The sequence below is a fragment of the Oreochromis aureus genome, linkage group 9 (genome assembly GCF_013358895.1).
Source record: "Oreochromis aureus strain Israel breed Guangdong linkage group 9, ZZ_aureus, whole genome shotgun sequence".
NCBI lineage: Eukaryota > Metazoa > Chordata > Actinopteri > Cichliformes > Cichlidae > Oreochromis > Oreochromis aureus.
In genome coordinates, this window is record NC_052950.1 from 27366302 (window position 1) to 27438390 (window position 72089).

At 38.1% G+C, this 72089-nt stretch overlaps 1 long non-coding RNA gene across 1 annotated transcript; it reads right to left on the reverse strand.

The window, feature by feature from the left end:
* Positions 1-16209: 16209 nt before the first annotated feature.
* LOC120442045 lies at positions 16210-56200 on the reverse strand. Its single transcript, XR_005614486.1, has 5 exons — positions 56123-56200; positions 37518-37688; positions 17219-17294; positions 16451-16583; positions 16210-16338 (listed from the first exon to the last, which is right to left on the reverse strand). It is a non-coding gene; the product is annotated as an uncharacterized LOC120442045 (long non-coding RNA).
* Positions 56201-72089: the final 15889 nt, after the last annotated feature.

The window sequence follows — 72089 nt, forward strand, 5'->3', positions numbered from 1 at the left end:
CTGCACAAAACTGTTGCAATATTAAGTCCAGGAAATATTTGCTAAGCTGTAGAGAGTGCTCTAAAAAATAACCTAGATACCAAAAGTATTTGTCTTGATCTGCCATATAATGCAATACCAACCCAGGTCCACATAACTGAATGTCAAAATGTAGTTTGTTACTGCCCTGCCTCCAGGATAACATACTGTGTAAAGTTTATCTGACACTGTAGAAAAGGGGAAAAACAGGCTTTTAGATAAAAAAAACCCTCCCCTGCATTAGAATCATTTTCGATCATTCTAACCACTCAGACACCCTCCATATGTATAATTTGTAGCTGCTAACAATTTTATTCTATATTTAACTTTTCGCCACTTGAAGTGCTTGTTACTTGATTGTAAATATATGTTTTATTGTGACTCTTCTAAAATGCATGATTGTGTTATTTTTCTTGGGAGGACACTCTCTGTGAAACATAATACAACTCAGCAGTCTCATATTTCTTACAAAGAAGTCAGATCTCATGCTGTACGTGTTTTATAGACTCGATATTGGCTGTTGCAAATTATGCCAAACTGCATAATAATTTGAGAGGCACTTGCAATTATAAGCTTGTTGAAACTGCAGGAAAAAATTAAATACTGAAATCAAAATGTTGCAGCAATCTTGTTTCCTAAAAACAGAAATATACAAATGACAAAAACAAATGCAGAACAACCGCCTAGGCTACTAATGTTGACACTGAAACAAAATGTTCGACCTCAAAGGGAAACAGCTTTGTGTGCCTTTGGCTCTTAGAACAATTCATGTTCTGGAGATAAAGTGAACTTTACCCTGTTCTGTTGTTTTGATGGCAGAGCACCTCGGTAACAAGAAGCGTAAATTTATTTGAGCATATCCATATGAAGTGTTGAGTGGAGATTTAACAAAAACAGAACACAGTCTTTGAAGAAGCTGGCAGCACATCACTCACATTATAGAGCTGGCAAAGACTTGAGTGCCTTGCTCCTGGTAGTGATTGGTGATTAACAAATGTTTTGTCCTCGCCATAGATCTGGGTAATGGGAATGTAGACTCGCCCGCTGGTGCTTGGGAGTTAATCACACAACAATGAGGTGCAGAGGAGTGGAAGGAAAGGTAAGGATGAAAAGGAAAGTAAAGGTAGGGATGAAAAGGGATGGGGATGGATGTGAACTTCTCAAGACAAGGCCCCAAGTTTAATTGCCTTTGGATAATCTTATTGTCTGTTGGTTTGTGCGGGTAGCTCTCTCCCCATCCTATATTCTCTTCAGAGGTGGGTCTTAGGAGTCAAATCACTTAGAAAGCCTTTTCAGAGCAACATGGTGAATGTGGAAAGCAAAGTTGAGGCATAAGGCAAGTTAAATGGTGGCTCCAACAATTTTTTATATATTTTCAAATTTGAAAGTTGAACTTCAAAGTTTTACTGAGACTCTTAAGTCAACAAAAAATCGATATGATGTTGTTTACCTGGATGATTTCAGTTCCATTTAGACCAATCAATCAGAACAGGCCAATGCTGATAATTAAATAGCTAAATATCTCTTTAATGTCAATTTTTAATTATTTTTTAAGAACATTTACATTTAAATACAAAACTCCCGAACGCGATTTCTGGAGATTGCTGGCAGTTGCTAGGTGAAATCTGCAACAAAACAAGTATGCAGTGCTACACCAAAATCCTCCTTGCAATTGCTTTGTTCACTGTGATATCGGTGTTGTTGATCGTAGTTTGACAACCCATTGTCTGCAAACACATGCTAACTGCTAGCTGAGCAGTAGTAAAACTATAAAAAGTGCAATCTGGACCAGAAGAGGTCATTTGTCTTCAAAGTCAAAGTTGGTTGCAGCCCTGAGGCACAACTTTTACTTCAAAGGCAAATGTCCTTTCAATTTTGGATCACACTTTTTGAAGTTCCATTAATTCGTGAGTTTGCGATTGTCAGTATACATGTCGATGGCTTCCATGCAAACTACCATTACCACTGACCAGGGCAACTACTGTCCAAAACAATAGCAAAGACGTTTTTGGTCCAGAACTGATGATCAACTAGCAATAACCAGCAACCACTTGCAAACCAGTTGGAGGAACAGAGATTTTTCCTAAGTGAAACTTCTACTGGAGGTAACCAGCAGGTTGCAGACTAGTCTCTAGACCTGTGTGACTGAGGACTTAAGAAAAAAAGAAGTTGTTTGTTAAAGAAAATTCTCTTACTTGTCACTCAAAACATTCATCTGTGCTTTATAATAGAGAGAAACATAGACAGATTAGTTTATATCTATATTTGGGCCTCTAAAGCTAAACCTGGACTATATAACACACGGTAACAACAAAGACATCATCCTTATGAGAATAATTTCAAGACTGCTGCTCTATTTTTCTTTACAGCCAGTGTCTGATTTTTTATTCCATCTGTCAGCTGTATTTGCATGGCTCCTTTTGCTTCTCAGTTGCTACTGTGTAACCAATAAGATTTCCACAGACCAGAATGGATTGAGGGGTGCATATAAAGAGATAGCAGCTATAAAAATGGCGTACATGCTCATACAAATCTGGTGTTTACATGACCAAGCAACCCTAAAATAATCAGACAAATGTGGTTTATTTTATGTGACCGCTATACACTAAGATGGTGTTTTGATCACTGATTTTCTTACATTATTGTCATAAATGCTTCAGTATAAAAGTGTGGAATTAACAAAAAAAACCCAGTATGAACATCAACATTTAGCATCATTATTAACTGGAACAACTACTATATTTATTACGTCTACTGTAATATGCTATTATTGTGTTATTTGTAGAATTCATGCTGCAGTCAACCCAGTATTAAAAATGTGCCTGCTGGTGTATCATAATCATAACGCCCCTCGTGTGTTCTGGTCCGGCATTGAGAAATAAGCAGAAAAATATAGATTTTTCTTTCTCTGTACGTCAGACCCTCAGTGACTGCCAAATCCAATAAGCGATAAGTCAGTCAGTCATTGTGTCCTTTTCTGGTCTTGGAAAATGAACTTATCTCAGATGCAAAATATCAAACATATATTTACATTTTGAGATAAGCTGTGGTTTTGACATTGTGCAATCAAATAAGGTGCACAGGTGTTATTCCAGCCAGCTGTTTATTACCTAGTGTTGTGCTACTTGGACATGATTCATTGTTTATGCATTGAACTGGTCATCCCATTTGTTGGTTATGGCATAATGTGATGCATTCTTTGTCTGCAAGTAAACATCTGGGATGTTTATCCCTGTCAGTCAGCAGCTTGAGCTGGTGAATGTGTGTATGTTTTATTAATCTTGCACAGATTTTACTAAATTCTTGTTGAATAGTGAGTCTTTTAGTGGCTCTAAAGGTGATAGACGTAAGGCTGTATTCCTTTTAGCTTTTACACAGCATGGTATCTTGTTGATAAAATATGAGGTAATCAAATCTGAGTTGAAATATTTCACCCAAGCAGCCTCTTTGGGATTTCAATTTAAAAAGCCTTTTGTAAATGCTTCTGTCTTCTCCATATTTGCAGTCGTAATTCCCACATTCAAGTTTGACAGTTGTCATTTTTTTCAATTACTATTTTAAGTGGTTTAAAGCAGTGGCATCTTTCATTTTTACTGGGCCAGTAATACATACGTGAATGAAGAAATATGTCCGGGACACACTGTAGAACCCCTTACATGTTGTCACTGTAATGAATAGGGGTTCTAATTTAAAGGATGCATCCTTCAAACAAATTTAGACCAATTTGAATACATATGCTCCTCAATTCAATTCCATTAAATCCTTGTGTTTTCATGCTGAGAGGCATGCTGACAATGAATCAATTGTTGCGATTTACGTAAGCTCTCCGATATCTTGCTAGCTGGGCTGGCTTGGTTCTGCATATGTTTCCAGACTGACATTTTTCTTCACAATTTTGGGTGGTTTAAGTAAGCATGTAATGCCAGGTGGGGTTAATTAACTACATAACACTTTTGCATCCAGACGGTGGAGGTCAGACAAAAGTGCTACCTCTCTCGTTTTTTTCTTTCTTTCCCCAAATCCTGGACCCACAAGCAATTTCCCCATAGATTGTCTAAATAAGCACATACTCACATGGGCTACCTACCTACTCCTTGAAGGACATCTGCTTATGCTGTGCAAGAAGATTTTTCTAGTTTCACCATAAAGAGCAAGACTAAAATATGATGACCAATAACGGATGCAAAGCTAAGAAAGACCAGCTGCACAGTGACATGAATAATTTGTTTAGAATTATTCATTATAAACTAGGGTTAATACCAGAGTTTGATGGAAAGATCAGACAGTTTTTGCCCACCAAACCTTTTGTATGAGTATAATTTGAAGGCTGATTTTACATGACCAAATATAACACCTTGGAAAATCAGTGAATAGCAAGTCCCAATTTATTTAGAGATAAGATTCTTCACAAAAGCCAAGCTAAGATGTTCTGGAGCAAGCTTTAAATAGGAGCAGAATAAAAGCTCTTATGGCCTCAGACGTGCTTATTTGGTCAAGTTCTGTGTCTGTTGGTGCTGCTGGGCGAAGATTGTTAAAGGCTACATGGAAAAAGCAAGTTTTCTCTTTTTGCTAGTCAAAAAATGTGTCTGTTCCTGAGGTCCCTAGCAGTGCTTTGTTATAAAGAATTTGAGCTCTTGGTAAGAGGGAACTGCCACCTGTAGACTTTTTGAGATGTTATATTTAGTGATGTAAAATGTGTTCACGTCACATCCCGCCAGGACTGAGTTGTACATCTCACCAGAATGTCTCAAGAAACTATCTTCCACAATCTGTCAGATCGTGCAGGAGTGGTCTACCAATTACAGCTGTGAGAAGTGAGCAGCTGTCTTGGCTCTACAGACTTGCTGGCATGTCTTACCCTGCATTACATACATATCCCGATGTAAAAATGTAATGTTGTACAGAGAGACACAGGTAAAATACAGATTAAAGACTGGAGAATAGCAGCAGAGAATTGCAGAGGATTTAATACTCAGTGGTTGGATAGGCTCATTATAGCCACGATTTAAATGGTCCCTCAGATAGTGTTTCAAAATGGGGTCCAGTGGAGTAACAGTGCTGCCTCTGTGGTGATCAGATACCAGAATTCCAAAAGTCAAAGTTATACTGAGAGCTGAGTGCATTTCATGATAACTAATGTCCGAGTCTCAGCTTCTCAGTGGAAAACAGAAGAATAAAATGAGAGGGGTGGAAGGAGAGAGTTATTAGAGCCCACCGTAAATTGCATGGAGGACAGGGAGCCTTTTAAATTACCATAGCTTTTCCTCTGCATGCGTTTGGTCATGAGGTAGCCTGAATTGTTACATCTTTTATGCAGAGTTTCTCAGCTCATACAAAATTTCCACTGAGTCCATAAGTTTTGTCGCAATATCAGAATTTTGCCTTTGTGCATTATATTTAAAATTGTGTTTGTCCAACTATTTATTAAAATGGGGTTAAAATTAGTTAGTGTCATACTTTTGCTACACCTTTTGTAGGGCTGGGCGATATATCGAGTTTTTAATATATCAATAGATTTTTATACGAAATATGAGAGGTGATAATATCGTTTATATCAATACAGTCTATGTTACGTGATAATTATACTTGTGGAGCCGCAAGTTTGCCTCTCTTTCGTCCACTTTTGTCTCTATGCAACGTTACTCGGCCTCGCCTCTCTCCTTCACTGAACACAACTCCCCCTCCCCCATCGCTTCACCTGCAGGCAACGACAAGATGGACACGTTAGCTATCAAAGAGGAGCCGGTCGGTAAAAAGAAAACATTTGGAAATTACCATTTTAGTGCTCTCAGTGTTAATCTTAAAATTACGTTAACACCATAACTGCATTAACACAGCAAATCTCAGTTAACAAGTTACTGTGGATCGCCACGCGTTAATGAGCTAACAGCACTAACGCCTAAAATCCTTTCATTTTTTTTCTCAAAAATCAACAGTGCACCTTATGTATGAATTCTGGTTGTGTTTACTGACCGCGAACCGATTTATGTGGTACACAGCACTCAGCAATCTGTCAAAAAATGTTTGGTAAGCTACGAAGCCACACCACTTGATGGATTGTCTGAGCATTGCGGCTACCGTAGTCAGGAGCCTCGTGGAATAATACCTACCTACTGTGCTTCAACTTAATATTACCGCACTGTGTGTGTTTAATGACCACAAATGACACCTGTAAGAGACATGGTTACGAAGCGGATTTCAAACTCCAGGCTGTCAGTCACGCAGTAGAACTTGGGAACAGAGCAGCTGTGAAATCTGTCTTTGTTATTATGCTCAGCGTCTTTTAGTTTACATTTTGACTGCACAATTGTGAGCTTTTTGTTATGCACAAAAACAACATTGTTTTATTTTATTTATGGAGCATTATTATTTAATAAATGCTGATAATTTATTTTTGAGTAATTTTTTCATGTACATCTGTGCTGTATGTTAATAAAAGTGCCCGTGTGAGATCTGCGACACAGCTTTGACTAAGAAATGTCTTTTTGTTGTTTCTTTATGGCTTTAAAGAAAATATTGAGATATATATCGTATATCACCATCCAACTAAAAAATATCGAGATATAAATTTTGGGCCATATCGCCCAGCCCTAACCTTTTGCATTAATGCTTAAAGTCTGCACCTCAATCACATCTTGACTGGTTTAAAGTCCATTGTGAGGGTGTATGCATTGTCCAAATATTTATGGACCTAACTCTAAGAAACTCTAAACTGCAAACAGGCATTTTAGTCCTCATAAAAGCAATGCCACCAACCTGAAATACTGGCACCTTCATCAAAATGTCTCTGCAGTGTCCCTCTAGTCATCCTTTGACTGGATTGTTGTTGGAAAAACGAGCAATTTGATTATTTGAGCTTTGAATGAAGTGTAGTTGATGCATGTATAAAGGACATAATAATTCCATTTCTGGCAAATCAACCCAAAGCATAAAAAATTCTTTTTAAGAATAATTCAGCTTCAGCTGGGATTGCTTTCACAGAAAGACAAGTGTAGTTGGATCATTAACAAAGCATCTACAAAATTTTAGTCTTTCTCAGGGTAATTACTTAACACACACAGTTGAACTTAATTTACAACCATCCATATGAAGTTGAAAGGCTGTGACACCAGAGATTGGTGCCTAACCTTAAGTCCTTATCTTTAGCAAGCACACTCAGTGTTTACACATTGCCATGATATTGTAATTACTACAAGCAAAATATTTTATTGAACACTCGATTTTTTTGTTAGTTAATGTTTAACTGCATATTCGCTATCAAAGTCCACCACCCAGGCATGGATTGGTTTCCACTGAAAAACAGTTTCTGTGCAAATGAGTGAAATAGAAAAGAGGCTTGCTTTTGTGAGTATTCGTTTCACTGGGACACGAGACCAGTGTAATTATCACCAAAGCATGCATGTAAATGTGTTCATTTTTACAGGCTCCGTATGCCTGCAGCACTTCATGGTCTGAGTTGGAAAAACTAATCCCAGTCATGCAGTATGGGTGGACATGAGCAAATTAGACTTTTTCATGGTATCATGGTTGTCATTGCCTAACCTTAAAATTAAATAATAACAATAAATGTGGATGTTGCTGTAGATATTCTTGTTTTCTAGCATTTAATGATTTGTTATAAATGTGTATGTAACTTTTCCTGAAATGGAAAAGGGGTTCTTTCTGTTTGAGCACTGGGGACAATAAGAAAATCCATCTGTGTATCACAAACCAACATTATGGACTTTTATTTCTGTTTGTCACCCATTTTGGTTTTAATACCAGTATGTTTGTATCTAAGTAGTTTGCAGATGAGCTTTTATAAGCATCCAATTTTCTGTTATAGATTAATCTGGCTCCATGTGAGATAATTGGTCAGGGAAAGTTACTGAATGGCTCATGTTGCTACTGTCCATGGCCATCAGCAAATCAACATGCTGTGGTCATTTTGATCTAGTAATTAATCTTAATTAGTCTCTAATTTCCCTGCCTGATTTGCTACTGTGGCTTGGACAAATTCAAAAAATAAACAGATAAAAATGTGAAATCACTTGCTGGAGTATAAGTAAATACAACAACTACTTTGTTAAGTTCAGGGAGAGATCATGGCTTGGGTTAAAATCTATTACCATATTCCACCCAGGCTAAATGTGGAGATTTTACATCCACGTATTTACATATTCACAAGGTGTTACTTGACTTGAGAATGTAAGATTGCCATGATTGAATACCAGAATGCCTAAGTGTACCTCACTGTACTGCATATGTGAATTTTTCAGATCATGGTTGCTTTCAAAATAGTGAAAACCAAACAAAATCAAATAAAAGCTTTACTGACCATTTCTCTTACAAATGTCATGTGCAAGTGTATCAGCAAGTGCATCAAAAATGTAGTTTATCCAGTAGCATGCTTTGTTGTCGAGAGTGACATTGTTGTTCAGTTGGTATTTCAGGGAACCGTGTAAGCTCGACGTGATCGATCTCTGTTTTGCTGCCATGCTGACAAGAATGAGAAATGAAAATTGATTCAAATCCGGGGTATGATTTTTGCTACATTGGTTTTCAAAAGTAATTAAGAGAACATTGTGTGGACAAAACCGATTGCTGTCCAGACCAGAAATTATGCAGTACAAGGTCAGCCCATAGCCCTATTTGTATGTGTAAAAATTGTGTCTAATATTTTCCTCATCACAGACCTTCATAATCACAGTAAGTGCCTATAGCTGTTTCCAATATTATGGACCGGATAAAGTAACCACTGGGTTTCTTGACATGCACAAGAATAATTTAATCAGCATTCAAGTTGGTGTTTAGGTTTTTAACTCTCACTGTCTCCTAATACTTTCTGTGAACTGCTAACATTTTGCTATTCTGATCTTTGCTTGCTGTATCCCAACTCAAAAAAAGAACCGCTTTCTTGAGTGACTCACTGGGTTAAATAGGTAAATTCTAACATAAATACAGAAATAAAGTGAATATTTAAATTATCTGCAAATGTCCTAACCTTCTTCACCCCACTGAAGCAAGCTAACAAACAATATATTTAGTTGTAGTGCCATAAGGTTCATAATTTCTTTCAAGATTCAACCTTTGATACTTATTAAAATTCTATGTTTTGCTGAGTGTCAGAAAAGCAATGTTTTCATGAATTATGAATGCTAGTTTAGCCAGCCAAGAACCGTGTCAGGTTTACATATGCATCGTGCATAGATTTGTTATGTAGCATGCTTCTCCTTTCAAAAAAGTATTACCAATTTCAGATGGTGTGTTATCTTCTGAGACAGTAATTCTAGGATTTTGACCAATTATACACCAGTCCATAATGCACAACAGTAACAGATTGCACTTTTAAAACTAGCCATACTTTTGCAGAACTTGTTTGGGCTGCGTAGCATTTGCCTTTAGCTGCATACAAATATTGATGACTTAAGCTTTTTATATATTTTTATATTTAGAATATGTTTGGGTAGTTCATAATATATGACAAATGAACAGCATGACTGAAACAACCTTTTCTGAAGAAGTAGCATATGTCTATGTTGGGACACAGAATTCTGTAATTTTTTCAGTAAAGCTGGTTTTTCATATGAAGCAAGCTACTCTTTCATCATGAGTAAAACTAGTAGTTCTTCTTCCTTATGACTGTATATGTCTCAGTTATCCAGAACATAGTAGAAGGCAACTAGACTTCTTTAGGTTGATCCAAGAGGCTTCTTCAGCTCTATAAACAGCTGGTCAACATTCACAGGTATTTAACATGTAGTGGAGGCCGTTGCTTTGGAGATATTCCTGAGGGTCGCTGACCAACTATTCCTTTTTAATTATCTTAACAATCAAAATGATATATTTAGTTGAGAAAATGCTAGTTTGTATACATTGTTAGATGCTAATGTCATTTCATGGAATCCAACATTAGCTTGTGTACATCCATCCAGCCCTTTTCTTCACGTCACAGGGGGCAGCAACCTAAGTAAGAAGGCCCAGATCTTGGTGCATTTATGTTTCCAGTATGTTACATACTGATTTCATATTAAACTGATATCTGAACAGAAGTCTGAACACAGTGTTTGCTGTGAAACTATCAGTAAGCCCAAACATACTATTGTTATATTATGGATTAGTATTTGAAAATTACAAAGATCTATTTTTTTAAATGTTTCATTGCATTGTCCTGTATTATATCAGTCAAACCTCTGCTGATTAATTATGTTACATTTATTATATAGGTGATATGTTGTACTTTGCATCCCCATTGTTGAACAAGTGGTAGTCCTCCCTGCCTTTTACCTCACACAGTGGTCATAAAATTGCACATCTGTACCACACCTGAGGGGAAAAACAAAGTGGGAATTTAACCCAGACAAACTGTTTTCTATTGCTCTTCAATTCTCTGTTATATTAGTAAACCTATTACTGTATATGGCAGCAGACAATTCACAATTACACCAGTTCCAGCCACTTCTCATCTGCATAAAGAACTATCCATATTGAGCATGATCTAAAGAGTAAAAAATGGGCTGATAAAACAGAGGGAAAGGGTCATTAAGCACCAGGTTGGGAGACAGACAGAGACAGCTAGGGAGACATAGAGTCCCAACTTCATCAAGATTAATCACTGACATCTGGTGCCTTGGAGGACCTAGTTAGTAACCCTCTGTTTTCCCCCTGGTTGGGTGTGAATCATCGATGGCAGGCGGAGACGGAGGAAACGCAGCCCCGGATGCCTGTTGTATCTTTTGTCACACTGGGTGACAAAAGTGTGTAATGAATGACAGAGAGGAGGTAAAGAGTATGCCAAAACAGTTTTTTATTCAGATTGTACTGCTGCCAGATATCTACGTATATACTGTAATTGAGTAATGGGATTTAATACAGTATTTATGACATAGTAGATATTTGCCGAATAAACAGATGGATAGACAGACAGACAGATAGATAGAATTGCATTAAACTGAAAGCTTATTAAAATTTCCATAAATGCCAAAATACAGTAATAAATCCTGGTTCGCCAGCTTGTGTGTGTGTATGTGTGTGTGTATTCACGAATCAGCTTAATTACGTGTACAGTGTTATTTTCATTTCTCCAGTGCAGGTCCATATAATCGATTATGATTACCATTCTAAAGCTCATAATTTGGTAAAAATCCAATCCATGCAGCTTGCCAGGTAGCAAAAACAAGCCAGCACATTATACTGAATTTAGAATAAATAAATATAAGGTGAGAATCCTTGACACCTATCGGTTGATTTAACAGCATCCTCCTTGCAGATTGCATGGAGAGAGATGAATTGACGGCGAGGTGAGGATAGACAGAGAAGGTCGTGCAAGAGTGGGAGCTGGGGGAGAAAGAGAGTGGGGTGAGGGAGTGTGGAGTCAGAGTTCTCTATTAACTAGAAGCCTAAAGGAGGCTCCTCTTACTAGAGCCCTGTTCTGGCTACGCTGTTTTATTATGTTCAGTTTTAGGCCCTGGGCTCTGGCTTATATAGAAAGACTCTGACCCACATCTACACAAGCTTTGCCATAAACTTATTTTTATTATGAAAAAGCAGGGCCATGGGGCCAGCGCTGATGCTTGTAGAAGTGGAGCAGGTGAGCCGGTTGATGCTATTATAAACTGGATGATTAAGTCTGAATGAAAATTAGATAATTAGATGTGATACAAGAGGAGACGGGAAACAGGGCAGAGGTCAGTCTGTACTGGCATTATTGTGGAAATGTGTGTTAGTATGATGTTCAGTGTCCGTCTTTCTTTTTTCAGATAACTGTTGTCTCACTTTGGATTTATAACAACATAAGCAAGTTTTTAACTGTTAATTGTGGCCATTTAAACAATAAAATAATAGTAATAATACAAATCTAGTTACCATTCAGTTAACTCTATAATTGAGGAAGGAATTAACAAACATTTAAACTGTGAAAAGGTTTAATCTAAACGAGCCTAAAGTAATCAACCATCAAAGTCATTAGATATTTGAATCTTTAAGCTTTAACCGTGTCATGTACACCTTGGTAGTCCTGAGTTGTTTTCTTCAGAACTGCCTTAATTCTAAATCTAGATTCAACAAGGTGCTGGAAACACTCCTCAGAGATTTTGATCCACATTGACATGATAGCGTCGCACAGCTGATGGAGCTTTGTCAGCTGATTCACATCTGTGGTGTGAATTTCCCGTTCCACCACATCCCAAAGGTGTTCTACTAGATTGAGATGCTGTGACTGTGGAGGGCATTTGAATACAGCAAACTCAATGCAGTGTTCAAGAAACCAGTTTGAGATGATCTGAGCTTTGGAGCTGGAAGCAGCCATTAGAAGGTGCATACACTCCAGCCATAAAAAAATGAACCAGATAAGCAACTGTACTTTTAAACAATGCTTATTTGGTTCTAATTAACCCAAAGTGTCCTGAGAAAATACCCCTCAAACCATTACACCACAAGTCTAAATTACTGGTACAAGGTAGGATGGATTCATGCTTTCACGTTGCTTATTCAAGTTGATACTTAGCAGATGAGAAATTGTTGTTTTTCCATTCGTTCATTGTCTGCAATTCATGTTCATTTTAGCTAACAGTTGTGGCTTCTGATATGGTCTTTCGCCATAACCCACATGCTTCAGTGTCTGATGTGTTGTGCGAAGCATAAATTGGTTGTAACGAGTAGTTTGGGTAATTCAGGTTACTGTTGCCTTCTTATCATATAAAAAGAGCCTGGGCATTTTACTCTGAGCTGCTGCTCACTGGATATTTTTGGTTTTGCAAATCCTGGAATAGGTTGTGTGGAAAAATCCCACCAACAACCATGCAATGTTCAAAGTGATTTAAAACCAGAACCACCAAAGAAAAAACAAATACTGTAACTCATTTCAATTAAATCTCCTTCATGTTGTTGAAATACTGAAGCTCCGGGTGCACGGGATCAGAAGAAAAATGATAAAAAATAATCACCACATTGACCTAGTACTAAATGCCAGGTTGCCTAGCAAAATGATTGTTTACATGCATTTTAATGTGAAGGCTGCTGTAATACTAGCCAGAGCTAGCTAAATGTGATTGATAAATTAATATACAGCGTACTGTTGTTAAATAAAATATGAATAATTTCTGCTGGGATTTTGAATCGGGGCAGAGTGGGGAGCGTAACCGAATGTCTGGCGGAGTTGCCGGCTGTTCTGAGCAGGAAAACGTAGCTGAACTGAACAGAGAGTCCAGAGTGTGGAGAACTAATCAGAGGAAATAAAAAGTGAAAGCCAGAGCACGGCAGCCAAACAGTTTCCAGGCCTGAGTAGAGGAGCTGAGGAGGTGAAGGGCTATGGGCGGTGAATGAGAGTTTTGGTGATCGGCGGCAGATGTGGACGAGGTAAACTTTGACCGTTCAACTTTTTACATCAATTATTTCAAATCTGTTTCTTATGTTTTTCTAGCCAGCTGTGAGGTTACGTTGAACATGTAGGCATTCAGCTGTTCAGTCTGTTTTTATGTTGTCTTTATTTTATCCAGAATTCATTTTTATTTTTTAAATTTAAATAATATAGATAATATATATGCATAATGTCCTTCTTCTGTGAAAATATTTTTTTAGATCTGTTACACCCTTTGTTTATTGATCTGTTTTAACTTTACAATCTGTAATTAAATGATCTAAGTCATTGATAAAACTAATAAAATGCCTAAAAGTTCATCTTAATTAAAATTAAGATTAGAAAAAAACAGATGAAAGTTGTCAAACTTACTTTTTTAAGAAGTGACATACTTGCCGTTACTGCTGTTATTTTTTTCTAGGGAGTTATCTCCTTCATCTGAACTACATTAATAAATCCTGACCTGCAATTGGCTGATTACATATTAAAAACAACAAGTTTACCTAGTCTTAAATCTGTTACTATGTGTCAGCATCGTGGATGAGATTCATTCATTCGTTTAGCCTTATGAACACTAAATATTAATAGCAATAATGTTTGTACCTAAAACTCTGACTGTAGGTTTAAAAATAAATTCCACCATCATGTCAATCTAGTTTAGAAAGGCTCTGCTCTCTGTGGTCTCAACAAATATAATACCCCATGTGAGTAATCTATCCTGCATTTCCAAGGGCGTCATCTCATTATTGATTGGAGGAAAGTGAAGAGATATGGATATTACGAGTCTGAAGGCCACAGAGGTACTGAAGGTGATTCATGGGAGGGTCTTCCTCATAATTCAGACCCTGGACAAATAGTTCATTTCCAACAGTGTTGGCATTTGAAGAAATCAAATTCTTGAGGTGAATTTAAAGCAGGGCGAGAGGCGGGTCTGTACCTTCTGCATACCTTGTAGACTCCTTTGAGGTCTCAAAGTTATCTTTCAATTACAACCACAATAAACCTCTCCTCCACACACAAACACCCACTGCCCCTAACCCACTGTAAGCAGTGGCCTCTGAGAGTCCCTACTGTTTCAGTCGCATAGCTTTTTTTTCTTCTATTTTTACTTCTTTTTTTAGAAATCAGTGCAGTATATTTCATTATAATGGTTGCTATTGTTGCACAAAATCACTAGAAGATTATCGTTTTGCAGATGGTGATGAAAGAGTAGTTCTCCCAGTGCTGCAGGGACTAGCCATTATCATTTTCCTGACCATGCCCTTTCTGGTAATTCTCCTCCATATAGCCTCAACCTTTCTTATGGCTGTCAGTTGTAGAGAGCCAATTAACATATTGTGTCCGAGGGAGTCATTCTTCCCAGCGCTCCTCAGTTTCCCTCCTTCTGTTGTTTTCACACTGCTAGCTAGTGGGCAGAGTCACACAAATTAGTGGTGTGGGCTGGAAGGCTCAATTACATTTTAAGGACTTTAGAGGTAGTCTGTGTCCATGTCAGCCTGTCTCAGAGCTTCCTCCAACCTGCCTCGATAAGGGCATAAAACAAGAAGTGGAGCGGGAAGGGGCACAGCAGAAGGAGAAAAGCAATTGGTGTGCAAGAGTTGAATTTCTAAATGATCTAATTTCTGTGTCTGCAGAGCGTCTCACTGTTGGCATCCCTGTTCCCCTTAGAGACAATGGCAACTCTCTTCTTCTCATCAGCCCACCTCAGGCTCACCTCAGCCACCCTCCTCCTCTTCCCTCCCACACCTCTTGCTATCTTTTGTTGTGAGCCACGGAGAGCAAGGGGACAGCCAGCAGAAAGTCCATTTGAATATGATGGCAGGGGTGTATTCTCAGAGGAACAGGACCACTCTGTGAGCTGTGCCAGGCATGGCCTTGTTATCCATCTGTGACCATGTAATGGAGATGGATACTGTACCACTGGCAGGCTAAAATGGAAGAGATACATGGGCCAGTAGATATCAGGCCTCTCAAATGGTGGAAATGCTGCAAGCATTGGAGATGTAAAGCACAAGGCACGTATAGAAGTGCTATGATTTGTGACTTCTGTCATATCGCTCTTGCTGATGGTGGGAAGCACTCATATGATTTCCACACCGTAGATGCTATAAGGATTCCTGAAATAAGGCAATGGTGCATTAAAGTTTGAGTCAGTTTGGTTTTAGGTTTTTCATAGTTTCTACTCATGCAAGATGATACTGCACTCAATTATGGAGATCTAAGAACATAATGGAATCGCTGTAACAAAGCCTTGGTAATTCGAACATGAGGCTGAATGATTGTCTTCATTTTCTACAGAAGTGTGAGTCATCTCACTGGTCATGCAACACTAATTTGCAACAGTAATCAGGCTTTAAAGGACAATTAATGCAGATTCCAGATTGTGCTTTTTGTCAATACAATCTATTATCATAGCTTGCCAATAGTCAAATTAGAAAAAGAACTCCATCACAATGTTGACTGGCAACATGTTTCATTTGTTGTCTTTTCATTATGTTTTCTCATTCAAAAACTACTTGTAGAAACTGAAGCGGTGACAATGCCTTAGTGGATTTTTAATGTCATAATATTAACATATATATCTATGTAAAACTTGTTTTATTAAAGAAAAAAAAGACAGCGCTTTTAAAAGTAAGAGGTGAATATAAAGTTCTGCTTACTCCACAGATTAAGTTCCCTTATTATGCGTCAAACTCAATCCCTCTATTTGCAGCTCTTTTCACACGATAAAGACTTTCTTGATAATCCAAGGGGAGCTATATCTTTAAAAAATGATAACACTACCAGAGCTACCAATTTCTAGATATTAGAAAAAGGCTCCAAATCAAAACAAGATAACCAGTTAGACAGCATTTCTTTATTCTGTGAATGAAATCTGTATCTTTAGCTACATATAATGCAACCAAGTTACACATTACAGAGTTTCTTTCTTTCTTTCTTGCTTGGATCGCAGTCTTCAACCTTATCTGACTTCACTGATGTCTCTTCAGGCAAATTCATAAAGATTTCCCATATCATCCTCACATATTCCTCTCATATATCACACATGTAATCAAAAACTTTCAGGGATTGGATTGCAAAAATTAAAAAGCTCACCTGATTGAAATGTGGCCAGCTCTCCCTCTGAAGGTCGTCTCTCTGGAGATGTCTGGACAGCTTCCAGCAGCAGCTGTTTGTACCTTCCTCTCCTGACAAACTTCAAATTTGCGAAGAACGCCAACACCCAATTCTGTTTTTAAAGTGACACAAATTTTTCACAGAGGATCATCACTGGTGATTAAAGCTGGATCTCTCAGTTTTCAGCTGAAAAGTCTGCAGCGTGTGTAAACCTGAAAGCAGTGTGTCACGGGCAACACCAGGATCATATACAATACTTTTTTATTTTTTCTGACCTTCAGTGGGTTGTGGATCACGAATTCATCTCCTAAGCTACATTGAGAATGAATGTTTTTTTCCGGGGTTTTCTGGCCTTCCCATAATCAAAGTATAGGTTCACCCTTTGACACACTGGAGGTGATCCAGCTATCACAGAAGTGAACAGGAGGGATGTGCAGTGCAGAGGAAACTTCATCATGTAATCGAACCAGCATCTTTTACAAAAAACATTTTCCAGTATTTCCCTGCTGCCTTTACCGAACCACAAATGGATATAAGATGTGAACCCAGTCTCTGGAATAAGTAATGTCCAGGCCTGAGGTTGCTCTTACTTGTTTATAATCAATTGTATAATATTTGAGGTTTAACGTTTCCCCGCTGCTATTGGACACTGTAATTACCAGTGTCTTCTCAGTTTAAGTTTTATATTCTGGGCAGCATTTCTAAACGGGAGGTAATGAGAATTTACCAAAAGTCTGCGAATATTACCTGATCCTGGAAGCTCTCACAGTATGAGTCCCACAGTATGCTGACCTTTGGCTCCTACAGCTCTGACCCTCTGACCCTGTAGTGGACACAGACACCCTCCATGATCTTGAAAATATAGGTGTAGAGTTGACAGAGGGCATACAATTCTCTGCCATTGTTTTTTCTCGAAGTGAGGAAATAAAATATTAACATTTAGTGTAATCCAGCTGAAATCCAATCATCGCTGAAGGGTGTTTCATGAGGGGAGAGCCAATAAAGACAAGCTGAGCCATCAAAGATTTCAAACTGATTTCTAAAGTGTTCACTGATGACTGATGAACGACATTAATTGTTGCACTGAATAACATGGAAATAAATAAATAAATAAACAAATAAACTTTAAAATCCCTGCTGGTTTCCACATTAACAAGTGAAGAGAAGTCTGGGAACAATGTTGTTTTATCGACATGAACTTTATTTCATCTCAATGACCTTTATTTACCTCAACTGCCGAGGAAAGCGTGTCTTTTCTGTTTCCTCCTGTTTGCTTTAGGAAACAAAGTGATGTTATAACGAGCCATCAATTCATTTCAGTTTGTTTGATCCTCTCATCACTGTTAACGTTATTACAAACCCACTATTTAGTGTAATTGTCTCAGATTAAAAATGCCTTTCCTACTCTGAAACAAACTCAATTGAAAACAAATGTGACGTGTACGATAAACCAAGATGCACTCTGCAAAATTTTGATGGAGTTACTTCCATCTTTTACACATAAACCTCTTAAAAAAAAAAAAACAACAACCAAAAAACCATAAATAACCATAAATCGTTGACTTTCACCCAAACATCCTGAGCAAATATTTGTTTGACTCGTGTAGGAAACAACATTATGAAAATAAATTATGTTTTAGTCACTGTGCTGCACTCATGTCAGTTTTAACTTCACAGAAACAAAACAGTACATTCAACATGCTACAGAAAAAACAGACCACCTATGCCTCACTACTATTCTGAAAAGTGCTTAACATAATTTATTGCCAAATCATATCAACAGTCACCTCAAGCGCTTTTGTTCTGTAAAGTAAAGACTAAACAGTATTCAACACATCTTTTGAAAGACAGCATGGCTCTTGTCAGTTAGAGCTACTTTGAATCTGCGTCACACTATGAACGACTTTGCATCGAGCACGCAATAATCTTCATCCACACTGTGAGTATAAGGACAAAAGGAAAATCATATTGTGTTACTATATTAAAGTAAGTAATTCAGTACTATTGGGTACTGTATGATGATAATTAATAGTTATGAAGTAGTAATTAGAATGATTTGAACCATTAGCGAAAAAAAGAGTAAATTATTGTTTTTATCGCACGGTGGCATTCGGGAACATTTGGATGTTGTGATGGAGAAAAATGCTGAGGGGAAAAGCACTGTCTCAGCAGTGGAAGCACATTGAGCACATATAGCTCAATTTTGTATGACAATATTTCAGTTAAAAACATTATTTAGTGCCCTAGGTGCATTCCAATAAAATATATTTTTGTTATGCTCAAGCTCACCAAGAAGTCCCAGTCAGCAGTTAAATTCACACATTACAGAAGATGGCAGGTTACATTTTATTTATTGATATATTTATAAGTCCAAGCTCATGCATTATACATTTAGTGGTATAAGGTCCACATAAATCTTTGCACAACAGAGAGGGCAATGTGATGAAAGAAATACTGGCACAAGAATAGGTAGGCACAGTCATGATCAGTGGGTTCCTATTAATAGAAGAAGAAAACTAAAGATATTGAAACAATTGTGCATATTTACTTGCACAGATTGTTGAATCAACACTGTCAGACCAAATGGCAATGAACGAGACAATTAATTAAATTTACATTTTATGCACAGTACATTTATTTTAGACCAATCCAACTAGATATTATGCAATAAGTTGTGTCTTTGTTTGATTAATGAACTGCTTGCTGGCTCTAATCCATAAACGTCAGCTCTTCCATTTTTTCTGAAAAAATAAAGTACCCCTTTTTTGTCCCATGAATCTGAAGTAAATCGCTCATTACCTATTCTTGTCAGAAACAGTCTTGCAGCTGTTCCTACTGTATCTGGTGCATAATTGGAATGAGTAGTGGTGTGCTTTGTCTTAACTGTGGTATATGGAAAAATGGTGTGGGAGGTGCATAGAAAGAAAAATGATTTCCACATGCACTGAGCACTGCATGGGGGCAGCTTTTGCCTCGCTCTGCCCAGTTCTGTCATCCAGACTGCAGTTCTTTGTGTGGAACTGTGTACAGAGATGATGGAAAACCAGATACATCTTATTTGAATTTACTACGTCTCTCACCTTGCGTGTCAATAAAATCCCTCTGTACTCTGCTCATTATTCACTTTCGCAATTTAGAAAGTGAAATGGCAATTTCAGTCCGACTAAGAGTTTTTACATCATGCATCATGAAAAGATTATTTTGGAATTTGAGATTGTTGCCTCATTTATTTATTTATTAATAAAGGGGGACACGGAAGGAGCGGCTAAGACGTTTGTCTTTGTTGTTAGGGGAACTTTGGTCCTCCACCAGGGGTCACTGTTGTGCAGGGAGATTGATCTCAACTAACCCCCTCCTGAGAAGATCAATGAGTCCAAGTCTCTATGGTAAACCCACACCCCCCCACCCCCCTTCTGTGCATCTCTGAGTATCTCACTGTCTGTGTGTTTTTGTGCTTTGTATTGATGTATGTGTAAGAAAGAGAGTGATAGAGGGAGAAATGGGAGGTTTGTGTGTGGCTGTGTGTACACATGCACATGCAAACACAGTTGTCATTTCACGGTGCTGTCGTTACTTTATGTGCTGAGAATATGTAGTGCTAAGTAGTCACAGGAGGAGCAAACTGCTGAATGTGAAAGTGGTCCTTGTGCCGTGGCCTTGTGCGGGTGCCAAGATGGACTTGGGTACGGGTGTAGAATGTGAAACGTTTTCTTCAGAGCTTACATGCGATATCCTGGCAGCCAGGTGAGTCAGTTGCCCCATACAAGTCAGAGAGCGTTATCTATGCAACTCCTCACTAAGGAGTCTTGGCCTGCTCTTCTATTGATCTGTCTGTCCATCCGGTATGATTAATTTCATAAGCCTGTACAGTGCACCTGCATGAGCGAAGACAAAAAAAGCAAACACTTAGCTTTGAATTAAGTAATTAACATAGTCTGTGCAGTCTGAACAGTGAATAAAACAGCCATTTGCAAAGACACAAAAACAAGAGTGTAAACTCTGGTGATAGTTAAGATTTATAGGATCAGTTATCCTTCTGGCATGGCTTGTGCAACAAATTCAAACAATACAATATTAAACTTCACAGACAAGCCCATATTATCACAAGGGAAGTTGTGTAGGGGCCTGTCTCCTTTGTGTCAAATCAGGTATAAATACTTCAAGATGAAGTGGGACTATACAACTGCTTTAAAAAGAAACACACACACTTGAAAATCAGTTGCAGGAACAAGGAGAGACAAGTGTTCTTTCTCCTCCGAGTTTGATTTCATCAGATAACAGTAACATTAAGTTGGAGTGTAGCTTGCACTTCATCTCTCTCTGGTCGGTCTGTCTTGCTAACCTAGCAGAGCAGTGCATCTTTTGCTTCTTTACCAGACATTTCCAGGGCTGTGTTATTCTGTCACTACATACCTGACAAGAGTGTTAAATGCAGCTATTGTATGTGTTTCATAAATGGCAACTGTGTTGCCAGTTGCTATTATAAAACTAAAATAGCCAATATATGCTTGTGACACCAGTAGTAGGTATACTCCAAATTTGGATTTTGAATTATTTTAACACAACAAAAAACTTGAGCAACTATTTCCAGATGCTTTTACAGGTGTTTGGTACCTGGATGTTGGTGAACTACCATTTGAATAAGAAAAAACAGAACAGTACGAACTGGATCAGTGGTGCAGTGAGATGAGATGTTACCATACAAACAGGATAAGTGAAAGCCAACAATGACTACAGCCATCTGTAGTATTGTGTGTGGATCTCAACAAAATGTTACTCCAAAAAATAAATGAAAAGATGTGTAGTGCAGACCTCAGTGTTTTCTGTGTTTTTTAGTGCTTTTGTATTATTTATTTACTTATTTTTACAGTTTTACATTTTTTATGACTAATGGCCATTTTAATGTATTAAGTTTATGTATAACATTTTTATGTGAATAAATAATCCTTGTTTATGCGTCATTCTGTTTTGTTCTGTATACAGCTATTTGATTCTGCTACAGGCCTGTTCATCTCTGCTTTTGTTACCTGCTGAAAATCAAGCTGTTGCTGCTTAGTTGGGGTCCGCATTCAGTGTTAGCATGCTGCCTTCGCAAGTGTGTGGAGAAATGTGATGTCGTGTTTGTAGCAGTGGGTAGTCGTTTCTGGTCTCAACATGCTTTGCAATTTAACTTCACATTCACCTCTTGAAAGTTGTGAATGGAACATGCTTTCTGTTTTCACACACACACACACACACATCTAAAAAATTAAGATAATATTATTGCTATTGTGTTTTAGTTATGATGTGATTGCAATAAAGCGTCATCACAAGGATTGCTCACAGGGTAAGTGGAGTCCACTAGCTCTGCCAGAAATTAATTAATTTTTCTTTCTTTGTTGTTGTGACCTGTGAAAAATGTGTTTGGCATCTATGATCTTGAACTACTTCATTGTAATCTGAACTAAACTTCTCCTGTGAAATCTTAAACGTACATAAAGCACCTCTGTTGTTTTTGTGACAGTTAGCTTTATGTTATCACTAGCAGTGAAATTTCTTGACATTTAAATCTAACTTTTTCCAACTGTTTACATAAACATTATGCCTTAAAGATGCCAAATAACATCACAGTTTAAGTTGTAGAAAACTGGATATTAGAAATTGAATCCTTTTAGCTAACATACTGGAGTTGGGTGGCTAACATTGGGTAATTTTAATTTATAGTCGTGTGTCATGGAGTACACCCTTACTGTTTCCATAGGAATTAAAAGGGTAAGTAACACCTACATCCTGCTAATCAAATATGCTTCAATAGTTCATTATTATGACAACATTTATAAGCCAGAGATTCTTCCAGTTTGCAGATCTGAAGCAGTCAGGTATGTGTTATCACAATGCCAGAATCCTCCCAGGAGTGGGCATCCCAACAAATTCACCCCAAGGTCAGACTGTGCAATACTAAGTAACTGGAAAAAAAATCAAACAACCCAAAAAAAGACTTACATTTCAGTTCAGGAACGCACAAGTAGAAAAAAACTGAACACGTATGACGTGTTGCCAGGAAAAAGTCTCTTTCTAAAAACAACATTGCTTATCTGAACAAATCAAAAGACTTCTGGAATAATGTCCTTTGGACAGACAGTGATGCACAGTGCCACGTTCGGAGAAAACCAAACACAGCGTATTAGCACAAACACCTCATACCAACTGTCAAGCTTTATAGTGGAGGCACTGGGTCGACCATGAACTCCTCTGTATACAAAAGTATTCTACAGTCAAATGTGAGGCCGACAGCTAAAGCTTGGCTGAAACCGGGTCATGCAACAGGACAATGATGACAAGCACAGCAGCAAATCTACAAAAGAATGGCTGATAATAAAAGAATCAAGGTGTTGCAGTGGCCCATTCAAAGTCCAAACCTCAACCTGATTGAAATGAGTTGTATTTAAATAATGCTTGCAAACCTCAGTGAACTAGCATATGAATATAAGCCTGCTGAAGTTGTACAGAAAACTGTTTCTTACATTTATTACTGCCAAAGGTGGTTCTATATGTTACTGAAACAGAGGGTGGTACTTTGTTTTCCACAAGGCTGTAAGTGAAGTGACCATTAAAAAAACCTATATTGGTTTATGTACCTTGGGTTTTATTATTTTTTTAATTGTGTGTGTGTGTGTTATTCATTACCACAGAAAATCTGTAATTTTACAACTGAAATCCTGCATATTTGCCAACAGCTTTGTTTATCTATGCGCAGCTTTAATGTGGAATATCTTTTCCATAAAAATAACATTTGTTCAAAAACACTTACCTACTGTAGTAAACTGCAACAAAAATAAGACACAAAAGCTCAAGAATACTGAGCTAAGTGTTACTAATACATATGTCTGTAGTTTCCTTTAATGGACAAACCATCTGTCCCAGGCAGCCTGAAGCTTCCCTCTTCTAATTGTCCCGTCTGTGGTGTTTGATATGCATAATTAGACTTTTAATAATCTTTGCTATGTAGGTGCTGTTTGCCATGAGTTCATAGAGATTAGTATCTTCCCATGGGTTGTAAGCGGTTTGGTGAATCTCCAATTACCTGTTTTCCAGTCAGTCAGTGACACAGGACATTAACACTGTAAATTTAAACCACAAGCATTTATTTAGATATGATAACAAAATACAAAAAAATAACATGCCTCTGATAGGATGTAAGTAACAGTTAGCATGCTAATGTATTGCGTCTATACTAGGTGCAACTCTGACAAAGTATATCTGAAGCTAACAAGCAGATTTAACTACCTGTTTGTTTTATTGTGTCTTATTGTGATTTTCTATTAACTATTGTGACACTAAATGCTCTTATTTATTTTATTCTTTTCTGTTGTGCAACATTTTGGGACTCTGTGCTTAATGAGTAAACTTTAATTACACATATTTTCAAAAAAAAAAACAGGGTTACTGGGGCCGCCCTGCAGCCAGATCCGGGGAGAGTGTCTGAGGGCCTTAGTCCATGGGGTCCGGCCCCAGAGAGGGGACATGGACCAGACTATGACGGACCAACCCCCAGTTACCAAACTAGCAACACTGGGACATGAAACGTCACCTCTCTGGTGGGAAAAGAGCCTGAGCTAGTGTTTGACACTGAGAGGTACTGGTTAGATATAGTCGGGCTCACCAGTCTCCTATACCGGGTTTGGACTCTGTCTCAGCCTGGATCTGCCCTTGGTGAGAGGCAGGGGGCTGGGGTAGGTATTTTAGCATCGCCTCGGATGGATGGATGCTTACACACAGAAGATAATCACATTGTGTTGGATACATTTTTTATCAGTACTTACACATTAAAGAAAACTGGTGAAACTGATTATCTGCACTTTCCTTCCTACTCTTTATTACACCTGAAAAATGATTGACTCTTTGCAGTTGATAAAAGATATAAACATTCCACTATTGATGCTTGAACTGTGATGAAACAAGAAGAATGTACCCGTTGATCCTGTTAATGTAGCCACGTTCAACCTCACGTGTGAAACTCACGACTTTATATTGAGCTGTAAAGACACTATTGCTGACACATTTTACAAGAACAGAAATAAGCTCTTTGTTAAAGGCTGCGTAAAGAGTACAACATCTTAAATAATTCCTTCATTATACCCATTCACACTGTATACCACTTGATAGTAACTTGGAGTGCATATTGGATAATAGTCATTGATGGAAAAAATGTGTTAAAAGAGCTAAAATAAACTGTGAAACTTACTGTATGTAAAAATATTTTATATCCTAGCTACCCGAGATGTGAACAGCCTCTTGGTTTTCACTGTAGTGCTCGATTTAAGTTTAAGAAATGATGCAGGAAGTACTCTACTAAAAGAGAATATGTTGACGGGAATTAAAAGTTACACTACGTCCTTTATGGGAGCTCTCTATGAAAAATACAAGCAGTGGGAGCAGGCGAAGAAATGCATTACCAAACTGCAGCATTTCAAAAGTGATGTTGGACAAGGCAGCGTTACGCACATGTTCAACATTATTTAAGATGATTTGAGCACAGCAAGCATTAAAGGAATGCTGTTTGATCGCTTGGCTTCATGTTTTCGTATGCTCTCAGTGAGTTTTATAGAGCAAGACGCTTTAGCACAATGGTAGCGTTGTGGCATTGCTGCTGATGTCCCCTGAATGCCCACAGTGGCAGCGGAGATTTAAAGAGCACACTCAAAGGACTCGCTGATCAAAGGAGTGTTTCATCTGTGAATTCTGCTGCTGCGTCGAATGCCAGAGACATGTTATGACAGAGATCTGATGCTAAGAGACTGACAGCAAAGTCTCTGATGACCTCTCTGTACAATGCAGAAGAGAATAAACAGGAAAATAAAGAGATGTAACAGATGCCACATATTACACTGTATCTACAATATATTTTTAATTAAAAGTTAAACACAAGGTAGAATTACAAGGTAATATACATATACTTGTATGTGTGTCTGTGTGTGTGTGTGTGTGTGTATGTGTGTGAATGTACTGATCTGTACAGGACTTTATATTATAAAGTTATTCATGGCTGACACAAGAAGTCTACTCAGTCCTCGTCCAGAGATCATTTCCTTCATTAACGTTCGCTGCGTTTTTAATTGAAAGCTAGATTGGCTGAAGGTATTACAAAATCTTTTCCTGTGCAACGACAGGTTGGGAATTTAACATGAAAGCGAAGAGAGCATTGCTACTGGTTACTGGATGGGTAAGGGAATAATAATTACCTTAATATAAATTGCACTGCAGCGGTTCTGAACTTGATTGGCAATGGTGCAACCTTTTATGTACTGGTTGTAAACGTGGAGTATATTATATCTTTTCTGCATGTTTTGTTGTTGCAAAACGGAACCTGGATAAAAATTAAAAACCAAAGAGCAAATCTAAAGTGTCTGTACCCAACTCTCTTGCGCCAGGTCAGGGGTATGACCATGACCATATTTTTTGGGTATTCGCTGAGTAGTGCATGAATTCATCTCCCCATAGTCAGACTATGTTTGAAGTTATACTGTAACATCCAGAGGGATCTGAGGGAGAACATTTAGCCAATGCAGCCTCAACTGGTGCATGCCATTGTCTTCCAGTACACAGTGTATTAAAAATGCATTACTTAGTGGACCATACCAGTACAGTCTTGACTCATCACACACGGCACTAGCCAGATTTAGCTCCCTGGGACTTTGTCCTCTCCAGGTTATGGAGTAGCTGTTTTGACAGAGCCTGCAGAGGGACCAGTTCAAACACGAGACGTTGACTTGCATGGAGCATTGTAAAAATAGCAGCTGCACTTGAAGCCCTGTGTCATGCACACGGAAACACAAGGAGAGGTGGACCAAATTTAAATTATGTGCAGTTTTTTGTTTGTTTGCAAAGAGTCCAGTTGACTACGCCTCTTGTGCTTATTTAAAATGTCTTTTTTAATACTGTGAGGGGTTAAGCTTAACACAGAGCAGTGAATTGGATTGTGAGTCTTTGACCACTTTTTTGTCAAAACTACAGAGAGGTGGAAAACGAGTCTGCACACCTGACGTTTTTTTGTTACTTGCTTATCCAAGCAGAGTTACAAGAGAGGGTGCTGGAGCCTATCCCAGCTGAGAGGACGAGAGGCAGTATAGACTCTGCACAGGTTGTGAAGGAAAGGCAGACATCCATTACTGCCTAGACACCTACAGCTAATTTAAAATCACCAGTTAACATAACATACATGTCCTGGGTCTGCAGGAGAATATTGGAAACAGAAACAGAACATCCAAACAGAAAGTTCCCTGTTGATCCCCATCATCCAAAGGTACCAAAGGTATTATTTCAAAGTGTTTAATGCAGAGAAAATGCTTTTTAAAAATAATTTAGTGTAAATACTGTCCTAAAACAGCATTAAAGTGAACATCGGAAATAAAAGTAAATGAAATATAAGAGTTTTCTTTTTAGTAAATATGCACATGCAATATTTATCAAAAAGACAAAGATATGTGAACAAATTGCATGTAAATCTAAGCAGTCCTGGTACTTTAATTGCTTTGCATTTAAGTGAAAATAAAGTTTTTTGTTTGTTTGTTTAGTCCTTGACACATCTACATTTATATACATTTATGACCTTGAAAAGAATACAGGTTGTTTTCGTATTACAGCTTTTTATTTGCACTTATATAAGGTTGGGAGACTTGTCAGGCACATAAAAAATAAAACACAATGGTTAAAATCAATACAGGAGAAGTGGAGAGCTCCAAAGACTCTGGCTTATGCACTTTACACAATCCTTTTGTTAGGTCTTGTCAAACTCTGTGCCCGCCGTAATACAGACTTTCCATCAAAATTAGAACCTCTATGATATCACCAGTATTATTTTCTCAGACTTTCGAGAGCTCCCACTAGAGCCACAGACAAGTGCACAAATGTTTTCACAGGCACTCTCCCGTTAACAATCTGCCGCTTCAAGTCAACACTGTACAAAAATGTACAAAGCTCTGTTTTTAATGGATGCTCATGCCAGAACAGAGTGAGCCATGTTCTTAATGACCATAGCCCCATTTCAAATTCCACAAATAAACCTTTGTTATTGGAAACACTTGATTACACTCTGTTCCATCTCTAACTTAAAACATGCATCATTCATTGTTCATACATGTAACACATGCTAAACAAAGCAGGAAAACAGTTTCACCGTCACGTGACCAACAACTCATCCATCACTGACCCTGAACTGAAAATGTAAAAGGTCAGGCATAGTTAACCTTATTGCCTTTAATTGTTCCCAGGTGCAATCAAGCACACTCAGATTCTCCGAGGGCAACAGCCAACTCATTGCTGAGGTCACAGTACGTCTACTTCGCTTCCTGCCCCAGTTCATTACAGAGGAGATCTCTTCACTGCCGAGATGTGAGAAGTCAGTTGCAGAGCTGGAGCGAGGTTAAGTCTTCTTTTGAGGAGTATTTGTTCTCATCAGTTATGTAAACACATTTAGATTGGGGAAAATTTCATGCCATTCGTCAGGGTGATAGAGTGCATGTGTACGGCGCCCACGCAGTCATTTTTAACTGTTTCAGAATGTGCAATTAAAAACTTATATATGATATAATTCCACCTTTGATGCAGTTTAAGCATCATGCATTTGAAAAAAGAGGTTAGGACTATGCGGTCAGAATACACGAATGCATAAAGAATAAAAACAGTTATGAACTGTAGTTTGATCAGTTTAGTTTTGATGTTTGCTTTGGTTTATTTATAACTCGTGTGTCACTGAAGATATTTTTGTTATTTCCACATAAAGACCTGTTCTAATGTGTTTCTTTATTTTTATTTTTGTTAATCAGATCACCTTATAATTCATTTATCGCTTTTCTTTAATTCCCACACCTTTCCATCATTCTAATGTCATCCGCCACTTGATGTTGCTTCCACGCCTCACAGTGAGATTGCGATGGATAATGTTTTAATGTATAATGAATACACTTTTCAAGCTTTCATGAGAGCAGCTCTGATTTTGGCAGCTCTCTGACAAACTTCATAAATCAGCCAGCAGCTTGATAAATCAACAGCTGCATTCTGCAGCCCCGGCTCGGCACATACCTAAAACCTGGACCTCGGCTAATCCAAAACAATGACACATGTGTGCGGAGGCTGTGGGCACTGGAGTGTGACATGTTATGGTGCTTGAGTGGCTTTTCGAGGTTAACTGCCCATGAAACAGCATTGTTAATCTTTGCTGCATTGATGGTTGTGTCTTTTACTCCAGATCAGCACACACTGAAAAACAAATTTTCCCAGCACAGTACATTTATTCTGTGCAAACAAAGCCCAACCTTAGGAGCAAACACTATGCATATATGCATAGTTTATAACCACAACATTTGCACAGGTTTATAAGTCAAAATTTGCTTAAAAGATTTTACTGGGGAAAATGCAACACCTACATCACTCCAAACATAGCGTTCTCTATGCAGCCTGTAAAGTCAGGGTTTTATTACAGTGCATTAAGAGCAGTACTCCATGCAGGCAGGAGCACAGCAGGCAGCATTATGTTGCTCTGTCTAGAAGAGAAATACACCTTTGGTGACTTTAACACATAGTTGAAGCCCATCAATCAATCGGTTGTTCAGTGCATCACAGGATAAAGTGTTGTAATTTACCCTTTTGGTGTGCCTACCCTCTCACATTCTGCCTCGTCTACTTGTACTTTAGGTAGTGATTTCCACCACCGCAGAAGGGGGTTATCTGTTGCGTGTAGGAAGTGAGAGTGAGAGCTATAAGAGGTTTTTTTTCTTTTTTCCAAAAAAGAAGAGTTCTTTTAAATGCAAACACAGAAAGATATATAAAATCCATACATCTATTTTCTTTTGCTTATCCACTTACTTTATTTTTCTAATCTGAAATTCAAAGAAATAAATTGCAAAAAAAACTAAATATTTTTTCCCTCCTTAGACCTCAGTGCACAAATTAGTTTTATTAGGACATTTTTAAATTTCCTTTGGTAAATCTGCTCTTTAAGGGGCTGTTTTTTAGTGACAGTGAGTCATAAAATCAGCACACCTCTGACCCATGATATTGCTCTGGTAGCTATTAAAGCATGAGCTAATGGTCCAGGACAGTTTTATATAATGAGCAAGGTTAGCTTGTTGCCTCATACGCTCTTTTATTGGCTAGATGAATGAATATGTTTTACTGTTCAGGACAGAAAAATAATAATAATACTGTAAAGGAAAAGAGAGGCATAGTGTTTGGGGACATTTGACAAACAAACTGATAAACGAACCTTTAATCCATGGACATTGAACTTTGAACTTGGCCTTTAGGTGTCCTATGCCTTAAGCAATAGTTTTAGGTGTTTCTCAGTTAATATTACAAACAGAGACATACAGTTTAAGTCCCTGCCAAATTTTCTGGTGCAGGAGTCTGAGTCAGACTTTGTGCATCGCACCTTATGAATGCTTATTGTTTATTGACAAAAACATCATGGCTATTAGACAGCTGTGGCTCAGGAGGTCGTCTACTAATCAAAAGGTCGGTGGTTCCATCCCTGGCTCCTCTAGTCTGATGCTGAAGTATACTTGGGCAAAATACTAAACCCTAAATTGCCCCAGATGCTTCCATTAGAATGTGAATGTGTGGGGGTGACTGTTGGGCAGGGCACTTAGGCGTGTATGAATTACTGAATGAGACTTATAGCAAGAAAATGCTTCGAGTGCACAAATTGAGTAGAAAAGCTCAATATACATTCAGCCCGTTTACCAAAACTTATAAGTTGCAGCTGTCTCTGTCTAAACATATGAGCTTGTGCTCACATGTCTGTTGTGCAGTATATCGTTCTAATTCTATCCATTTTTATACTGTCAAAGTAAGGTGTTCATTACATCATCTTAACCTGAGTCACTTAAGCAATTACTATATTTTCTCATGAGTTTTTACCCCATTGCACATTGTGTGTTTCAGTCAAGCTAGAGTAAAGTGGAAACAAGGACTATATTGCACACATTCCTCCCAGACTGTCTTGCAAGGATTCCAAATGGAACAGTCAACCAAATTTACGATTCTTATCATTACCCGCAAAGCAGAGCTCTTCATTGGATCAGATAGACAAGACATAAAAATATCCTTCGGGGAAATTTGTCAGGCTCCTTAAACCTGCACAGTAATTTGAGGTTTGGATCAATTAAATTGCAATGAAAAATAAATCAAGGTGAATTTGTCCTAGTTTAACTTACAAACACAATTAAGAACACGAAAACAAGCATGATGCTCCTGGATGACTGACATCTCCAAGCATGCATATTCTCTATTATTCATCAAAGTAACCACAGTTACTACATAATAAATTAAAACGATGATAGACTATAGGCTACAGTTTCAGTTTGTTTGCTCATAAATCCGCATGGCCTATTTTAAACTCACCAGGAATCCGTGCAGGTGTCAACAGACTCTTTTCAAAGTGGAACTACTTCTGGAATAAAATCTGTTATGATGTCATGATGACTTGTGTTAAGTTAATTTCCATATGATGTGATAAATGCATGGCCAACTCAGGACTGCTAACGTAGTCTAACATAACGCTCTGGACACTTCATTAGTTGTACCTCACTAGTACCAGGCTGGGCTCCCTTTTCCCTTCAGAACTGCCTTAATTCTTCCCCAGATATTTTTTTTTCCATTTTGAGGTGATAGCATCACACAGTTGCTGGAGATTTGTCAGCAAGTTTTTTTTTATAGTGCCAAGTCACAACAACAGTATCGTCAATGCACTTTATATTGTAAGGTAAAGACACTACAATAATACAAAGAAAACAACAATCATATAACCACCTATGAGCAAGCGCTTTGGTGAAGGTGGGAAGGAAAAACTCCCTTTTAATAGGAAGAAACCTTGAGCACAACCATGCTCAGGGAGGGGCGTCCATCTGCCGCAAATGTTTGAGGGTGAGTGCATAAAGGCAGGACAAAGACATGCTGTGGGAGAGAGCCACACATAAAAATAAAAACAAATAATTAAATGGAGAGAGGTCTATTAACACATAGTAAGTTAAAAATGGCGATTGAAGAAGAAGAAACACTCACATAAAGGAATCCCCCAGCAGCCTACACCTATTGCAATGTAACTAAGGAAGGATTCAGGGTCACCTGATCCAACCGTACCAATAAGCTTTGTCAAAAAGCAAAGTTTTAAGCCTAATCTGTCTGTCTCCTGAATACAAACTGGGACTGAATGCTGAAAACACTGAGAATCTGAGGTGATGTGGTACTATAAGGTCATTGAGATAATATTGGGCCTGATTATTCAAGACCCTGAATCTGAGGAGCAGGATTTTAAATTCAATTCTGGATTCAATTCTGACAGGGACCCAAAGACAAGAAGCCAACATAGGAGAAATATGCTCTGTCTTTAGTCCCTGTCAGTACTCATGCTGAGTTTTTAGGACATCCTGATGATAACGAATTGCAGTAGTCCAGCCTAGAAGTAATAAATGTATGAACTAGTTTGTCAGCGTCACTCTGAGACAGGATGTTTCTAATTTTGGAAGTATTCTGCAAATGGAAGAAAAAAGTCCTACATATTTGCTTAATATGTGCGTTGAAGGTCCTGGTCAAAAATGACTCCCAAGATTCCTCACAGTGTTACTGGAGGCCGAGGTAATGCCATCCAGAGTAAGCATTTGGCTAGAAACCGCATTTCTAAGATTTTTAGGGCAGAGTGCAATAACCTCAGTTTTATCGGAATTTAGAAGCAAAATGAGTATAATTAGCTGTTGAATCAACAGAGGGTGTGCTTTGGATAAAGCATGTGAAGATTATACTATGAAATAAGACGTTATCTATACTTTTTTAATTAAATTGGCTATGCAGATAAGCTACACAAAAACAACACTGTGGGCTGTAACAGGAACAGGAAGTGATACTCTGATACCACAGAGAGAGCCAACACCAAGCTGCACATTCGTTATGTAAATTTCCCATTCCACCAGCTCCCAAAGGTGCTCTATTGATTGAGAGCTGGTGACTGTAGAAGCCATTTGTGTACAGTGAACTTGCTGTCATGTTCAAGAAAGTAGGTTGCAATGATTTGAGCCTTATCCCACCGTCTGTTATCCTGCTGGAAGCTGCCATCAGAAGATGCGTACACTGTGGTCATAAAGCAATGGACACAGTCAGCCACAATACTCAAGTAGACTGTGGCATTTAAACAATGCTCAGCTGGTGCTAAGAGGAGCAAACTGTGCCAAGAAAATGTTTCCCAGATCATTACACCACCACCCTCAGCATGAACAATTGATACAAGGAAGGATGAATCCATGCTTTCGTGCTGTTTACATTGTTCTGAACCTACCATCCAAATATCGCAGGCGAAACCAAGACAACAGACAAAGCTTTTCCAATATTCTCTTGTCCAGTTTGGGTGAGCCCACGTGAATTGTGAAATCTCTGTAAACCAATGTGTGTGATGGAAAGTTTTGAAATACACCAAGAAACATGCCACCTTCAAAGTTAATTAAATCCTCTTTCTTCCCCCATTCTGATGCTTGGTTTGCATCAACAACTGGAAGAAAATGGATGTATTCAAATGAAACACTTTTGATTTAAGTGGGTCACCACTTTGTGCGACATACATTAGGCTTTGCTTTTTTTTAAAAAAACACAAGGAAAAAGGCTACGTGTGCTTTTTGTGTCTGGATTGTGAAAAATCAAGGAGCAAATAGACTGTCAGTTAAGTCTGTGACACAAGCCAGTTGTGGGATTTGTCTACGTATTTACAGCCGAAGCCGTCTGGTCGGACAGTGTTGTGAATGGTTAATATTTCTGTGGATGACAAGGGTAAACAGAATGAACTTGTGATGGCAGTTCACAGCCTCAGGACAGTCGGACACGGATAGCTGGCTGACAAAATACCCTTAATCCTCATCCCTTTAGATTAGGGAAACAATGCTTGCAACAGGAAAGGGCAAAAAATGATAACTGCTGACCTGACAGAGAGCCAGCATGAAAATTGCTTTCCGGATTATTCTATTTAAAATATGCATTCACATATATTACTGACCCAAGATGGAAGGTATGCTTTTATTTTCTCATGAGTGTGGGAGAAGTTGGGTGTCACATTAATCTGTGGTTTATGTATTCAGCCTACATTTCCCTCCAGTCTACCTTCTAGTAAAACCAGAGGTATAGGAGTCCAATTTGTTGCTCAAGGACACAGTTAAAAATCAGGCTGTTTCACTATAGTACAGAGCCATTATGCCATTAAGCTGTTTTTGAAACATTACTTTTTTTGAACATCTATAATGAGTGTGCATTTCTAAGACTCACTACAAAAGCTTTTTCATAAGACAAAAAGTAGCAGTAAGTCATTGCTTTTAATACAGAATAAACATTAGAGGAGTGTAAATCAGAGTTTCAGGAAATAAGTCACTTTCTCCTCGCGCAGAGGGTAGAAAGCTGAGTTAACCCACTTTACCAGTTGGATTGAAGTCTAATCTTTGCAATATTCCTGTCATCCAGCTGTACTTCTCATTCAAAATACAATGAGCGTGTTTATATTCGGGGCCACAAACCCGCATGAATCTCCATGATTGTAAGCAAGTCAAGATAAGTGTGGATTTTTAGAAAAAGATTGCATTCTTCTTAACACATTTTCATTCTATACTTTGATGTTTTTTTCATACCAACTTTTGTCTGTGTTTCAGTGTCTTTTTATAAGCATGTGCATAACAACAGAATGGTAAACAGCATATTACTGTTGTGTTGTGAGAGGGGAAAAAGGACAGGGTCTCGAAGAGAGTAAGGGCACATAAAAGAACATTGGCACCCACGAGCATAGTTCATTGTAATGCTAAATAGGAAGCAGGAATGACTCTGCCTGTGTTTATCTGCCAGGCAAAAGTTATCACACCCAGTTACTTCAGCTTAGAGGCATTCATAGGGCGCTTTTTCAAGTGCTACTGATCTAGCCCCGTGCTAAAGGTTACGCAGATCAGCAAAACCTACTTGTAAAATGCAAATGCTGAATAAGAAATTAGAAATGAGACTGTAGAGGATAGATAAGGTGGCACTAGTCAGATTCTGCACGTTCGACTGAAACTCTTGCAAAAATTTGTATTATGACGTGAAGACTTTTGTGTGTAACGCTGGCACCAAAGGACTGCTCTGCGAATGCACAAACCTTGAACCACAATAAGCAATTCGATACACTTGTTCCAGCTGATTTCACCTACAGCTGGAAAAACAACACGACTGCTCAGTCAGGGACCACTAACACTTTTTACACTTCATAAACAATTTGTTGTTTTTAGAATATCGGCAAAGTAAGTGCCACAGACGTATAGTACACACAGTTTAGCGGAGTGCAGGGAGAACACGGCAAGGCCCGTGGATTTGCAGGATTACTGAGGATAGGAATGATGTAGCTGAAAATAGGAAGATCATGTTTCCACCTAGCTCCATTTCAGAAAAATCTCGGTTAAATGTTCTTAAATAATGCATTTCTAATCTCATGTTTTTTTTCCTCTTTACCTTTTGTTTGAGGTCAACAATTTGACCGTGTGCATTTGTGCATGTGAAGCCGCGTTGTCATTTTGCTGTCTTCTTTTTTTTATCTTTTAATCCTAAATCAAATCAGTTCATCTTTACATAGATTCGGTGAGATAAGCCATAATGTCCCCATTCCTTTATATGTTGTCCAGAAACACAAATGCAGAAAACAGGGAAATGGGAAAACCTCTTAATAATAGATGAGCCTATTTGGGACAGTGTCCAGTCCAACCGCAGGGGTTTGTGTCCTAATATTTCAACAACAAAGTGGCGTGCATGCCCATGCTGCTCGACTGTCACCAGTTCTGATTCACCCTTGGTCTCGCTGTTTTTCTTTCACCCACGTGCACACACAAAAAACTCCCACCAGCACAGCAGGTTAACGTCATCACTTATGAAAAGTGCAGCAGAGTGTACATACGCACAGACAACATTCCGAACAATGAAAAGTTTTGCTGTAGAAACTAGAAACTTGAATAAAAGGGCCGTTTTTTGTGGAGACAGGGAGAAAAACAAAGGACTGCAAGGCGTTTGTAGACTTGGTTCATGGAGGTTGATTGAATGCTTAGAAGATAAGCTCGGCGACATTAGATATCCCAGTGGGTAGAGGATGGGAGGTTAATCTCATTCTCCATGATGATGTATCCGAAGTGACTCTTTTTGCCGGTGGTATCGTGAACACTCCTTGGGTTCCAAGGGCAAGGAAAGTGTCCATTGGAACTGGTGCATTGATTGCTCCAAGATTTGATTAAACCCCCGGCTGTACTCCAAATGTAAGACAATAGCATTGAGATAATCTCACCTTCTCTCCTCAGGTCACACATAATGCAGTTTAACGATATGGCTGTGCACTCCTCCTGTGTAATACCTCACCTAGGACATTTCCAGCTAGCTTTGGGCTTTGTTGAGCTATGCCATGTCTAAACTGCTGCGATACCAAAAGCATGTCATTAAGTCTCGTGTGTCTCTTCTTTAGGCTTTTCACAAGGCAAGCAACACCCACTACTATAGAATTCATTTACAAGGGAAGCGAACGGAGGCAGTTTGGAGAGGCTTGTGCTGCTTGTGCATCACAAATCAAGAACAAGGCCGTTCACCTTCAAGATAAAAAGTTGGCAGAATGGGGTTTATTTTTCTTTTATCCAATGAGATCACACCTTACTTTGAAATGACAAGATGGAAAGAAGTTGAGCGTTTTGGCAGTGATGGACTACCCACCGGAGCGTAAACCTGAAGACAAGTGTTGGGGAGGCGAATCTCAGAGCAGCCTTTTTACTTCTTCTGACTGTTTCCTCTGTAAGCTTTCGTGGTAGCTTTGGAGTGCAATCACAGCGCATTTCCTCTTGTCTACAGCCATCTGCAGCTTGCAGATTTGAGTGTGAATGGAAACAGGTCAGAAACAAATTAGAAACCAAACTTTTGCAAATTCCACAACTGTCCACAATGTTCCCGTGAGCCAGCTGGGATGCTGATGTGATCCAATGTTTACAAGTTAGCTGATGGCACTAACAAGCGCTATCTTTATCATCCAAAGTGGTGCTGTGTGCGCTTAGATTTAAATCCCATTAACTTTATTTCAGGCTGCTGTAGAAAAACCTCGAGTTGAAAATATGTTGTTACTGATTTGATTGCTTGGTTACTATACTGCTTGAGATACTGCTTCCTCTAGTCAAGACAATATGTTGTGTGTTGAATGAGAGGCAGGGCAGACAGCGCTGGGTGGGAGGGCGTGAGATCTGTTCCCATGTAAAAAGCAATTTACCTTTAATCACAAAAGAGAAAAGCTTGCTGTTAGATAAATTATCATCCCAAATGGCTACGCTGATAATTAAGGTCTAATATTTAGAAAGAAATGTTAAGGTAAACACCCTAACAACCCTGCAGTCTCAGATGGGTCATCTCTGCCCAAAGGGCAACTCCTGTGACTCTTAAATAGGACGCCAGTCCATCTACTGCAGCCCATGGCTAACATCTTTATTAGGCCTCATTAGCAGCCTTCCTATACAAATTTATTCACTGCAGATTACAAAACCAGGCTCTGGGGTGGGAAACCACAGCCCGGTAAATCATTAATTGATGATCCTGCAATTCCAGTCCCGCTACAGTATTTCTCCGAGCTGTACGAGGGCAGACTCCAACTAAAATCCTCACATTCACAGCCTGAAACATTCTCCTCACTATAAGATCATTTTCCTAATAGGGTCTGCGGAAAGGCACTGTGTTTCTCCAGCAAGGATCTTTAAATGACCTTGTCCCAGTCCATTCCTCCCTAAAGCTGCACATTTATTTTGCTGTGCAGTTTCAAAGTTATAATTTGCAGGGGGAAAAAAAAGAAAAGAATACTGTATATGAAAGGCCTTTGTCTCACAGGATTTAACAAAGGATATGGGGATTAAGCTGTCACGAACTGGGTATAGTAAGTAGGGTAGGGGGTCTGAAATAATACTTCTGCCTCCCAATAGGGGAGTAATTTCCTTGACTGGATGGGTTCTCCAAAAAAGCGTGGGTTTGCTATTTCTGGGAAAGAAAGATCTCATTCACTCACAGTTAAATCAGAGATCCTGCTGAGGTGAGATGGTTGCTCTTCTGCTCTGTCTTCTTTTCTTTTTTTAAGACTCCACAAATTTAGAGTTTTCCAGTCCATTTTGTCTGCTCAGCTCACTCCATTAATTTCTCAGATGCTCCACTGAATCCTTCTGTAATGATGACAATTAACCTGGAATCACAGTAATATTAGAGACTGGAATCAGTGCACATCAGCCTACTACAAATGCTAATTGACTTGATTGTTATTAATTTTGACATTACGTTCCAATTAAAGATAGCAAAACACTGATTTCATTTTCTTTTCATTTTATGGTTGGAGATTAAGAGGGCATTGATCACACCTGAATGACTCAGTGTGTGTGTAGCTAATTAAAGACTGAGATCGCAATTAAGATAATGAGTCAAAGTTTTTAAATGGAACATGCAAACAGTTTTTTAACCCTGTCAGTCAGGGGCACATCCCTTTAACCACTCAGTATATAGTTTAATGCATGATACCATTAACACTCCTAGAAAATGTCCTTAAATGAGTGTGACAGAACAAATATTTGCCGTCTTAAATTCACCGTAATGTCTGGAATGTGCTTCTCTGGGCGGCCGCCAGCTTGGCGCTAGCATAACTCATTGCTGAAATTTGGTAAATGTGCACGCCGGCTTCCACTGTAGCTTGAGTAATCTACAGTTGTCCATTTGCATAGACTTGCAGAGAGAAGCATGCATGTAATTCCATCTTTAAGCAAATTATGTGTTTTCTACACAAATTGGTGACGAGCAAAGAAAGGAGCTTCATGCACAGGATTAAAAGATAGCATGACAGTGATGCTCACACGATGACAGATGATCTCTGATCTCTGATCTGGTCAGGCCTTTTTCAGGCAAGTTTTTCCAGTTGACTTTATCAAAATGGTAGAAAGTGTATACTGACAAATGCTCTGACTCAAACATTTTTACAAGAATTGTGTTTGAAATGGCTTTTTCTTGTAGCCTTGGAAAGCATTAAAATAATCACAGATCAACACTGGTAAATTTACACCCCAGTGTTCTCGGGTAGAAAGTGACTGGTTGGGAATTTTTATTGTGAGGCGAAATGAACAGCCTAAATCACAAGCTTTTGTTGTCAGGCAGACGTTATGAGATTCTGAAAAACCTTTGGCTAATGATGAGTAACAACATATAACAGATATTTCACACAGTAGAGCTCAACATTGAGGTTCATAAACACTTAACATTTATGTTGCCCTAAGCATAAATGTTAAGGGTTAAGCCTACAATGGAACATGAGCTATATAAGGAGGCTGCATATAAGGAAACAGCACATCTCATACTCTCTCATAATAATTTTACACTTATAATCATCAAAAGAAAGACTGCGCTCTTGACCTGTGCATATGCAGAGAAGAGGACTGTAGAACTTGCAAATCTATTGGCAATTTATGATTCATTTGTGAAACAGGTTGTGCACCATTTGCTCCAGTAGAGCTCTTAAATCACTCTTGTGTAAAAGACACCCACTACCCAACCGTCTACCGGCAATAACCTCTACACTCTTACTCTTCTGCTTGGTGCATAAAGGGCACTCTGTTTCCTGCTTTAGTAGTAAACTCGAAATTATGAGGTCAACAAAGGTCCAATATGTATCTATTCGGGGATACCCTTTACACAGTTTATTTCTGTAACGGTTGAGTGGATTTTCATATTAAGCTTTTCTCAACTTTGGCGAAAGAAGAAATTTCAGTAAACAGAGCTGCCACGTCTATCATGATTAGCGTAGGTTACAGAAATAGAATCGGATTGTCTCCTCTTGTTTCCCCTGCTGCTTAATTTTCTGACTTTATGTAATGGCAAGTTGCCAAATGGAGTTCAATAAACAAGGTCTCTGTGACTTTATGTGCCTTTTGTTCAGTCACCCAGTTGCTTGTAATTTGCAATTGTGAACATGAATTAACCAAAAACAGAACTGCAACAAAGTCAATGTTTTCAGTCTTGTACAAGAGGAGAAATCACTGGTGTGACTCCACCATTACACTCTGAGCAAATCAGATGTGTCAATACTGTTTTGGGAGTTTTGACATACTCATGCGAGAGAGTAAAACTGGGGTTTTTTTTTGTACATTTCTCCACATCCTCATCTGAATTCATTCAACACCTTCTGATGTAGCTGAAAATCAGACTATAGGTAGTCAGTACTCACAAATATAGTCTTTTAGGTGGGACTTCCCCAGTTGTTAAGCTGTTTGTTTTATGAGATTTAGGCACTTTGCCAAGATCAGTCTTAGACTCAGTCAATTTACCCATGTTAATCAGTCGGCTGCTTATTCTTGGATAGGAAGTAGGGGTACGTGTCAATTAATTTACCATCTTCCTCGTCCATTTCTTCTTATAATAAATGACACCCAGCGGTTCTTTCCTTATTTCCTTCCATATTTTAATTGTCAAACTAGGCATGCGCTCCGAGGTGCAATGCCCTTCTTAGGCTAGTTGTTTAGAAATAGCTCATTAACAACAATACTGACACGCATGAGTGTAATTACATATTTTGCCTTGGATTTCCTCCAGACGCAAAGCCTGACCTGATTTTCTTAATGACTAAAACCTCGAGTCCATGCTGGTCCCAAAGACATTTCTGCACAGTGACTTTGCAGAGCAGTTGAAAGGGATCTGGCCTAATTAAATGGAATATCCTGATGCAATGGGGCATCCTAAGGAGCATGCAGTAGGATGTTCTTTGATTAGAGTGGTAGCCTATTTATTATTGGATGGAGCGAACTTACACTTACCTTCGTAAGTGTGGCCGCTGATGCTCAGTTTCTCTGCCTAATGCAGTGAATATGATTTGTCCTTCATTTTTTATTCATCTTACTTTTACATAACTTTCAATTGAAAAACATTAATGACTGGGAACTATGACCCTGTACTAATAGTAAAGTTCTAGACAGAAAAGAATTACATGAAGTTTGAGTGAGGGGAATTGTTTCCCTTAAATAAAAGCTTTTTGTGTTAGCGTGATGGTCGTCTACCTGCTTGTTAACTAGTACAAGGCAAAACATAAATAACACAGAGTTTAGTAATGATGTATTATAATAGACTGAGTAATGCCATTTGGGCTGAGTCATGCATTAAATGATATATTGCAGCTTGGCACATAAATGTCAGTGACATTAGCCGTTTTAATGCTTTGCCTCATAGATGCATTTCATTTTTATTCATACTACAAAAAAATAAAAAAAATAAATAAATAAAGAGCTTGGTGCTTTTATTCACACCTGCATATGATCCACTTTGGTGTAATTTATAACCCATTCGCCAACATTAGACTCTGACTGATTTAAACTGCACAGGAATGGCATAATGAGGTGAGTTCACAAAACTAAGGTTAGAAAAAAATGATGTGCCTTAATCCCCTTTATCACAATCAAACCGATCAAATTCCATGCTGTGTTACTTAATTAGGGTATTTTCCTGATTAGAAGATTCTGGTTCTAAACTGATTACAGTTTAATATTCCCAGACTTAAAAAATATAGACTCGCTCATGATTAAGAATAAAGCCTGTCCAAAATTGTGTCATTTGTAGCATTATAGTTGAGCTGCGTCTGTACACATTAGCCACAGAAATAAGCAGAATAAAATAAATGTTTGAGGGAATACAGCATGCGGTTCTTTAAATGTGAAATGCTCGACTGTATAAGCAAAATAATTCCTCATAGGCATCACAGCTCCTTATATCTGGCCCCGATGGTGTTTCTTTTTCCCTTTTTCTCATAATTTTATCATGTTCTTTTCTTTCACAAGCTTACAAAACGCCTCTTCAGAGGAGAGGAAAAAAATAATTATCACAGTTCCAGAGTATAAAAAAAAGAGGTAATTAGCACCAGTGAATTAATCAGAGATAGAAAAATTGCAATTATACTTGTTCTTATTAAGTTCCATTATTTTCTGGACCACCATGAAATTATTTTGCATTCCCTTGTAGAATTTATTAATAACAATGGTGTATTCTTTTAAACTTTAGAAGTGTTGGGTTACAATTTAACTTAATCCTATTGCTAGAAGGTCAGTCTAGCACAGGCTGGGCTGCGTTGGAATACAAATACGTGAGCCTTAACTTCAACAAGGAGCAGTTCTCAGGAAGTCAAGCTGAGCTGCAGACTGCTATTCAGGCCAGAACTGAAACCGCCTAACATAGTTTTCTTTTTATTTCTGAATATTAAGAACATTTTTCACTTGACTATGACGTATGACAGCAGACTGCATGAAAACAGTAGTTAATAACATGTTCTTCCAGTAATATAACGGAGTACTCTTTCTTTATATATGCTTATTATTTGGATGTCCATGTGGTGAATCTCCTACACACTTTTGCAGTAATTTAACAGTTTTACAATGCAGTAAAGAAGACTTCTAAGTAAACATGGATGTAAAAAAAAATAAACAACAAACAAATAATCTTCTTCTTCTTTTCTTCCACCATCTCCAAGCCATATATCATAACAGGTCTTTATACAATCTTATAAACTTTCCTCTTTACTCTTGCAGCATAACAATGTTGGCTCTAAAGTAATTTCTTTTTAAAAATGTTTTATTGCAAATATTTTATAAGAATGGAAGGGCAGGCCATTTGTTCAAGGATAGAGCTCATTGTGTTGAAAGTATTAAGAATGCCTTGTGTAGAGAAAAATTCCAAAAGGCCCCTTCAAACCAAGAATATACTCCATTGTGGACAAGAACACGAACAGCTGGAGACTTCACAGCCTGTTATACTGTAAAGTCCGCCACCAGGTGATGATGAAATTTACGTCACCGGAACCTGAGCGGACTTGGAGACACGGAATGTATAATGTAAAAGCAGGACTAAAAGACATTAAATCCTTAAAAATATAAAGGCTACACTGTAACAAACGTCCATGATTCCAGGAAATAACTGGCGACTAGATTTCCCACCATGATACTCTAACTTTACATTTCATCTTCTATAAGCTATAATAAATATAAGCATTAGAGTATAATACTGTCAGCTGTATGCTTAATGTTATACAGTTATTTTTTGTGTGCCAATAATATTCTGAATATTCTTTCTGAAAATGTATGAAACTACTGTTGACGTATATCTATAAAAACACATTTCTTCATGTTCCCTCTGTACCTTGGATTGAGTGTGTTGTCTTTTTTTTAAGTAAGTGAAGTTATCTGGAGCCAGGAGGGTTGGGGCTTTCATGATTCACCTATTTGTTGCACCACACGGTTACAGGCTTGCTATTACTGCTGAATAATTGCTACAGAAGCCCCAGTCATGATGAGTCATTGCTAGCCAAACCTTATAGCTGCTCTCCGCCACATATCCACTGAAAAATGATCACCCAAAAATCAAAGGCTGCACACAACATAACCACAACACTATTGAACTAAGACACTCACATTTGCTTTAGCCGCTGAATTGGACAGTGCTAAACTCCCCTTTATCTGAGGGAACGGGGTCACTCCTTCCTTTTTTTCCATTGGGTCCAGTCACCAAAATTATCATTGTGGTGTGATGATACTTCACTGTTCTTACTTTGATGTATGAGCTGGTATGTTAGTGAGAGAGTGTGCAATATTCTGATTCTTTTTCCTGTTTTGCTACCATGGTTTGTCCAAACTTCGTCTTTATTGAATCAGTGGTAGTGAAGGCAGGTTTGCAAATTGTGCACAGCTGTGAAGAATAGGAGAGAGGTTTTCTGAAGTCACTGACATTTTTTTACTGGCATCATATGGATCAACACTATAGCCAGTACATATAATAGGTGGCCATATTTAAGGCTTATATCAAGAAGACATATGGGGGACATGAAGGGATATGGCAGCATCCACACGGAGACTGCATTTGGTTTAGTTTTATTTTCCTTCTCTTATGTTTTATTGAGTTCCTTATGAGGTTTTCCTTTGTTGCATCCATCCATTTTCTTCCACTTATCTAACTCAGTGTCGTGGTGGGGCTGGAGCCCACCCGGCTCTCATAGGGTGTGAGGCAGGAAACACTCTGGACAGCTTGTGTGCTTTATCAAGAATTTCAATAAATGCTTCTTGCTTCAAGAACTGATTCTTAAAGATTGGTTTGAAACTTTCTGATACCAAGAGAGCTCAGGGCTCACACAAATTGACCACCTCTTCAGGTTCTATGGAGAATGAGGTAACAGGCATTCATGTTTTTCAGAGAAAATATGCAAGGATTTAAGCAAAAGATTGGGATTCAAGTCTGACTTACTGTAAGTGACCATCATGGGAGCAGTAGATTCTAAGTTATGATGCATTTTAGATAATAACTTACTTTTGCTTTGCTTAACATCATAAGAAAAACAGTTGCTTGTCTCTGTGTTGATCAATTTTTCTGGATGATTCTTAAGTAAAAACTTGAAAACTTTGCATTCTCAGTGCGTTCCAATGTGAAGACTAATCGATTGCAGGTTTGGTTGGTTAACTCTCAGAATAATGGTCCAGATTCAGCTGGTAACCTTCATGTTACTGACAGCTTTGGCCTAAGAGTTTTCTGTCTGTCCTTTAAATCAGTGGAGTCTTTGGTACCGGGCCACAAGAGTTGAGGCTCGGGTGTGAAATGTATGGTTTTCAGGGTTTTTATCGTTAACTCTGTTTCCCTGGGTCTTCTCCCGTGTCGTAGTTGTGTCTTATTTGGAAGAAATATTTACGTGTTACCAAACGCAGAGAGGAGGATGTTACTCTCAATGTTGTTGGCGCATTTCAGGAGGATGCTGCTAATAAAGTTACACAAATACAAAGTGAATTTGCGTTTATTATTATATTTACAAAATACCATACCAAATATTTTGTTGTATTTATCCGCGACACCTTAAATGCCGGTCCGTGAAAATATTGTCTGACATTAAACCGCTCCGTGGTGCAAAAAAGGTTGGGGACCGCTGCCTTAAATGATATATCATGAGCGCCTGGAGAGAGTTTCATTATATCTGGCAGAAACCTTCACTTGAGCTCAAAGGTGAACTGATTAGAATCTGATGGTCAAAGGTCAAGCTTGCTGTGACCTCAAGAAACATAATTTTAATTTTTTGGGGTCATAATAGACCTTGTACATCTGATATCTTGTGAACCCTTGGATGGGATTTCTTAAAATCTGGTAAATGATAAAGGTTCAGCCACTTTATTTGTAAGAGATATTCTCATCACTCACCCATATCTCATAATTGTCTGCTGGCTATAATTCTTTTGTGGAGGACCTGTGACTGTTATTAAGAGGGTTAACTTGAAGTGGATGGAGGAGCACAGTTAATAATAATGATGATTAAAAACAAAAACCTTTCTCCATTGATGACTTTCTGCTTCTTTGTCTCTTGAGTGTTGTCAGCATGACATGCTATCGGTTAATTGTGTGAATTTTAGTGTCAAATTTTACTAAAGTTGAACCTTTTTTTCCTCTGTCATAGAAATTTGTTTGCAATTCATTCAAAGAGTTTTACTTCTGAAATGCTTCGTGACACTTTTTTCCCATTTACTCTTGTTCTCACACAAACTTCTTCTTACCTTGTTTTGCATAATGTTTGAAAAACCATTCTTGTGTATCACGTGTCACCCCGTCCTCTGTATCCTTAATGTGTAACAAACCACTGACTCCTTAGGTTGTCAATGTTTAATGCACAAAGTTTCTAATCTAGTTACAGCCCTGAACCATGATCTGTGATGACCTATTACTGATACGTGTATCAGTTATGTACACACAGCTCAGCGTGGGCCCAACCAAACCACAGATCTCCCACTCAGCTCTTATGTCTATAATTAGTTTCATAGTGAGAGGAAATTCATTTTCACATGCCTAACAGCTTCCAACTGTCAGGCACTGCCAATGGATATGGATGGACCTTGTTCAGCTAATTACCCGAAAGCAAATTTGCCTTTTTCTGCCTTAGCAATAAAAAAAAGAAGAACTTGTACCTTTAACTAAGAGTTTACTAAGTTCCTGTTTATTAGTTTTGGTGTACATATGAACAACATGAGGTATGAACAATAAATAAATCAATAAATTATGTTTACAGTGGCTCTTTAGTATGACCCCAGTGATGACAAATCAATTAGCACAACTTTTGAGAAATTCCTTTAGCCAGTTCTTTTCTTTTTAGCTCTTTGTCATTGCTGGTCATATATTTTTTGTGTATTAGTTTACTGTTATCAAGCTATAGCACGCACAAGGCTGTGGCCATGCTGTCACCTGAGTATTGTGTTTACCATTTCTTCTTGAAATGTCCCTTATAAACTTTTTATTTTTTGATGTGGCTCAAGCACTTTAATTTCACTCCAATGCAGCAATGAGTTCTATTTACAAAATGGTTTTATCAAAGTAGATGTCACTCGTTGTGATTGGTAGGTATATCATTACGCTTCCTTTGTTTTTTTCCTGACATAATCTTGACAGTGCGGCTGAAATCCGAGCAGGTCCATCATTGTTTCCAGTCGGGCTGAATTCTTTGCAGGTTAATTATTCAGTAGGTCTGGGGAGAACTGGTTAAAAAGATTATTTACAACTACAGCTTAGTTTGTGATGATTCATGCTGAAAAAGTTTTAGTGTTTAAGATATTTGTAGGGCTGTCACGGTCAGATTTATAGTATTCCGATATGAAAAACTCTTCTATTGCCACACATACAATGCCATGGTTCAGTGAGCTTATTTTAGTCCACAGTTTGTGGCAATGGGCTAAAGTATAAATTACATGCTTAAATTGTTGTTGTCAGGTAACAATTAACATACATGCACATTCATTATAATAAAACATAAAGGTCACATTTATTTATTATCACTTCATTTGCATTTCTTATCTCATCCAACCAAAAGACAGATGAGCTTATGCCATGACAAGCCATCCATCATCCATCAGCCCACCCATCAAGGTCAAGGTCACATTTGTTGTTTTACAGCCTATCCTCTGTTACTGGTCATATTTTCATGAAACCGGCACACGATGATCACCTAATGAGTCGTCACTCATACTGTGCTCATTGTCAACATGCAGTTTGTCTTTTTATGGCCATAAATATGGCCAGCAGGGTTAAGATGCTAGCAGGCAGGGCAGTCATGGAGCACCATAACCAAGTAGCCGGGATAGTATACAGAAGCATCTGTGCTGAGTACGTCCTGGAAGTTGCGAGGTCAAAATGGTACACGCCACCTAGGGTAGGGTGGTAGAGACTGACCAAGCAATCCTCTGGGACTTCCAGATAGACACAGTCAAACTGGTGATGGCTGACACAGTACTGGTGAAGATGGCTGTAGTGATAGATACCAAATGACATCAACATCAGGAAGAAGGAATACGAGAAGAAGCACCAGAAATATCATGGGCCTCCAAGTGACCTCCAAGCTAGGTTAGTGGCTGCAGCAGATCCCAGGAACAACATCTGAGGTCTCTAGATCACAAATGCACGTACATATATACAATATATATATGTCTGAGAAGGACTGGCCACTCATGTTTGAGCAAACCTTAGCTGCATGCATTTTGGGGCAGTTTTTGCACTGCAGAGTGCACTGTCCATCTGCTTTTGTTGTAAATGCTTAAATATGGCTGACTTTAGGACATATTGATGTTTTAGAATTGGAACAACACTTGCACTACAACTTGAATGTACACCTTTAATTGCAACACCACTTTATAAGGTAACTGAAAAGGCCGTCTCCATGGATATACCACAGGCAGACCAGCTTCCCAAATCTCCCACCGTTCAAAGAAGAAGAAAAAAAGATTCCTAGGTTTGGCCATTTTAGAAGCACGACTGGAAATATGTCTCCCACATTCAGCAAAAAAAGTATGCTATAGCTACTTGTTTTTCTGGCACATCCTATTAGTAAGTAAGAAGCCACTGCATCTATCAATGCAGCATGTTTCCAACTGTCATAGCTGGAAAATTAGACCTGAATTTGAAAGTATCTTTATGTTCAAAAGCTTCTTTTCCACATTCCAGAATAAATGACTAAATAAATAAATAAAAGTCACTTCCCATCTATCTATTATGTGCATTTGTTGTGTTTCATCAATGTCTGTAAGCACTACCTCTAATCACCTTTATTGTGCATACACTTTGTTTCGCGTGAAGTCCTTACAGATATGCGGTTGTGATTTATATTGTTGCATAGAGGTCGACTTTGATCTATAATGCAGTGTCATTTCTTACAGGGACTGCTGATGAGATTTTCAGCTTCATTTGGCTGAGGTCTGAAAATCATATTTTGTCTAGAGGGAAAAGGCATATGGCTAATAAAGCCAGGGAGTGAGCTATCAGTGAAGTTCTCTGTAGTGCATAATAATGCAGTGTAACCACCAACGTGTCACAGAGTAATTTTACTTTGATAGGAAATGCATATTTGCATTTGTTGCAGAGTTGTCAGTGGAGGTTTAATGTTTTCTGTTGGGAGCTCTACTTTAAAGAGTAACAGCATTTTTTAGCATCTTCAGGTGTTAACTAATTATTGTATCCTTTAATGTATCCTTTTCCTGAAATCTAAGTCATGACATTATTTCTTGCCTGTATCATTTGTCATTACTGACCGAGTGTAGTTCAAATGCCAAGGGAGACAAAGATGGTCGAGAACCAAAAGCAACCCTTATAGCCTTGGTTTACCACAACACACGAGGCTACTCGGTGAGGTCATATACTGAGTGTCTGACTACATGGACTTCTGTTATGGGGAAAACTAGCACATTTTGCTTTTGTGGGCCCTCAAGGCAGCAGGGAAGGCTTTGACAGAACTTCTGTTGCTAAGACTCATGGGATGTATTGTTGAATTGTACCAAAACAACCATTACTTTAGCACTACTGATGTGTTTATGTCACTTTCTAGTACACTTGCAGGAACCCATTCACTATTTATCAACAGAAAGCCACTGTATTGTGCTTTTTTCTGAAAAACAGGTGAAAGAAACTTTTCATAGAGTCCGGACAAGCTAACAAAAACAGCTTAAAAAGGAAAAAGTGTACAAGGCCATATTCTTTAAACATAGGAGTGACACTGAAAATGTTACAGCTGTAGTATTCACTTCTGAGTATTATATGAAAATATATTATATATTCTACAGTTGTGGTCTGAAGTTTCCATACACTCACAATGGGCATGAATGTCACTATAATTGTGGGCTTTTAATGACATCTTTGAGTGGTTCTTTTTACACGAGGTAATGATTATACGGCATACACTTTTAATGACTTTAAAAGACAAGAATTGTTTGCACAGGTTTTTATTTATTTTGGATATTCTCCACTCCACACAGAGTCAGAACTACATATACAGATGTATACACCCCCTTAGCAAACTGCAAATCGATCAGATGCTTTTGGTAACCATCAATAACCTCCTGGCTGGATATTTGACCATTCTTGTTGGCAGAATTGGTAGAGTTCATTTAAATTGATTGGTTCCCTGGCACAAACCCAGTTTTTAAGTACAAACTTTCGATGGGGTTGTGGTCGGGGCATTGAGAAGGCCATTTAAGAAGCTTATTGTTGACCCACTTTATCCATTCCTAAACCAGTTTTGATGTGTGTTTGGCATCACTGTGCTGTTGGAAAACCCAGTACTGTCAAAGTTTCAACCACATATTGCTGCCGGGTTGAAATGAAGTTGAAGAATTTAGATTGAAATAGATTATTTGAAATTCAAAACATCCTCGGCTACCACTGCCATACGTGACAGTGGGTACATTGTTCTCAGGTTTGAATGCCTCACCTTTACTTTTCCAAACAAACTTCTCGCTATTGTGGCCAAAAAAGCTCATTGTTTGGCTCGTCTGACCATACAAATTCTCTCCAACAGGCATTTGTTTTTGGGGGGTTTTTCCCCCTTGGTTCGCACCCTATCAGTCCACCAGGATGTAAAACTTTCTTCACTGTGGACAGTGACACTGGTGTTCCAGCAATTTTCAGATCATGGCAGGCTTGAGCCTTGTTGGCTCCTAAGTTGTTTGTAAACATCCTGACCAATTTCCTCTCATCTTAGGATTCTTCCAGACTTCCAAATATCTTATACTTACATGCAAATGTTTGAGATGATGATCTTTGAATCTCCAGGAGACCAGTTTTGAGTTTTGAGTGCTGGCAAACAAATCCTTTTTTTAATCCTGGGAAAGAGAAACTACGAATTGTAGTCAATCATGATTACTAAGGAGATGTTAATAGGCCTTGACCTTATCAAGTTAAAGACATTGTAGAAAAATTCAGCACCACTTATTAAAATATTTAACTTAGCATATGTATATATTTGAGCTTATATTTGTTTATACTTTATAAGTGTGAAAAAAAGAAAATCCAAAATAAATGAATTAAAGATGCATGTTCAAAGAAATCATTAAAAGCTTGAAATGACCATGACATTCATGCCCATGATGAGTGTATGTACACTTCTGTATTTACACTAGATAGAAAGATACTGATAATAGTGATGATCAAAATAGCTCAAGGATTATAGTAAGGAAGAAAAAAGTGAGAAGCAGACACAGAAAATCTAAGCAAAGATGCGTCATATTGATTTTGAGAAGATAACTGAATGAGGTGTATAAAGGACATCCAGTTTGGCCGTTAAGTCACCCACAGACCCTGTGTAATGCTGTGGCATCTGTGACTGTCACTCTATGGTTGGATTAATGTCTAGTAATCATACTTAATTATTATCCCCACCTGCTTGTGGACTGCCTGAGACTGTGGGACCTTGTAAAATGCAGAGCTGAGAGCCAAGCAACCATCTCTGGGGAGATGATTGAATGTCACAAAGCAAGCCTGGCCAGCCAGGGAACATTCAAGGCTGTCAGGTTGGCCCAGTGCTTTTGGAAACCATATAAAAACAAAAAGGTCACCAGTTCAATGGCAGCAGCCAGTATGCCCGTCTACTCTGGTGAATGCTTCCCAAGTGGCTGTCTGTGTCTTAAAACTGAGACACTGAAAAAGTTGGTTTTGTGTTAGAAGCAACATCTGCTCAGCAGAAGAGGGAATAACATAAACCTAATTTTGCTTTTGTATGGACCCATTTCATAGTATGCAACACAAAAAGTGTTGTTTACATCCCAAATGTTTTCAAATATCGACTTCCAAAGAATATATGCGCTGTTCTGATGTGATTTTAGTTTATTTGACATTTTATATCTTTTTTTCTGCTGTACAGAAACAAACAGAGCATTGTGAAATACTGTAAAACCTAAATAAATATTGGTATGTGTAGCTTTTCCTTACGGTATGCCCATAATTGACTTTTTTTGTGGTGCCCTAATGGTTTAAAATTACATTCCCATACAATTAAAGTGCATTTCAAATGACATTTTATGGATCCATATTCTCATTTGGATTATAATTTCTTCGTGACAATTCATAAACAAGACATTTTTGCCCTTTATGTTTTTGGCTTTCCTACTGATTCTCCCTTTCAGAAAACCAGTTATATATGAGATGGAGCAGGATTAATCCCCCATAGAGGAAACACTCCTAACAAAGTCAGTACTGGGAATTGATGTATTTTAACCCTGATCTACCTCTCAAACCTAATTAGTATTTTGCTGTCTAAACCTAACAGAAAAGCACCTGAAAATGAAACTAAACAGCAAGTAAAAAACTACTTCAAAAGATATACCTACTAAACTAAGTTATAAAAATAAAATAAATAAGACTTTCATCCAGGAGTGTTCCTGGATGAAAGTCTTATTGATTATCCCTCCATCAACTGCCTGCTTAACCATTCTTATAACTATAAGGCATTTCTTTGCAAGAAATACATTTCTTCTCAAACATAACCGAGAATGCATTTCAGTGGTGAAAACAGTCATTTTCAGGAGACAGATTAGTTTTGAGACTATTTTATGTAAATCTATTGACAAAGACACTGACTCATAAAAAATTATTAGCAAATATTTATGCATCTAATAAGCATCGACTGACTATCTTCTCTCAATGTCTTGGTTAAAAAAATACTTCCAAAGTGAAACTTGTGCTGAAGTTGGAGATGCAAGTTTGCTGTCTATTGAATGTCCTTTTTTGAAGTCCCATGGATGTCCTTGTTGGACTTCTTGCAAAGGAAAGCTTATGTGTTTCATGGAGAAAAGAAAGTTTTCACAAGATTCTTTGCAGTCTTGTGAAAAACTGAGTACAACTCATGATTCCATAACAAAAGATTTTTTTTTTGTATGTTTTATTGGTCTCTGACACCCCACTGGTTTCCCACTCTTCTTTACAGTGTTGCTTCTGTTCATTGAGCTTTGCATGCATTAATTTTTACAGAACTCTCTTAAAACTCCACATTCCAGTCAGGTTGAGGTCTGAACTTTGGTCGATCCATTGAAACACCTTGATTCTTTTCTTTGTAAGTCATATTTTAGATTTGTTGCTATGTTTGGGATCTGTTGCATGGCCCAGTTTCAGCAATTGTCTGTAATTGCAAAGTGCTGAACTCATGTGGCTGCAAAGCAAGCCCAAATCATCCTCCACCTCCATGCTTGATTGGCATGAAGTATTGGCACATATATGGTGTGTTTGTGTTTTTCCCTGATGTGGCATTGTGTATCTGTCCAAATTACATTTTTCCAGATATGACTTTGCAAACCTAAGCCATGCTGCCATGTTCTTTTTAGAGAGAAGAGGACTTCTGCTGGCAACCTTTGAGTCTTAGGCTACATCCACACGTCCCCGGGTATTTTTGAAAACGCAGATTTTTCTATGCGTTTGCACCTTTCGTCCACACGTAAACGGCGTTTTTGGTCACTGAAAACGGAGATTTTTAAAAACGCCTGCCAGGGTGGATATTTTCGAAAACTCTGTTTTCGCATTTACGTGTGGACAAGAAAAACGGAGAAAACGCAGCGTCAAAGGTGTGCGCCTCTTTTGACGTCACACTGTGCGCCACGTTTTGTTTCGGTGAAATGAATTTCTACAATACTGTTACTGTTAATTTTACTCTCTGCAGTGTTTAAATGCTCACATATACACACACAGTTACTGTCCCTCCACACATACGACTCACTTCTGCTTCTATGCCCCATCTTTGTTTACTATTTCCTACCGAGGCTTCTAGACTTCTGATTGGCCAACATTTCTACACGGTTAGGAATATATCGCCACCTGTTGCTTTGGCATGTTCCTAGCAGCGTTTTCCTTCATTTCTGCGTTTACGTGTGGACGGGATTATTTTTTAAAACGAAAACGGAAAATCTCCGTTTTCAAAAATACCCGTGTACGTGTGGACGTAGCCTTAGATAAACGTCTTGGCTTTTTTTTTTTTTTTTTGCCTATTCTCTGAGCACTGCATGGTCTGAACTTGGGATAAATTTTCTAGGATGTTTAGTCCTGCGAAGATTAGCATTTTGTTTTAACTGACAAGACATCAGATTTTATACAGGTGCTCACATTTGCTATGATCATTTAAATGACCCTTTATCACCCCAGTATCATACAGACCTCCTGATCATTACAAAATAATTCTCATCTTTCTGGAACCATTAGAATTTTCTTTCTAGCCTGAAATGGTTGAAAGTTATGATAATGTGAAGCACACGTGGTAAAATCTAGGCAGAGCTGATTTTTCTGTCTGTGTTCTGACAGCAGTACCTTTTGAATGCTTTATGATAGCATGACACACTGACTGTCCCTGCAAATCATACCTTCTCTTTTTTTCTGAAACCATTTGGATTTTGTCTGAAACACAAACAGTATCAGAGTTACAGTCATTTAAAAAGTGCTTGCAAAATAGGCCCAATAAAAAATCGCTACATAGAGACCTGTGAACACCTTGTTTTTGACTGCAGTATTTACTTTTATCTCTCTTAGTTAACAAAACCATAAGAACTCCAAGAAATGTAAAAAAAAAAAAAGAACCGCTTGAGGGTCTCACCTTCAAAACTAAAGAACAAATCATGTTAGACAAAAAGCATTGCATACACCAATATGCACAGTCCAAAATGATTTAAGGTAAGTGCTCTGCATGTTTCTTTGCCTTTTCCTAACACCAGTGACGTTTTATTTTTACCATAAGCAATCTCAGTTGTAGATTCACCAGTTTGTGCCACGCTCCACCTCTGGTATAATCCAGGGATGCACGCATTATTTCTGCATCTTCCTTCTGTTGAATCTGTTGATCTGATGCAATTGAAGCAGGCAGTTACTGTGCAGCAATAATTAGCTTCAAATCACAGAATATCATTTCAGACTTGGGATTTGCAGATGCAGAAAAGGTAAATTTGCATCCATTTCCAGTGATCAAAGGTATATGAGTTTTTGTCGGGTTTCCCGTGAATTTATGTGGTATCTCATTATAAGTTGTTTTGTTTATCTTATACAGTAACTTAATTACTGCCTGTGGAAACAGATGTCTCGACACCTTTCATTATGAAAGGGTAGCCTGCAAGATCCAGCAATTGTGCTCCACAGGCAATGAGAACAGAACATGAATTTCAATTCACACAAGACAGAGAGAGTGGTTCTATTAGATTAGCAACAAAACAGTGAAAAATAAAGTGAAACATAAATAGCATCTTCATTTAGTTTTCAGCTTGGTCAACAATTGAACATTCTTTGACTGAGGAGCAAAATATTTTTTTTCTTTCATGTTTTTTTTTTTCCCTTCCAGAGTGTACAGCTTCATTTGATATATTCACTGTAGGATATGAGTACTCTGGAAAGAGCATTTCTCTGAGTCTTTTTTAATACCAATATCCTGCTGGGTGTGTTAAGCCAGGGAGCAGTATAATTATGCTAGAAAGGAAATCTATGAAAAAAAAGAAGGTAAAAAGACATTTCTGTTTCACTCAACGCAGCGGAAGAGACAAAGCTGTTTTGTGTTCTGTGTATTCCTATGTTTACAGTCGCGGAGAGAATATGTGCTTCGCTGTTACTGAAAGCAATATGACATGGACTTTGCTAACAGAGTTTAGACGGGAGTAATGAAGTGCGTCCGAGATGCCTCTTCATATCACTTTCATACTTGTAGCACACTGGAGGACTGATTGGTTTGTGATATTAAAGTAAAGACAACAGATTACTTTGGAGAAAATTCAATGATAAAAACCAGTGAACCTCATGGTTTACTACTGCTTTACCGAGGGAGAACAAAATGAATGAGTAAGATGATAACATTTCAGTACTTTGTTTTATTTAACTGGAGAGACCACAGAGGTAAATATCTCATGTGCCTTACCTAAAGAATTATTCCGACCATCTTCTGGCATGATGATGATTATCTACTGTAAGTCAAGATTTTCTTCTATTTTCCTATCATTTCCATCTAGTTAGTGCCTCCTCATAAGATTTGACAATTCCCTCTTGAATGAATGAATTAAGTAACTGAATAAAAAACAGCCATCAGAAGCAGCCAGGTGATGTCTGATGTACCTGTTTAAAGGTTTGAAGCTGCACAGAGATACATTCTGAGCCTCAAAATCAGTCAGATATACCAAATGATGCTTGAAAGCATCGACCTTTGGCCATTAAGAAAATGCAACTTATTTTATTCCCACCTGGCTCATTAAACAATCTAGTTTTAGAAGTAGTGTTTTATATAGAGACCATATACATCATAGAAATTTTGGGACTATTTTTCGTCTTTCAGTGTTGATATGTCTTTTACTAATGCTTTATGGATAGAGTTGAAATCTTTAACCTGGCCGGCTTCCCTAAACTCTATGTAACACAAATGTTGTAATAAATTAATTATTAACAAAAATTTGGCAAATTCTGACGGTCATTAGTGTGACTAGATATTGCCATCTTAGAGCGAGCTAATTTGCATCGATGTGACGGAAAGCTGTGCTGTTTCTATGGAATGCAGGGTATTGATGTTAAAGTCCAGCACAAACTACAGCATTGGAACTGTTTCTTCATTATATTTACCTTCCAAAGAGCTGGACTTTCTTGTTTTTTTGTTAAGTGGTCTTCAAACATAGTTCTCTAGGCTTTCTGGAGGTCTTTCAAATGTTTTCTTTCAATGTTGGCTGCAATTTTACTCGTTTTCAGTCCACTCATTGTGCCTGACCATTTTTGGAGAAATTTAAAATTGTGTCTTTAGGTACTTTGAGGTAAAGAAAATGGTAACAGATTATGTAGTTATATGACTGGCTGCTTGTAACAGTCTACAGAAATGTGAATGATAACACAGTTTGACAGGCAGAATAGTATCTTTTAACAAACAAGGTGATTCCCAAAGAGCTATCAGCGCAAAACTTGGCATATCCTGGCACGGTCGACAGTGTCCTTAAAAAAATGAGGAAAGTGGAAAGGAGGACAAAAACAGGCGGAGGACAAAAACTGAAAGTCTAGATGAACAAAAACTGAAAGTCATGTCCTTAAGAAATAGTAGAAATATTAAGTAAGGCATACAGGGAGAAAAAGCTGAGGTATGGTAATATAATAAATGAACTGGACAAGAATAAGTGACCCCAGGTCTTATAGAGCGATCAATACAAATTTTAAAGTTTTGGTTCAAATCCTCAGTATGTACAGAGGTGAAGAGATAACACCGAGTGTCTACAACCATCTGTAGAACATAGTGATGTGTTTAAGTCAGTGGTGTTTCAGGTCTTGTCAAAATGTATGTAATTGCGCACACAGAAATGCACTGTGTAGTGTCAGATTTTGCAATACCTTCTTGAAAGCATCTGATTGGCAACGCTTCTTTTGTTCAGCGTGACAATGATCACACTGCAAATGCAGTAAAAGCATACCTGGATGGAAAAACACACAATGGTAGACTATCAGTCAGGGACTGGCCTTCGCCATGAACATGCATTTTGTTGGACATCGATGTGGATGACTTCTTTTATGAAGGAGACTAAGCTGCCCATTCGCTTATGTTCACTGTTTTCTGGACTGATGCCCTGGACATGTTGTATATATTTGTATATGTGTAAGTTATATAATAACTTATTAGGAGGATAATAATACTAGTTATTTTTTTATATTTTATTCCTTTTTTAGTGTTGATTTTATGTTTTTGGATGAAACGTTTAAATAATGCAGACTATAGTAGATCCATCTACGTGGATTATCAGCATGCAGTTACGTTTGCGTTCCACTTTTACAACTGTGTCTACTGTGGATTGCACTGAACACTGTGTTATTGTTCTGACTGGAGAACCTAAAACTTTATTTTGTGGTCTGGGCTGGCTTGATTTTGCCTGTTTACAGTGGTTACAACATATTAACCTTTTTATAGAAATGGGATAGCAAACTCTTCTTGCCTTCAGCAAATACTTGCAATGTCACCAGAGCCCTGGAAGTCAATGAAAGAATACAATGTCCTTAGTGCCAAAGATAACATAGAATATGTTATCAGAAGCATTATTTGGTCACAAATTGTTTCATCTTTATTATGAAGGGACATATTTTGACTCTGCAGGCTTTCCTTATTCTACTTGTCACACAGCGTGTAAGATACTGAAGAACAGCGTCTGGGTTATTCTGGTCCCAAAATGAATAAACCCTGTCCTTATCTAAAAATGTAGAAACATTCCAGAAACCTTTGTTCATCTCTGCTGTTTTTTATTAGCCCAACTTTTACAGTACGTAATACATTTTGTGGGTCATCGTTGTCAATTCCTGATTAAAATATGTCTTCCTTTTTTGCATAATGCTGTTAACACATTTCCCCCTTTTTTGCTGGTTTACTGTCAAAACAAGTCATCTGGGTTACCCCTTTATCAGCTACCCACTCAGCACTGCTACAGATAAATCCCTCTTACTCTTTTACCATGCTGCTTATCACTTACTGTGCCATGATGTGGTCACAGCAAATACAGCAAAAAGAAGATGAATCTGCTTGTCTGCAGAAGTCACTTCTGCAGATATGCCTGAATTTTAAATTCACCTCAAACGTAAGCTTATTTAAGCCTAGCAGCAATTAAAGTTTCCGAAGTGGATAGTTGCCATTTTTCTTTTTAACAGATTTTTGGGTTTACATCTTATGGCTAGGAAAGAGGGGAAATGACAGGATTTATTTTGTCTAATAATAATATTATACTGAGAATTTGCAGGAGGCTCCTTGTGAGAGGAACACGGATAGGCGATACTAAATCCTCTTTGTGGTTTGTTTGTAGACATCCAATTATATTCAATTGTTATAAATACTTCAGGTGTCAGTGAACATTATATTTCTATTAATCTATGTCTTCACATTTGCGTTTGACATCAGCACATTAGCGCTGTCAGTGTGAGCATGTTAGCAGACTGATGGGTCAAACCGTATTGATGAGCAGCTCTCCAGGTTTTCTGGATGTCTTTCAAAGTTTTTCTGTAAACATTTGGCTGCTTTGAAACTAATTTTGAGTCCAGTGTTTGTAATTGACAAGGCACAGGAATCTGGCTGAGGTGCGGCTTGCTAAGACACGTTTAGTGGTATTACTCAAATATGTACGTGTTTGAGTCTAATGTGTACTTTTAACCATGTGTGGACTAGAGAAAATCCAAAATAAATTTACATTTGTGTAACCAATTTTTGTTTTTAAAGCCATTAAAAGATGGTGTGCAATAATTACACACTGGAAAATGAACTGTTCAAACAGTAATTAAAAGCTCAAAATTACCATAAACCATGACGCATGTATATACATTTCTGACCACAACTGTATGCACTGTGTGTACTACCTCTTATCATACTGAATAAGCTAGATATGATTACATACTGTAGCCTTTTTTTCCCCCATTATTGTTCTGCTAATCAACATGCTCTGGTTACATCACATAATGTTGTTAAAAAAAACAAAGACAAAAAAAACACTCCAGTAAATGCTGAACTACTTCTTTTACTCAAGTAAAATAAAAAAATAAAAAAAAATAAAATGTTATTTTAGTCTGAATTCTAATTATAATGAATGCTGTTAAGATACAAGTAGTGTTGCCCACACTGCAGAGGTTGAGTTTGCCTACTCGACTAAACGGGAGAATGATTACAATAAGGAGTCAAAGTCAGATTTGGGAGGTGATGGTGCAGTAGTTGTTGCGGCTAAATGTGGAGAAAAGAATCACAATTCTGAATTATTTCGAACGTGAGCTTCAGTACAGGCTGTGATCAGCTGACCTGTGCCTTGGCTGACTTTCAGTCTGTTTATACTATATTATTATTATAATATTATACTAGATGGTATAAAACTGGTATGAAATTTGACTTCAATGAATGAATTTAAGTATCCTCAGGTTAAATGCAAATTATTCTATAAATTCACCACACTATGATAAGCGAACCCGTTTATCCTTAACAAAACTACCAAGTAATTTCATGCAACATTTGAATAATCCAAAGTTAATGTAGCTTATGACCAGTGTTGGGTAAGTTACTTTAAATTAGTAACTTAGTTACATTACTAGTTACTTCTCTAAAAAAGTAACTCAGTTACTTCAAGTTACTCGTTACTTTCAAAGTAACTAGTTACTAAGGAAAGTAACTTTGGTTTTACTCAGAATTCTCTTGTTAATGTGTTGCTTCCATAACTGGATACCCAGCCAGATTGCCAGTCTTCTATCTTGCTTACTTGCCACAAGTGCACTGTGCCACCTACCAATAGAAAGGAAAAATAATGTGCACATTTCCACGAGAGAAATCCCACGCCTGGACCGTCGTTGACCGCCGCCATGATTCTAGCCTGCTTTTACATCCAACACAAAAACTGCAGTCGTGGTGCTTTTGATTGTACTCAGAACTTGGAAATTCTGCCTTCTGAATAGGAAGATGTAGGTAACACCAGACTGCAGATGAGCTGCATACAGAGCTGGACTGGGCATTTTGACTAGAGACCCGCCCATCATTATAGGAAAAATCATAAAGCCTTTGAATGAAAATAAACACTGTTATGACAGTGATGTACACTGTTCTGATGGTATATATGTATCAATCTATCAATTGTTTGTTGTAAGACTCAGATAATTATTTTTTTTTAAAGCGAGACATTTTAAATGAGAATAATAAAGAAAAGTATTTCCTTGTCCCCCCTTTCCCTGTTAATGCCCTACCTGCCTCCCTGGCAAAACTTTGCTAGATCCGCCCCTGCACAGTTACCAGCTGTCAGCTACTTAGAAAAGGATCCTGCTGTTATTTGTCTCTCAGAAACAGTTCATAACTTCCTTCAACTCATCCATGTCACCTAAAAGGTAAACCTGTTTCTCCATCACCTGTTCAGCTCTGATGATTCAGTAAGGACATCTCCTGGTTTCATCTGCATGTTTCCTCTCACCAGATAACCAAACCGATATCATGACCAGCAGCTTTACAGCTGTGGCTCCAGCAAACATCAGCTGATACTAGCAATTAATATTAAATAAATTCTAACAACAGCTGATCAAGCTTAAACGTGCTGCTGTTGTTTAACGCGACATCCGCTGGTTTCCTCTTTCTGGCGCAAAGTGGGCGATAAATAAACAAGAGAGAAAAGCCGATCAGCTGATCATTGATCAGTTTCGTGATTGAACTAGAAACGGAGAGAATGAGAGAAGAAGAGGCAGCTGTGCAGCTTCAGCTTTGTGTCTTTTTCATTGTAGCTGAAGTCCGGGACAAACTGTGTTCCTTTTCACCTCAGTACGAAACGCATAATATTTTCTCTGAATACCAGACGATTCTGTTTTTACGGGATGGTTGGCAACTCTAATAATTAACCGTATGAACAAAATAAAGTTCAACATCAGTAACATAGCACCCACACAGCTGTATAGAAACTCCGTCATGCTAGCTAGCACATGAGTACGAAAATGTCAGCATACCGAAAATAAACTCCACCTAAACTTGGTTTATATCTGACCCAGATAGACTGCAGGTCATAACTTCTTACCTGAAGTTCAGTTCACCTGACACGCGGACCGGCGGCCGCTTCGGGTCTCTCCTTTTGCCTCCCTTTTCCTTCATCCACCTGCTGGCTTCCACCACTTGCTAATGTTATTGAATCTGTGGAAGCCCCGCGATATCCACCACACGAAGTAACGAGTAACGAGCCTATCTAAATCCCAGTAACGAGTAACGCGTTCCTGCTTTTGGCATAATAACTAGTTACCGTGCTCGTTACCACAATAATAACGTCGTTACTGTAACGCGTTACTTAATAACGCGTTAGTCCCAACACTGCTTATGACATGTCAAATAACAATACTTAATTTGATAGATCGAATATATGATTAAACACGATGAAATTCTGTGTAATTTTTAAATTTGCAGTTTATTTTTATGTGTCAAGTATTTTCCTGTCTTCCTTGCATCTTTCACTATCTCAGAGTGAAGTTATCTTTCATTCTTTACTCTCCCTTGGCAATACATCAGCTGGACCTTTAGCTAGCAGACACACTAGTGTGATTAGTTAGTGTGACAAACTGCACACAAACAGTTTGTGCGTTTGCTAATGTTTGTTGAGGTGGTAGAAACATTACATCGTTGCCTGCCACTTAAAAACATTACTCCCTTTATGCTCGCTAGCTAGATGCTAAAGTAGCACAGCCACAACTTATGAACACTTGCACTTGTTTCAGTCCATTTTGACCCACGAGTATTAAAAGCTATAAATGATACAACTGAACCTAAAGTAAGGAGCCTATTTTTTAAATATAAGGAGTAGAAAGTACAGATAATTACATAAAAATGTACAAATTAATTTTTTTAATAGTTACAAACTCTTAATGAGAAATTCTTTACTAACCTGGAATAAATATATTTATCATCTATCTTAATAATTAGCTGTGAAAAAAAGCTGAGGGTTCAAGCCAAGGAAAAATAGTCTAGGTTTCTAAGCTGAAACATATTCAACAACGTCGTGGGTGTAAACCTCTTCCATGAAGTCAATTAATAATTTTTAGCTGCCAAGCACTGAAAAAAAAATATTGTATGCTCCAATCGCCTGTCTTCAATTTTCAGAATACGGCTGACAGATTGATGTAGATGTTAAAACTGCTGCATGCATGTCCTTTAAAACTTCCACAAAGGTACTCGGAATAGAGAAATGCAGACTTACTTATCATCTGCCTTCTACCATGTGCTGTATCTGTCTCTTTTGTAATGTGAATTGCAATAGTCTTTTCTGCTCCTAGCATTTGGGAACTGCATCTACCATGCTCGAGAGACTTTATTTTTCATTTGTATGAGCTATCTAACCTTGTGACAATCACATCGCTACCCATGTGTATAATAGTTGTTTGGACATCATTTCAGAAAATGGAAGTTAACATACCCAAACATGTTACTCTATTGCAGATACAAGGTCATTCTTGTCAAAGATGCACGCATACATCTACCGCATGTGAAGCTTAAAAGGACAATGAAATAAATGCAGAGTGTAAGTATGCAAAATGAGTAACACATAAAATTTAAAAAGAAAATAATGAAGACTTTACAAAGATATATATATAACTTGAATTAACAAACAGTGAAGTGCCCATTTAGAGGCTTCATTGTGTTGCGGACAGTATCGCGATGAGTAATGCGTGGAGTTGTGGATGAGTGTGTGTATGTGTCCTTAACAGAGCACTACAATATGTTTGGATGATTTGAGGACATGAGGCGTAAATGCGTGTTATAAATTTAGCCAGTGTCTTGGCCTTCCTTCTCTATCTTGTCCCCCTGACGACCAAGGCCAGGTCCCTGCTGATGGAGAGAGAGGGGTCAACTCTGGCAGCAGGAACAAAGTGGACTTGACAAGTGTGAAAGATTTAGTGCTGGGCATTTAGAGTGATCATCTTTTCCCCTTTGTCAGCAGGTAGAGAAATTTTTCCGCCCTTACTGTGTCCTTGATTCAAGTTTGATGGCAAAGGGGGAAATCCTGTCTTGGTGCCTGCCTCCCCTCTGCTGTGATGCGGAGTCCAGTTAGGTATATTGCTCTGCCGAAGACTATTATTGCTCAGAGTGTGATTATTATTATTACTGCAAATCCTCAGTTCTAACTTCCTGCCTGAAAGATCTGCATTTTGCTGATCTTTATATATAAAAGGAATGGATCCATAGGGATTGTAAGACTTTAATCTGCACACGCCTATCAATCTAAAAGCTATCACTGTCCCCTTGAAAGAAATTACTATTCATTTGTTTTCTTATTATATTTCAACACGTTTCCTCTTATTTCATTTCCTCTTGCTCTCCACAGCTCCCCTTTGTGTTATATGACTTAATTTTCCTGAAGAGCAGCAAATGTTACAGTTCAGTGGTATTTTGAGGCCTCTTAAATCCCAGGGACTGCGCCTCATAGATTTCAGTAAACTATGAAATTAAATATGGGACCTCCTGTGTGAATTGGATTTAAATATCCCTATTACTCCAGCAAATGAATAAAAAAAAGGTAAGATTAACTTTTAAATGATGGAGAGAATCCTCCTGTGCTATGGCTTCATAATTAGGTCATTAGTGCAAGCATGATGCTTCATAATCCTTCCCAGCAGCAAGTGCGATACCACGGATCCGTATCACCCTGTTATCAGCTCTCCAGAGATGTAACTATTGCTTTTCTTCGGGATCTCACCTGGACAGTGAAAGCAAACAATAATAAGCCATAAATCCACCTCCATTACGTGCTCCGTGCCTTGACGTGATGGATTTAGATGAGGCAAGTTCAGTTGAATCCTGAGCAGTCTTAATTATGGCTGCCACACGAGTAATCCACAAAGAGCACATTTTACATTGCACGAATTAAAAATAACCACACTAATTGAAAAAAAGACATGGCCGTTTAGAATGTTTCACAAAAAGATGACTAAATAAAACTCTCTGATGATCTGACGAGGCAAATTTGAACTTTTCGGGCAGAGCCCTGGATGTATGTAAGCAAGAAACATCATCGGCCATTTGTCTGTGTTAAAACTCCATTTTGCATAACTATTTCTAAATCCCTGTAGAACTGGAACCATGTAAGCTAGCGCAATAATTTTTTTTGCATATGAAACCGGAGGAGTTGTACTTGCATCTTATGCCATCAGCTTGTCCTAGGTCACGGTGTCCTTCCACATAAAGCTTTGCAAAAATTGCATAAAAAGCACTTGCAGCAACAAATAATATTCCAGAAACAGGCTTTGCCGATCCGATCAGCTGTTCGTAACACTTCCTACATTGAAATAGACGTCAGTGCGAACTATCGTATGTCCGCCATTACCTGCCCGAAACCTACATTTCGCGGAAAATGTAGTTTTTTATCTTCGGGGCCTTATAAGCCTATACTGGTGTTTTTAAAAGTCATGTTTGACTTTATGCTTTTCTGTATAGTTTCTGGGATGCTTAGAACTCAAATTACACTGCTGGAAATAGTTTATTTTGATACACATGCTGGGTTTTTTTTGCAATTTTGCATTATAATATTTATTTTCTTTTTTCCTGCAGTATATAAAAATTGGTGTATCTCAAAAATAAAACTATGAAGACCCTCAAAATAAATTTCCTGTTGTTGGAAACTTTTTTGAGCAACTTTTTTGTATTTACAGTTTTGAGGGATGAGCCTCTTAAAATTCTCTAACTAGAATGTAAAAAAAAACCCCAAAAATGATTTTCAATTTTTTTGTAGTTTATTGCACTTTTTTGCAATTTATGTAGTTACTATGGACTAATGCATACATATTATTAAAATTATGGCTATAACGGTTGTATTGATGTATAGCAACTTCAAATGCTCCCAAAAATGGCACTATGGCATGTAAAAATATAAAGATAAGCTCTGGCAAACTTGGTTCTATGGTAGGTCTTAAACGGTTAAGCAGGCAGTGACAACTGAAACCCACTCGTAGAAAACCATCGAGCATCAGTAGTATGTGTACTAATAGACAAAGTGGATTTTAGGCTAAACATTCTAAGAATAAAAAGTGGAAACCGCAAAAAAACTGGAAACCAAAAGGGAAAGTTAAAAACTGAGGCATGGGGGGTTTATTTTACTCAAAAAAGTCAATTAGAGTGAGCAAGAAAAGAGGCTACAAACAGTAAGGCTGTCTTATATAAGAAATGAATCACAGCATTGTGCATGCCACATGAGTTGACCCATGACTGACACTCCTGGCCTGCCTTTCCATCCAGCTTGTCAATCAATCCAGACCAGGCCTGCCAATCCAGCCAGTCAACATGGCAACACACACCTCTAAAATATCTGTTTGCTTCCAAAAAATATTTTCAAAATGCCAACAAGCACATTAACGGGGAGGAGCAGAAGATTGTTGGGAGATGTTGTGGAGCCAGCACCTACGTAATGTCCCTTTGTGCAGTCAAACAGTTCAACCTCTCCTCCCTTTTCTTCGCATGTGAAGGTTAAAACACATCACTTGGCATCTCCATCCTACACAAACTTCATCGGCATGAAGGACAGCTTTTAATGTGCTCTTTTTCAGTTTGTTCCTTGCCAGCTTTCAGCAGAACACACGAAGCACACATTATGTTGCCCACAGTCAAAGCCAGCAATGAGGTGGTCTTACCCAACTCTGACCTTTGAATTGGCCTAACAAACAACAGCATTCATCCAGCCCTTTTGTAAGAGGGTTTAGGAATAAGTGGTCTCCAAGCCCATAAGAACAGATACAAATGTGTTTGAACAGGTATAATGTTAGAAAGAGTATCAGACCATTTGAGGAAATGAACTAAAGACTGTGGTTATTCATACTTTCTGAACATAGTAACTTTGTTTAGTATTAACTAGCATAGTGGATGGGTTATACACCAGATGTACAACGTTGCATGCATGCACTCTTTGAGTTGTGTATATAAAAATGCAACGTCTGATATTAACTGATGCTAATCAGATTTTGCACTTTCTGAACAATAAATTCTGTTTTTGCATTTCATACCAGGAAGATGCTTCAGTGGTTTTTTTTTGAGTTGGGTCAAATCTTCCTTTAAAACTTGATAAATAACAACTTAACTAAGGAGACCAATTGGGATAGTTTTGAAAAACAAAATGGTAACCACTCTTATCTGTAGGATTTGAGCTGCTTAACAGACAAGAGTTCTCTTCATATTTTTGGTTTCATGATGGTCAAATGGGTGCCAAGTGCGGACTGTGGACTGTTCAGCTAACTAATTTTCTGCTTTAGCAAGAAGTCCAAAACATAGTTTAGCATTATTTTGCTGAAATGAGCAATACCTTCTTTGAAAAAGGAATAGTCTGAATTGTCACATAGTGTATACTCCATAACCTCCATATCCCATGTTGTTCAGCCTTTACCAACTGAAGTCATATCAGCCATATGCGGCTAAAATAAGATGGCAACCTCCTTGCAACCAGGAAAAAAAGTGGTTGCCCAGTGATTCCACTGATGGGTTTTTTTTTTTTTTACCAATCACCTGATATGCACAGATCACATCGCATGCACATGTGGGACAAATTTCAAGTTGCAAACTTGGCACAGATCAAAAAATGCAAGCTGCATTCAAGTACATGAGTAAAACTGGGAGATTTGGGCTACCTCTGCATTCCTGCAGTTTGATTTTCGTTTTTTTGTGGTTGTGTTTTTTTTTTTTTTTCCCACATCTGTTTTTTAATAAACAAAACATACATTTCTTTTTTTAAATAAGCAGAAAAGCTTGTCACCCCTTTACTAGAAAACATATTTAACAATTATAAGCTTTACACCGTAGATTATGAAGGTTGATATATGGTTTATACATGGTTCAAATAAACTGCTAAGTGCCACTACTGCTACTGCTACTAACATCAGTGTTAAACTGCTATTATCAGAGAATGGTAAGATTAAAACCAAAGTGTTATTCCACATTACCTGAATGATCCACAATTATGTACAACCATGGTGTTCCCTCATCTGCGGCTGATCTCTCACAGACTTTTCCCAGCAGGCTACGGTTTAGTGTGTATAATTGCCAAAACTATGAGAAAACCATAAACAAACAAAAACAAAAATGGTGAAATACAGAGGAAGTCCAGATGTCCCAGTTTCACACTGGGACATGAACACAGCTTACATTTTTGGATCTGTGTGAAGCTGGCAGCGTGAAATTTGTCTCAAAACCCCACGTGTGCATGCGATGTGATCTGTGTCTGTCAGTCGATTGTTGCGCACATCTTTAAGGGAGTGAGACAGGGATGCTACATGTAGTTTTAGACATTTGCATGCACGTAACGAGTTTTGAAAGAGAAATGGTCTGACTCGTGAAGCTGAACTCGATAAATTGTGAGTAAATAATGACTGTTTATTCAGGTTTGGATGTACACATTTGTAAAGTAGATTTATATGTGGTCAAATTGCTTGGTATTGGTGTGTGGATTGGAGCACACATTTGTGAATCCTTAGAAGTTACACACAAATCACTGCACACATTTGTGAATCTTAGTTTAGGCTTGTGGATCGTATCATTTGCCACATACGTTGCTCTGAATGAGTATTATTATTATTGATCTGCTATAATACTTTTGTTTGTTTTTCTAAATACTTCGCAGTAGAACCTTTCCTGTTCTTCCAAGTTTTTAGCAATCTTTGGACTTGTCCTATTCTTTTCCTTTCAAATATTCCAAAGGGTACAGTCCTCTGGAGACATATAAGTAACTGCATAAATACATAATTATCTGACAATGAGTAAATGAGTGTAAAGGGAAAGGTCAAGATTATCATAGCTTCAAAAGAATATTGGCATCTCTTCTGTGGAGTGTTTTTACTTTATACAGAACTTCAGAGAGAAATATCTTTATACCAACATTTTTTAAGACATGGTGAAAAATCATATTTGCTTAGAAAGATAAAGATAAGAGAGTTTCTGTAATGACCCCTTTCGAGCTGTTGGGCTGAACCGAGAGAATATTTGGCACCAGCCTAATTTCTGTTCATGTAGCTCTTCAGAAAACATCTCTTTCTCAAGGAAAGTATTTTAAAGTAGATGAAATCAGCGCACCACTCTAAAACTAAATATGTTAAACTGTTATGCATGTGGGCTTATTGTTAGCACTCAGAAAACATTAGTCAAGATTTTTTCTTCCCAGATTTGATTTGAAAAGTTTAAGTTTAAGATGTCTGCATCATGTGAATAGAGCCATGAAATACTGTATCTCCACAGAAAACTACTACTTCAAACTGAATTTGAGATGTGGGTTTAAAACAGGAAAAAAAAAATACTCATTATAAATATAGGGAAACTCTATAAACCATCCTCAAAAGGAATTTTTATGAGACTGGAATTTCTAATAAAAATCAGTTTGAGATTCAAAACTAAGGGTGCTCTTTGTGAGTTGGTGGGAGCTATTCAGCAGTCCACTTTGAATTCCTATAGTGGAGCATTGTCTTTGAAAACATGCTTCATGTTTCAAACAGACAGCCCATGAAATGAAAGAGTAAGCATCGGATAAAAGAGTCTCACTGCTGATAATGGCTAGAAAGCTAAGATGGCAGGAAGCAGCCAGCTATGTCTCATTTGGGCCTTATTCAAACCAAACAGACAATGGGCCATTAAATTGTGACATGTTTACAGCTTTGTGTCATTTATGAATGATGTACATTATGTAGGGGAAATGACAAGTTACAACTGCAGCTGCAATACACCAAGAACACGCAGATTCAGCAGGAAACAAAAACTATGACAAGTGGATAAAGGCTTTGGCAAATGGCTCCATACGTCTTGTCACTTACATATATGCTCTCCCATGTGATCCGTCATGGTAATGATTGGAACTGGTGTAAGGGGCAGGTCGAACCTGAAGCTGGCCCCTTTAAGGGAGAGCGGAGAGAAAGACACTTGGCATGGTTGGCCTGTTTAAAGGTGATGTAAACAGGCCCTGATGGATGAAGGACTCCCGTCCATCCATCATCCTTCCATCCTGAAGGGCCTTAATCTTCTGCAAACACAATCCTGCCACTGTGCCCCTCATCTCGTCTACCTTGTCTCTCAAGTCCTTAATAATATCCCTTCGTTTGGGGACCTTGTTCCTGCAGTAACAAGCACGCTCTCACTGGACGGAAAGAAATGACACCGTCTAGAGGTTAAAAGCCCCGAGAAGCATCGGGGAAAGGACTGTTGAGCTGAGAGTTTTCTTAATTTACCTGGCTCATTATTTATTACTGCTCTGACATGAATAATGCAAGGCCAAACAATTGTTGACATGTCATTAATTGACAGAAGCCCAGATGCTATAATCTGCTGTTGAGGAGATCTCTGAATTTGCTTTCACTTTCTTTTTTTCTCACTTTGAATTACTGATATTCAAAGTGTGAATTTAAAAAAAAAAATCAAAATGAAGAAGAAATAAAGCTTATTAAAAATACAGGTGTTGAGATTTAATTTTGAGTTAGTTTGGAGGTTTTCTGCATGATAGTTCACATATGTTGCATGCTGAAATGAGCTGACAGGGATGTTAAAATGACATGTGCACAGAACGGTTGCATAAACCACTTTATTTCTGCACACTTCTGTTATGCTACTGCATATCCCTTTGACTTTGAATTCATATGAGGCATTAGTTAAGTTTTTGGCTTTCTGTCAGCTGTTGTCTCTCAGTGCCCTTCCTGTTAACGCTGGCGCAGCCAAGCTGCTGTCTCAGCTAAATAATGTAAGACTTCAGGGCCTGATGGGAAGCTTTATAAATGGTTGCCAGGCTGGCCACCAGACATCATTAGATTTTGGTTGCCAAAGTTGATAGAATGGTTGACTTATCTTGATAAGTTTCAAGATGAGTGATAGTGGTCCAATGTGCGTATAGCCCATATTTCAGCACAGGCAAGTGATAAAAGATGATAAAGAACATTTGTCAACAACACAATTTTTTTGTCTTTTGACTATTATACACACAGAAACACACAAATATGGTTTATTTCAAAAGGATGTATCCATTATGATGTAATTACCTCAAATCATGTGAAGCATTCTTCAAGTTTTTTGGAACTTGGTATTTGGAAATGGATTTTCCAATAAAAATGAGAAAAATAACATGTACCATGGATCCAAATGTATAACATGAACAAAACCTACTGTTGTTGGTTAGTTAGGTTGGCACTAGATGGCCAGTTGCAGACATGGACAATTCTAGAGCTGCATATTGCATACAGGAAGAGCAAACTCTACTTCTAGAAAAAGAAGATTAAAAACAACACAACTGTTTCAATCAGGAAGAAAAGCTGAAAGAAAAGCAAGTATTGCATATGTAACCTGTGTTAAAAATCTCAGCCTCACTGCTGCAACTTAAATCACAGCCAACCTGCCTTCCTCCTAGTGTGGATTTTACATTACCTGAGCTTTACAGTTGGTTACTCTTACTGCAAAATTGAGTTCATGTATTGATGGTTTGATGTAGGCATGAATCTTTTTGTTCTCTTTTAGAGTAAATAAACCATAAAGTTACTACTGCGCATTCATTAAAAAAAATAGTGCTTGTAGTCTTGGGTTGTCAGTCACGCATGGGTGAACAGTCTCCAGTCCGTATAATTTTTTGTCTTTTCCATGTACCTCGGGCCCTAACCATCAATTGAGTGGAAAGTTTAGTGCAGAAGCAACCTATAATTGTGAGAAGCACAGAAATGAAATGGATGCCTTAAATGCTTCTGAGTACCTTTGTATCTTTGGTGGGTCAATAACAGAGTAATCATATTCTTCACACTCTACATGTCACAGATTATACAAGTGTTTCTTAAAAGCAAGCAAGAAGAACAGAGGCAAAAATGATACAGGTTGTGTTAAACATCAGTTTGCACCACTGCTTTCTCATCCCACACTGTCAATTACTGCTGTTCTGTGAGAAACTGCTGGCATCAGAGAGCTATGCACAAGCTGTCCTTTGACGCTGGGGCCATCACAAGCAGGCCATAGCTATACAGTAGGGTGAAATCATTATTTGAGCCCCTGCTGAATTTGCAGAGCTCAAATTTGAGTTTGCTCACTTACAAAGAAATGAACAGTCTCTAATTTTTATGGTAGTTTTATTTTAATTGGGACAAATTATCAAAGCATCAGCTTCCACTTCAGCCTCTCCACCACCATGGGCAAGGCCAGAGCTGTTAAAGAATGTCAGGGACAAGATTTTAGACCTGCACAAGGCTGGAACGGGCTAAAAGACCATCAGGAAGATGCTTGGTGACACTGTTGATGACCATATGTCACCCTCAGTTTGGAGCTCCAGGCAAGATCAGCCGAAAACTGCATGTTTGTCAATGATATGAAGGCATCTGGGACCACAGTCACCAAGAACACCACTACGCTGTAATGACTGACCCACAAGGTACCACTGCCCAATAAGTCACATTTACAGGCTTGTCTTATGTAAGCTAAGAGACATCTACATTATTCAGAAATGGCTTGGGAGAAAGTGATGCGGTCAAATGAAACAAAAATTTAGCTCTTTGGCATCAACTCCAACTGCTGCAATTTTATTTATTTTTTACATTAGGGTACATGACAACCTTACTGCAGGGGCCGATGGACAGTGCCATGTACCTTAACATCTTGGACGAGTACCTCCTTCCCTCAGCCAACACTGAAGACAATTCAATTCAATTTTATTTATGTAGCGCAGAATCACGACAACAGTTGCCTCAAGGCACCATATTGTAAGGTAAAGACCCTACAATAATACAAAGAGAACAGAGAAAACCCCAACAATCATATGACCCCCTATAAACCAGCATTTTGGTGACAGTGGGAAGGAAGAACTGCCTTTTAACAGGAAGAAATGTCCAGCAGAACCAGGCTCAGGGAAGGGCAGCTATCTGCCGTGACCAGTTAGGAGTGAGCAGGAGGTGAGACTTCCGGCACGATGCCACAAAACATACTGCCCAGGCAATAAAGGAGTGAATAAAAAAGAAGCATGTTAACATCATGGAGTGGCTGTGCCATTCTCCGGAGGTCAGTCCTATAGAGAATCTGTTGAAGGAGCTGATTGAAGAGCGGGCCAAAATCCCTCCTAAGATATGTGCAAACCTGGTGACCAGTTCCAAGAAAGGTACTGCTCACTGCTGTGATTTCCAAAAAGGTTTTTTTTTCCCACCAAGTACTAAGTCATGTTTCAATTGAAGATCAAATACTCAGTTCATTGAATTATATGTAAATCAATGTATATCTTTTATGTAATGTATTTTTTTTTTTGTTCGGGATTTTTGGTTGATATTCTTTTTCATCCTTTAAAATGAAGCTACAACAAAAATTAAAGAGTGTTTATTTATTCATTAGAAAAACTTAAATTCAGCAGGGGATCAAATAATTAGTTGCCCAGTGTGTGCAAAAGGAAGTAAAAAGGTTGTAGTTGCTTAATTCAAAGGTTTCTTGGCCAGGAGACAGTGGTTCATGTCCTTGGGAGTTTTCCGTTTGTTGCTATCACATTCACACTCTACATGGTGGGTTTATGGTTCCAAACACTATTTGGTTCGGCTAGGATTTCAGTTTTGCTTCACAACATAACCATGCATGTGGAAAAACTTTCCTTCGGGGTCGCAAGTCGCAACAGTAAAACAAAGTCCATCTGCTATCAGTCTGTTAGATTGTGATTAAAGGCAAAACGGCAATTATTGGCAACCTGTTTGCAAAGTCTGATAAAATAGCAAAAATTGCAAATCTATTGCAATTTAAATAAAGAGAAAGGTATGATTTCTATGTATTTTTAATTCAGAACACATCGAGAACCTGATAGATGTGAAACTAAAATTCGCAAGTTGCTCAACAAATAGTTCTTGCGAAATGTCAATTTAACTGTTA